The 60,948-nt window shown below is 46.5% G+C and overlaps 1 protein-coding gene and 1 long non-coding RNA gene across 2 annotated transcripts; one reads left to right on the forward strand and one right to left on the reverse strand.

The window, feature by feature from the left end:
• The first annotated feature begins 20,672 nt into the window (after window positions 1-20,672).
• Window positions 20,673-42,643, forward strand: LOC137411812 (uncharacterized). Its single transcript, XM_078782670.1, has 15 exons — window positions 20,673-20,951; window positions 21,437-21,473; window positions 23,731-23,852; window positions 24,196-24,238; window positions 24,361-24,516; window positions 25,195-25,328; window positions 27,413-27,601; window positions 30,050-30,238; window positions 30,443-30,622; window positions 30,754-30,933; window positions 36,046-36,150; window positions 37,161-37,265; window positions 37,412-37,609; window positions 38,243-38,787; window positions 42,191-42,643. Exons 1-14 carry the CDS (start codon window positions 20,850-20,852, stop codon window positions 38,624-38,626), a joined length of 2,124 nt encoding a protein of 707 aa, XP_078638796.1. The 5' UTR covers window positions 20,673-20,849; the 3' UTR covers window positions 38,627-38,787; window positions 42,191-42,643.
• A 12,711-nt stretch (window positions 42,644-55,354) lies between these two features.
• Window positions 55,355-59,851, reverse strand: LOC144892801 (uncharacterized). Its single transcript, XR_013623951.1, has 2 exons — window positions 59,711-59,851; window positions 55,355-55,689 (listed from the first exon to the last, which is right to left on the reverse strand). It is a non-coding gene; the product is annotated as an uncharacterized LOC144892801 (long non-coding RNA).
• Window positions 59,852-60,948: the final 1,097 nt, after the last annotated feature.

The raw sequence follows: 60,948 nt of genomic DNA on the forward strand, positions 1-60,948 counted from the left end.
AGGCTAGCTAGTATGGAGGATAATAGAGAACAGTGGATCCAGGAAAAGGGCCGTGATCAAACGGTTCGGACAGGACGAGACACTAAACTCCCTTTCGGCACAACATTTAATAAAACAAGGCAAAGATGGCGGCAATCAACTCGCTCACACGAGCCATCAGCAAGAAGCCGGAAGTCTCCTCCCTTTCCGGTGCAAATTAAGAGAAAAAAGTAAGAATTACAGGCTCACACTACACCAACATGGCATCAACATATTGCAAGAAAACATTCCTAAGCAAAGCAGGAAACGTTCACGTATATCGTACGCATAACATCAGAGACTTTCTAACAGCCACCCCCAAATTTGTGGAATAAATTTGAAAAAGGGAAAGTCTTTCAGTCCATTCACCCCTCACCCATCATATTGAAGCTTCGACAGCCGGATCAATTTAGCAAGTGGTCGAACATAGTTCTTGCCACAAACTTGAACGCTGGCAGTTCGAGCACGGTCATCTGAGCCCGGAAAGGTCTCGTGAGGTTTCCCTCTACGGGCGATGAGGCGACGGACGGACATTAGGAAGGCTTCAGCATCAAGGCCCTCCAGGAGGCCCAGATGTACGCTGCGGGTAGTGAGGCACTTGAGGATTATACCCCAGCGCTTCTCCGTTCGTCTTCCAATTTTTATGGTGAAAGGACCGAAGCAGTCCACTCCAGTAGAGTAGAAGGCAGGCTTGTATAGTCGTAACCGAGCAGAAGGTAGATCAGCCATCCTTGGCACCTCTGGATTGGCACGCCATCTTCGGCACTCGTGGCATTGATGTTGGTGTCAACGAATAGCCTCTCAACCACGCAGAATCCCGTACTTGCTACGTACTTCAGCAAGAATTCTCTCCGGACCACAGTGAAGCAGTTGGTCATCACATTCTTGAATGAGGAGCTTGGTTACTGGGTGAGGAGGATCTAAAACAATAGGATGCACAGCATCTTGTGTAAGGACATCCGCATGGCGTAGTCTTCCTCCTACTCTGATGAGACCAAGGGTACGGTCATATTCAGGTGAGAGAGATGCCAGTCGACCTCTGATGGGTAAATCCCTACCCGTGGCAAGTATCTGGACTTCGTCCGGAAAACTATTGTGCTGTGAGCGTTGAAGCAGAAGATTCTCTATCTCCCCATGCTGGTGAGCGCTTAAGGTAAGATAGTCTTGATCGTAGGCCACCCCGTTGGGACACTGCTGTGCAGCCACAACCATAGTGTTCCAAGTCTTGTACTGTGAAGGGTCAGGGAAGGCCTGAATGTCCACCGACATTGTTCCAGAGAAGGTTGACTTCCGGAGCTCAGTCACATCACTTTGCTCTAGTACGCTGACCGGTCCTTGTAGTGACCAGCCCAGGTTGGTACAAACTGCTACTGGAGCACCCATGGGGCCAAATCGCACAGGTTGCTTTGGTAAGATGAGGTGCGGATAGTCTGACCCGATCAATATTGTTGGTTGAGCCTTGTTAATCAAAGGGAGTGGTATCCCAGCTAGGTGGGGGTGCCGTTTCTGAAGATCGGCCACTGGGTACGAATACTCAGATAAGCGCAGCATTGTGGCAGTGAATGCTGCATCTATCCCATACCTCTGGTTCGGGTTCTCGACCGATGATATCTGAAGCTTGACAGAAGCCCCGGTACACTGCAACTTATCTTCTCGCACTGTCTTGAGCAGTAATGCTTCAGGTTTACCCACCAGGTTCAGCCGCTCCGTTATTGAATTCAAAAGCATAGTCCTTTCTGAACTATCGTCTAGAATGGCATCGGTCTCTATGGACCCTTGTGGGCCACGAAGAAGCACCTTTACGACCTTTAACAGGACATCATGTGGACGGGAAGGCTTGTCAAGGTACACTGCAGATGGTGCAGAGCCTGTCATGAGGACGGTATCGCTGGATCTCTGCGCTGCATCATGTAGGATGGTTAGGTGCAACTCGTTGCAAGCAATGCATGGCTTCCTAAGTGTACAGCCATCAGCTGGGTGTGACCTACCGCACCTCCAGCAACAGTCATGTTCCCTTATCCACTTAATAATATGGTCTGTGGAAAGCTTCTTGAATTCCGCACAGGAACCGAGGTAATGATCACTGGTGTCACAATGAGGGCAATAAGGCTTGGTCTTGGTTGTTGAAGAAACATTACGCAATGGCTGTGGCCTCGTGCCAGCTATTGGTGACTCAGAGTTGTGAAACACTGAGGCCTGTGATTCTTTCTTCTTGAAAGATGAAGAATGCTGTTCCTTTCTCTCTAATCCCTGGCCCTCACATTTGTAGAGGACAGCAGCTTGGTTCGCTATACGTTTAGCTCGGGCCTTCGCCTGCAGCCAAGCTGCCAGATGGTGCAACGTGTAGGTCTGATTAGAATCTGCATTTAAAAGTCCTTGGTTAATGCAGTGCTCAATAAATCCATCACGATAGCTCGGAGGCAGTTTGCTAATTAGCCTGTCTACATGTGAGCCACATCGTAGTTCAGATCCATGCTCACCCTCGAGGGATTGTAACATACCCACAAGGGAGTGCACTGCGAGAGCAAATTCTTCAAAGGCTTCTGCATCTCCAGTCCTCACTGGTGCCATGTTCATGATGGCACCAATTTCGCTCTGTACGAGTTGCCTTGGCTGTCCATACTTGTCCCGCAGGGCCCGTAAGGCCACCGTGTATGGCTTTGGATCATGCACGTAGGCCTGAGCAAGTTTGTATGCACTTGGTAGCTTCAGGTGGGTTAAGAGTACTTGATATTTGTACTCCCCTGACAAGTAGGTGTGATTACTTATCAGGCGATCCAATGCAAGCTTGAGAAGGGCAAAGTCACTTTCTCTGCCACTGTGGAAATAAGGCAGACTCGGTTTTGGTACGCCAAACCACACCCATCATTCCTGTCTGACTTCTCCTACTTTCTGACCCAGCTATGTTCCCTCTCTCCCTCAATCCTCCTCCTCGGTGATTTCAATATCCACATGGACTCCACTGACTCCACAATAACCACTGACTTCACTGATTTACTCACCTGCTTTAACCTCACTCAACATGTCAACTTTCCTACCCATAACCGTGGTCACATTCTGGACCTTGTCTGCTCTACTGGATTAATTTTTGCACCATCTCTCTGGCTCTGACCTCACCCTCTCTGACCACTTAGCCATCACTATGACCATCAACATCCCCACCCCAGCACCAAGGCATTATCGCACTATCAACTTCCGTAAGCTAAACGCTCTTTCACCGACCTCATTCTCATCCACCCTCTCTGAAAAAATGTCCACTTCTCCCTTCGTTGACCTCCACACCCCTTCTGACCTCACTGACTACTACAACCACACTCTCTCCTCCTGCCTTGACCAACTTGCACCTATAAAAACCAAAACAGTTTCTTTCACCCATTCTGCTCCCTGGTTTACCCCTGAACTCCGCCTGATGAAAACTCGTGCTCGCCAACTTGAAAGACTCCGCAATAAAACAGGTCTCACAGTTCACTCCCAGGCCTACAAGGACCACATACAACACTATAAAGATGCCCTCTCCCGCGCCCGCTCCGCCTACTACTCTCAAATTATCCACTCTGGCTCCGGAAACCCAAAAGCACTCTTCTCTACAATAAACAAACTCCTCAGCCCCCTGAACACCACCACCCAGTCATTCACAATAGACAACTGCATCTCCTTCCTTTCATTCTTCCAACGCAAAATTGAAAACATCTACAACAGCTTGACCACCGCCGCACCCGCTCCCCCTCAAACCACCTGCCCCCCCTTATCCTGCCATCCCCTGTCTCAATTCTCCCCAGTCTCCCCTACTGACCTCTCTGAACTCCTCATCGGAATGAAAACTGCCACCTGCACTCTTGACCCCATCCCCTCCAGCTTTGTCAAGGCCTCCCTTCCTGCTCTCTCTCCACTTATCATTGCAACAATAAACTCCTCCCTGTCTACAGGCATCGTCCCACCATCCCTCAAAATTGCTGCTGTTACCCCCATTCTGAAAAAACCTGGACTAAACCCTGACACCCTAAATAACTTCAGACCCATCTCCAACCTACCCTTTCTGTCAAAGGTTTTGGAATGCGCTGTAGCCACTCAACTCAAACATCACCTCTCTGCCAATAACCTGTATGAAACATTCCAATCCGGATTCCGCTCCAACCACAGTACTGAAACTGCTCTCCTCAAAATCACCAACGACCTTCTCCTCTCCTCTGACGCTGGCAACCTCAACATTCTCATCCTCCTCGACCTCAGCGCCGCCTTTGACACCATCGATCACACCATCCTCCTCACCCGACTTGAAACCACCTTTAACATTACCGGCACTGCCCTCTCTTGGATTAAATCATACCTCTCTGACAGACGTCAATTCATCTCCATCAATAACTGCAAATCCCCCACTGCTCCCCTCCCCCAAGGTCTCCCCCAAGGTTCAGTTCTTGGCCCCCTCCTCTTCATCCTTTACCTGTCCCCCCTCGGTCACTTAATCCGCCGTCATGGTCTCCAATTCCACTGCTTCGCCGATGACATCCAGCATTTCATCTCCACCAAGTCCATCTCCACCGCCACCCACTCTATCCTGACAAACTGCATCACTGAAATAAAATCCTGGCTTCAAATCAACTTCCTCAAACTTAACTGTGATAAATCTGAAATAATCATCATTGGCCCAAAAACGCTCACCAAGTCCACCCATAACTTTGCCCTCAACATCGACGGTTTCCCAGTATCCACCTCCCCTCACATCCGGAATCTTGGCATCATCTTTGACCAAACCCTCTCCTTCGACAAATACACTAAACAGATCACAAAGACAGCCTTCTTTCACCTGAAAAACATCGCCCGTCTCCGTCCATCCCTCTCCTCCGTGGCTGCAGAAACCCTCATCCACGCCTTCATCACTTCCCGTCTGGACTACTGCAATAGCCTCCTTTATGGTTCACCCTCAACAATCACCAATAAACTCCAATACATTCAGAACTCCGCTGCCCGTCTACTCACCCATTCCCGGACCCGTGACCACATCACCCCCGTCCTTTACAAGCTTCACTGGCTCCCCATCTCCCAGAGAATCCAGTACAAAATCCTCCTCTTGACCTACAAAGCCCTCCATAACCTGGCCCCATCCTACGTGGCTGACCTCCTCTCCAGACACACTCCCACCCGCAACCTCCGCTCTGCTGGTACCAACCTCCTGACCCCCCCCCATCCGGACCAAATTTAGATCCTGGGGGGACAGGGCCTTCTCCATCGCTGCTCCCACCCTCTGGAACTCGCTACCTCACACCATCAGAGACTCCTCCTCACTCACCACATTCAAAACATCACTCAAGACCCACCTGTTCAACACGGCATTCAACATTTAACCCACAGCATCTAACCCCTGACTATCTCCTCTCCTTCTCCCTCCTTTGTGCTTTGAATATTTCCCTATTGATTCTTCTTTTTTTGCAATTGTTTTTATGTTTTGCTATGCATTATGTTTTGCACTCTGTCAAAGCGTCTTTGGGCTTCCTGAAAAGCGCTATATAAAATAAATGCATTATTATTATTATTATTATAGGATGAAGCTATTAGTAGGTCCATGAGGTTGGGTGTTGCAGGCGTCTCAGATGGGTGAACTGGATGCCCATGTGGTAAAGTCGAGGGTGGTAGATAGGGTGCATGATGACATGGTAACATGTTAGGATGAAAATTTGAAGCTTGGAATGGAGCTGTGGTTGCAGATGAATATGCAGTTGGATGAGTTTGCTTCACCTTCTCTTTCGGTGATGGATTGTCATTGATGATTAATCGAGGAGTAGATGTGGATTGCAGGTCGGCAGTGATGGCAATTTCCGGCTCTGGCCGCAGTAGCGGCAGCTGCGTTGGCAATGGTTTGTTTGGTTGAACTGAGGGAGTACATGACGCTCCACCACCGTGCAGAATCGTATGCTGGGCGGTAACGGTTGGACGCCCGGTTGGAGAGGTGGGCGCTTCATCTCCTGCATTTAAGAACGACACTATCAACCGTGCTTCCTCCAGTTCCTATTCGGCCTTCCTCAGATGTCTCTGTCTTGTTAGCTGGACGGACAAGGTCTCGCGTTCCCTCAGAGCCTGGCGCTCCATCTCCTGAGCCTGGCGCTCCATCTCCTGAGCCTGGCACTCAATCTCCTGAGCCTGGCGCTCCATCTCCTGAGCCTGAAGGACTTCATCCGGCAGCTGCTGTCCACGTTTCTCAGCTCTCTCATCCTCCCCAACTTGACATGTCAGTTCCTCCAGTTCATACTGTTTTCGTTTTTCCATTAGAATAGCTGATTGTACACCACTGAGTTGGGATGTAATGGATGTACGGCTGTAGCTGGAACAATAGCTGCGTCGTGAGCTATGTGCACTGCATAGTGAGGCAGTCTTTGGTCGGTGGCTTCCTGACGAATGTCGTCGGGAAGAAGAACTCGGCCCACACTCCTGATTAAGGGAAGAACCACTCGTGTTTGAAGGTACGTAGTTAAGAACATAGTCTTTCAAACGTTCAGGGATACGTATATTCTTTTCCGGTCGGGAAGACGCCGTTAATTCATTGCCAATGCTGATGATGGCCGGATCCGGTAATTCGGTGGCTGATACAGGCGCGGGGCTGACGGCGGCCACCGAAACAGAGACAAATGGATTCGTGCCATGAGTCGTTAAAGGACTAACCAGGATAATGTCGCTGGTATTGTCTGCTGTTTGAGTACACTCCACAGTCAGGGTAGCGGCGACATTCTCGTCCATGATTTCCTTGTCCAGCTGTTCGTTATCCGGCTCAAAGGACCATGAAAAGTAGGGTCTGAAATCCTACGGTAAAGGCTAGCTAGTACGGAGGATACTAGAGAACAGTGGATCCAGGAAAAGGGCCGTGATCAAACGGTTCGGACAGGACGAGACACTAAACTCCCTTTCAGCACAACATTTAATAAAACAAGGCAAAGATGGCAGCAATCAACTCGCTCACATGAGCCATCAGCAAGAAGCCGGAAGTCTCCTCCCTTTCCGGTGCAAATTAAGAGAAAAAAGTAAGAATTACAGGCTCGCACTACACCAACATGGCATCAACATATTGCAAGAAAACATTCATAAGCAAAGCAGGAAACGTTCACGTATATCGTACGCATAACATCAGAGACTTTCTAACATTCACCTTCAGACCTTTTGTCTCCATACATTCCTTCCACTTGTTCATCTTCTGCTTCAGTCCATCCATACTTTCTGCAATCAACACCAGATCATCTGCATACAACAATTCCCACAGTAAACCCTCCTTTACGTTCCGAGCCAGCACCTCCATCACAGATACAAATAGTAGTGGACTTAGTACCGACCCCTGATGCACTCCCACCTTCACCTCAAACTCACCACTGTTCCCGTCCTTCGTCCTTCACAGTCCACGTGAACCATTTTGAAAGAATTGCATCGCATGGAGGAAACAACAGCCAAAGAAGACAGCGACCCAGAATATGAGCACGGGGCTAATGCCGTGTTAATTCGTAGTCGGGGTTAAGGATACTTTCCCCTGTTCGCAATACCCTCTGTGGCTATCCCTAACACTTATAACATCAGCCGGGCAAGCTATTCACGCTCCAATGGACACGATAGCAAAAAGACCTGCCTAGAAGAGGCGGAGCTACAATGGTTTTATGGGCGGGTGGGTGGGGGGGAAGGCTTGGACAGGGTCGGCAGGCCACGTCCCCCCACCCCTCCAGAGTGATGTGGCCCGATGAGGTGGGCGAAGTGTGAAGAAGAAGCTTCGAGATTCTGGCTTTGGCAGTGTGACTGTGAGGAGGCCCGTTGTCTCGGGTGTACTGGTATGCTGCAGGATGTGGTCGTGCTTCCTTTCGCAAAGAACAAGATTTTTAAAAAATATCTCTCGTGAACGAGTGTGAAGTGGTGGACAGAGGAGAAAAGAACGAGGGCTGTGCTCCCTGATCGCCTCGATCCCGGGTGCCATCGGCTTTTGGTTTTGCCGCCACCTTTCTGGGCTTCCCACCTGTGTGGCTTCGGGCTCCAACAACTGCCGACTTAGCATGGGATCCATTTTGGGCCAGTTGAGTGCCGGAGTGTGAACTTTACTTTCTTACCTTACCCTGTGTGTGTTTTTGTGTCTGTAGGGAGGATCCTCACCTCATCATTTTTACCTCGGCATTTATTTTCTTTATTTTCATTCCGTGCCTTATTTTATTGAAAATAATTATTGTTACATTTTTTGTTGTATTATTCTTGATTGGGTTTCAAAATAAACCCGTGCGTTCACGAGAATAAATGCTTCGTGGTTCTTCAGTCCCGCGGGTCAATAACCGCCAAAATTGTAAATCACCTCGGGAGTTAAAGCTGGTTCGGCTCATCCATCCAAGGCTTGGTGGTAACCCAGCTGTGGACAGGACAGTATTTTTCGTGGTAATGAGTGGAAATATTGGTACGAACATGGTTTAAAAGACCGCTCAAGGGAACCCCCGAAAAGTTTGATGACAGGTTGTCTCTTGTTCCAACCAAACCAAAAGAGACTTGTTCCACACAAGATTTGTTTTAAATTATAACTGTAACTTGAAAAAAGTCTTATAAATTGTTATAAATTGTTCTAAAGCACGTAATGTCATACAGTGTATGTGAAGAAATATTAACAAACGTTTTATCAAAAAATATGAAACAACTGAAGTTCTCCGTCTCTGTTATGATTAGCACATGAAGTGGTTAAAGACAAAAACAAACTTTTACTTTGACATGTACATATGTGCAACGATTCTTCTATAATGTGAGAACTTTAAGCGACATTTTCCCGACCTATTTCCCGACGAAATGCTCCTACACATCACACGGTCCATGCTATTCCTAACTCAAACCTACCTTACCTACCTCCATAAACATAACAATACATTTATACTCCATGCATATTCCTATTCGTTGGAGAAATACATTTTTAATGCTGAAGGAACTTGTGAACAGGAGTAAATACAACTTTACATGTACACATAATCCTGTACCGCACTCTTTACTTGTCATTCTACTATAATGTGAGAAGTGTCTGTTTCATTGCACGTTTCTTTATTTGACGTTTATGCATTCCTAAACCGCTGGATAGAATGAGGTGAAAGCTTGTGATTGTTTCTATCCATGTCTTGACTCAATTAGTCATGCTAGAACCTTACAAGAACCGTCAAAACAATTGAACATTTTACATTGTTCATTTTAAAAAGAAAAGATCTGCCAGCAAGCTTGTGGCTCGTGCACAGAACAACATACTGTATTTACAAACCAAGTGCAATCCTAAGTACAATATCAACATACAAAATAAGTGAAATCATAATTACATCAACATAAAAAATAAGTGAAATCCTAATTACATCAACATACAGTATCGACAGCCCAAGTGAAAATCCTAACATTTGAAGTTAGTCATAACTTTTATACTTGCTGAAACTGGGAGGAGAAAGTGGAGAGGGAGGAGCGAAGATGGGATTGGTCGCATGAAGAAAAGGGGAGGAGAGCAGTAGGATTGGTAAAGCAAAGTGTAGGTGGGAGGGATGAGGGAAGTGGGGATTGGTCGAATGAAATATTGGGGTGGGAGGGAGCAAAGATTGAGGGATACAATGTGATTGGTCGAGTGAATGCTGCGATGGGTGGACTTCCCGCCGAGTAGGTCCACATATCAAATCTTTTAATGAGGCACATCTGTTTCCCATTGTCTTCTGCTAGACTTTTCGGAGCAATCATCCTTTTAAAGTTCTTGAAGACCATTAATTTTTGAAGGTCATTCATTGACTATCTTCAAAAAAAACTTTATTTCAAAGTACCATATCTTTAACTATATTAGCCTTAGTCATAAATAAATAATTACAGTGCCTTTATTATTAAAATTATACCAAATTATTTACCATTCTGTGGTTTTATCCATAATTCATTTATCCTTAACATCATTGTTTCCACAGGACCTGAGTATTCTGCCAGTTGATGAGAGGGTGAAAAACGTGAAAAATGGCACGTGAAACGTGAAAGCTGAATGCCTCAACTCTGTGTTTGCCTCTAAATCTTGTGTCCCAAACCCATCCCTCTGTACCCACCGTACCCAGTCGTACCCAGCTGCTCCTGGACTCTGTGTCCTTTCCTCCTGACAAGGTGCAAAAGTTTCTGTCAACCCTCGACTCTGATTCTGCAACTGGACCTGACGGCATCAGCCCACGGGTCCTAAAATCCTGTTCTTCCGCTTTACAGAAAAAAGGTGCAAAAACAGATCCTAGCAACAACAGACCAATCAGCCTTCTCCCAAATTATCAGCAAAGTCATGGAATCCATCATTGCTTCATATATGAAATCTTTCCTCTTCTCCATTGGCTTGATCTCTGATCATCAATTTGGTTTCTGACCAGGTCACTCTACTCTGGACATGCTGCTTCTGCTGTCTCAACAATGGATGGAGGTCCTCAATGCCAAACAGGAAATTAGAGCTGTCTCCTTCGACATATCATGTGCCTTCGATACGGTCTGACACCCCGCTCTGCTCACCAAACTCTCCTCCTTTGGTATCTGTGGAAATCTCCACGCATGGCTGGCGGACTTCCTCTCTAGTCGTAGTCAACGCATGGCCCTGAATGGGTTTCTCTCATCTCCTCTTCCTGTTCAGGCTGGAGTTCCCCAAGGCAGTGTTCTGGGCCCTGTGCTTTTTCTGGTCTTCATCAATGATCTCTCCGACTCTCTTGGAAATCCTCTCTATCTCTTTGCTGATGACTCCACTCTCTGCCGCTCCATTCCTCATCCCTCAGATCGGCAGTCTGCAGCCTCCTCACTCTCTGCAGACCTAGACAAAATCAGACTGGGCAAACAAGTGGAACATGTCTTTGAATCCTGACAAATCTCACACTCTTACGATGTCTCTCCGAAAAGACCGACTGGACAACCCTCCCATCCACTTTCTGAATCAGGATGCACCATAGGAATCAAACGGCATAGGAATCAAAATGGCGGTGTGTGGAGTCAGCCGTCGCACTGCCGAAATGACATCACATCACCCCTGTCACGTGACCAGATCCTCAACTCTGATTGGTGTACGTTTGAGGGGGCATACATTCATACATACATACATACATACATACGGACAGACAAACACTGTTATAGATGGCTTTGCCCGATGGGCTACGCAGTAAAAAACTTTTAATAAGACTATGCAATAACAACACAGACAAGCACATGTCATTGCCACGCACGATAGGAGGGGTTCTAATTGGAATACTCTGCACTTTGCACTTCACTCACCTTTCTGACAATCGTGAGACGGGGATGTAGGTTCGACATGCCACCAGGAGGTAGCGATGAACAACTTGTAGTGAACTGCAGCAAGGCCTCGCGTTCGTGCGGGGCCATCTTGCAAAGCACATTCACAAAGCGCAAAAAGCCCGGACTGTGGGAACGCACGCATACAATGTCATGTGCTCCAATGGTTATTGGGTAAACACAAATCCTATTAAGCTACTGCAAAACCCACAAATGAATTGTGCAGATTTCGTTCCTCTGCTGTGGTCAACACTTGAAGTTCAATGGAAGAGATTTCTGTTGGTTTGGGAGCACAATCCATCAAATTTGCATTGAGATCACAGTAGCTTTACCATCTCTTCCCATCAGAAGGTCAAAGCAAACAGCCATCATTCACCAAATGATTTAGAAGCTGAACATGAGCAAGCTTTATTAAAAACATGTTTGAGGTGATAAGAAACGTCTGCATTCATGCCAAATTGCAGGAATTGCAATGGGACAGCTGAGAAACAGTAACTGTTAGTAGCCACGAAACCCAGGGCCGCAAAAATATAGACAGTTCTGAAGATGTTAATTACATAGGCCAAGGGATTGACCGGCTCTGAAATGACTGGTAACCATGGTGACAATATTTGAAAAATGACGGAATAACAGGATACCACAATAATTATAATGGGAACTAGAACGCCACTAAGTAGAGCGCATACTCCCGCTGTGGGTTTAGTTGGAATAATACGTTTTGTTTAACATCCCTTCTCCCCAAAACAATAAATGAAAAAGAAAGTAGGCCCTAACTGTCAGAGAATTTATTTTGATATATCTCGGAATTGGAGGAGAAAAACATCATTTAAGAATAAGAATAAAAGATTTAATGCAGTAAAACAGAAAAATCTTTCCCAAAAAAATTCCTTGATCCGGAATAATATCCTGAGCTTCACCAAAAACTAATGATCAATTCTTCCTTATCCCAAGGGCAATCATCTCACCAACTTTCATCCAAATCCGTTCAGAACTTTTCCAGATATCTTGTTCACAAACACACGAACACATGAACATACGAACACACACACGGACTCCCTTGCGGGAGTAATAAACCTGAAAATCGCAGAGCCAGAACGAGAATTATTTATTTGGTCTGGGAAGCCCATGCGAGGTTTCTTCTTCTTCAGCCTCTCACAACCCTGGGTGAATATACGATCTTTTAAAAAAAAGTTCGAATTTTGCCAAATCTGTTTTATTCGTTTGTTAATATACCTCAGCCATTGACAAATCTGGAATTATAATTTTATTTGAGGTTCAAATTATCCCGGGAGATTGTGTCAAACGATGCCTGCAAGTCTGTACATGTGATAAATAATTAATCCGCCACGGTCGAAGACTCTTCTTCTTCACACAATAACAACTTCTAGCTTCCAGACCATACATCCAATGATCTTCAAATTTTGCACACTTGTTACTCTTCATGACTTCTACTACAGTATGAAGTTTCACAGCGATCAATGATCGTTTGCAATGCAATCAATGAACCGTTTCACGGTTCAAGAGATATAAATGTTTTTATTATTTGCGTTTAATTAACGATGTCTGCCAAACCACGTGACCTATCGCAAATTCCAAAAGGACATTTTAGTAGACTGATATGCTGAACAGATCTGTGAAGTTTCCCCTCGATTGGATCACAAATGAGGGAGGAGCTAGGTTTTAAATGTTTGTGCTTAAAAACGTTATATAACTCTGAAACCATGTGATGCATGACGTCATGCTCGTTGACTTTTTTTTCGTCATGGGTATGCGATTCTGCCTGCAAAGTTTGGCCTCGATCTGTTCAGGCGTTTTGGAGAAAATTGGATTTTAGTGTTTTTCACTCAAAACAATATGGCGGCCGAACCACATGGCCTGTGACGTCATAATTACCATAAAAATATTGTACAGACCGAGTCCCTCCTATGGTGAAAATTTGCTCTCAATCGCTCCAATTATTGCAGAGAAAATGTTTTTTAAAGGAAAACAGAAAAAAAAATTCCCGAAAAAATTCCCAAAGAAAATTCCTGGATCCGGAATAACATCCTGAGCTTCACCAAAAACTAATCAATTCTTCCTTATCCCAAGGGAAATCATCCCACCAACTTTCATCCAAATCCGTTCAGAACTTTTCCAGATATCTTGTTCACAAACACACAGACACGCACACACACACACGGACGGACACGATCGGATGCATTACTTCCTGGCGGGCGTAAATATATGGAAACAAATGACGAGGGCTCATCATCAATGGGTTAACGAACATACTCGAAATTAAATTCCATTTCAATTCGACTATTAGAAGCGACAGCCATCAGAACCCTTAATTATGAAGTCACCAATGGGCGTGACTGCATGAGTGTGTGACGTCACAGAGCGACAGTTATTTATCGCATTTGAAACATTGCTTCAAGATGGTGAGGACGTGTTTCTTCCTCGTTGCCTTGCTTTTCTGTTTCACACTCTACTTCAACCTCGGTTACCTGCAAGTACTTCAACAGGTGAGCTTTAAACGAGTGGGAAGATTTACGTGTACGTTTTAACGTGTTTAGAAGTGTGGTTTGAGAATCGAAGCTTCCAAGTGGATGGTGACATGCACAGCTAGCTGCTCGTTCCCACCTCGCTGGAGCTGAGTTTTCTGAACCGAATGGTCCTGTTTGTGTGTGTGTGTGTGTCAATGTGTGTGACGTTGGTTGTTATCTCCACATGCGGGTTTCAGAGGTTGAACGGATTCCTGCCAGGTCTCGATATATCCACCTTTGTGTGTGTGTGTGCCATGTTTTTTGTGGAGTTTTACTTGAGCGTTCTGATGTGGAATGTGATACAACAGAATGATCGTTATGACCTCCTGAGTTGATTAGGCTTTCAATGTTTTTAACACACATCATGTTCAGGTGTATAGAGAGCAGCTTAATAGGTCCTTCCATGGCATGTCATTCAAAATAAACAACAAAAAGAATCATAACATTGTAACAAAGTATATAATAATTAATACTAATAATATTAACAACAATAATAAGAGTAACATCATTTGGCAATAATAATAACGAACGTACAATCCTCCCAGCCCTGCCAAAGCTCGTGATTCGTAAAATTTAGCAGAAATGCGTACATAATATATAGACAGTCCTGAAGACATTCATTACATCGGCAGAGGGATAGACCGGCTCTGAAATGACTGGTAACCATGGTGACAATAATTTTAAAATGACGGAATAACACGATAATAAAGCGCGGCGTTACGCGCGCTGCTTGTGAGCAAGGAGGAAGCGGACAAGCGGTAACATATAAACGTCTTTATTGTAAGACTACACTGTAACACTGTACTCCTCCGGGCTGGTCGCCCGGGGTATATCATGAGGCCACGCCTACCCCTCGGGCGTGGCCACCGCCCACTTGGTGCGTGGAATGATGTCACCACGCCAGTGGGCTTTTGTGTCCGCCACACGCGCCCCCCCAGAATTCCCGCGCACCTGGAGGGCCAGTTTGCGGGGCAGACGAATGACCCGGCCGAAGCGCCCCCTGGCGATCGGCGGCGTCCGGGGTGCAGGGATGCCAGGTGGGATGCCCCTGGCTGCTCCTGGGATGGGTGCAGGACCGGGGGGCGGCGTGGCGGCGGGGCTGGGCGGTGCCGGGGGTCCGCCCGCAGGAGGGCGGCCCCGACGTGGGGGTCGGGCCACTGGCGGTGGATGGTCCACATCGAGGTGGGCCGGCTTGAGGCGGTCTACCGAAACGCGGTCAGGAGTACCGCCGATGTCCAGGGTGAAGTGCTTCGCCCCGGTCTCCAGCACGCGGAAAGGCCCGTCGTACGGGGGCCGCAGTGGTGTCCGATGGGCATCGTGGCGGACGAAGACGTACTCCGCCGTGCGAAGCTCCGGGGCGACGTGCGTCGGTGGGTGCCCGTGGCATGCCGTTGGCACCGGGGCGAACCTCTGGGCGGTCTCTTGCAGAGCGGAGCGCTGCTGTGCCGCGGACCATGGTGCCGTGGAGTCGGGGAGGAACTCGCCCGGCACCCGCAGCGGTTGCCCGAAGACCAACTCCGCCGCGGATGCGCGCAGGTCCTCCTTGGGCGCCGTCCGGAGGCCCAGCAGGACCCAGGGGAGCCTGTCGACCCAGCCGCCGTCGCGGAGGGTGGCCCGGAGCGCGGCCTTCAATGAGCGGTGAAATCGCTCACACAGGCCGTTAGCCTGGGGGTGGTAGGCCGTGGTTCGGTGCAGCCGGACCCCGAGCCCCTGCGCAACCGCCCCCCAGAGCTCCGAGGTGAACTGGGGGCCGCGGTCGGATGAGATGTCTGAGGGGGCGCCGAACCGGGCGACCCAGGTGGCGATGAAAGCCTGCGCGACATCGGCCGCCGTTGTGGACGCCAACGGCACGGCCTCCGGCCACCGGGTGGTGCGGTCCACCATGGTGAGGACGTGGGTGAAACCCCGCGAGGGGGGTAGAGGTCCCACCAGGTCCACGTGGACGTGGTCAAACCGGCGTTCCGGCACCGTGAACGGGGCCAACGGGGCCTGGGTGTGCCGGTGCACCTTGGCGCGCTGGCACGCGAGGCATGTCCTGGCCCAGCCGCAGACGGCCTTCCGGAGGCCATGCCAGACGAACTTGTCGGCGATCAGCCTTTGGGAGGCCCTCGCGCCCGGGTGGGACAGGCCGTGGATGGCGTCAAACACCTGGCGCTGCCAGCCCACGGGCACAATGGGGCGGGGACGCCCGAGGGAGACGTCGCACAAGAGGGCCGCGCCCGCGCCGTCGAACGGCACCTCGGTGACGCGGAGGCCCGTGATGGCGGTCCGCAAGGCCTGGACGTCGGGGTCAGCGGCCTGGTCCGCTGCCATCCGGGCATAGTCGATGCCGAGGTGGACTGCGTGGGCGACGGCCCGGGAAAGGCAATCCGCCACCGGGTTGTCCTTCCCCGCGACGTGCTGGATGTCCGTCGTGTACTCGGACACGGCCGAGAGGTGACGCTGCTGCCGGGCCGACCACGGCTCGGTGACCTTGCCCATCGCGAAGATCAGCGGCTTGTAGTCGACGAAGGCAGTGAACGCCCGGCCCTCGAGCAGATGGCGGAAGTGCCTGACCGCCAAGTGAAGTCCGAGCAACTCGCGGTCGAAGGTACTGTAACGGCGTTCGGGCGGGCGAAGCTGCCGGCTAAAGAACGCCAGCGGTTGCCAAGCTCCACGCACCCATTGCTCGTGCACCGCGCCCACCGCGTAGTCCGAGGCATCGGTGGTGAGGGCGATCGGTGCATCGGGTGCCGGGTGCGCGAGCATGGTGGCGTTAGCCAAGGCGAGCTTCGCGCCCGTGAACGCCGTGTCCATCTCCTCGGTCCAGGTAACGTCGCCTTTGCCCGGCTTACCTCGGAGAGCTTCGTGCAGGGGGCGCAGGAGCTGGGCGATACGGGGCAGGAACCGATGGTAAAAGATCACCATGCCCAGGAACTCCTGCAGCCCTCTGATCGTGCGGGGGCGCGGAAACCCCTTCACCGCCTCCACCTTGGCCGGCAGGGGGACGGCTCCGTGCCTGGTGACACGGTGCCCCAGAAAATCGATTGTGGCGGCGCCGAACCGGCACTTTGCGGGGTTCACAATCAGGCCATGCTGGCCCAGGCGTTCGAAGAGCGTGCGGAGGTGGCGTAGGTGCTCTTCGCGGGACGCGCTGGCGACGAGGATATCGTCCAGGTAGACGTAGACAAAATCCAAGTCGCGCAGGACGCTGTCCATCAGTCGCTGGAACGCCTGAGCCGCATTCTTCAGACCGAAGGGCATGCGCAGGAACTCGAAGAGTCCGAATGGCGTGATGACCGCCGTCTTCGGGACGTCCTCCGGCCTGACGGGGACCTGATGGTAGCCGCGTATGAGGTCCACCTTCGAGAAGAAGGACCTGCCCGCCAAACGGGCGGAAAAGTCCTGAATGTGGGGGACGGGGTAGCGGTCGGGAGTCGTGGCGTCATTGAGACGGCGATAGTCCCCGCACGGTCGCCATCCCCCGCCGGGCTTCGGCACGATGTGCAGCGGCGACGCCCAAGCGCTCTCTGAGCGCCGAACGATGCCGAGTCGCTCCAGGGTAGCGAACTCCGCTTTTGCCACCGCCAGCTTCGTCGGCTCGAGGCGGCGTGCCCGGGCGTAGACCGGTGGCCCGACGGTGGGGATGTGATGGGCCACCCCGTGCTTGACGGCCCCCGCCGAGAAGGTGGGCCGCGTGAGGGCCGGGAAGCCGGCGAGGAGGCGGGTGAATGCGTCCGCTGCCGGAAGCGTACAGACCAACGTGGCCGGAACCGAATCGTTCGGCAAGCCGCTTGGCAAGCCGCTCATTGAGCTGGGCAACGCACATGCGAGCGAGCTGAACGTCTCGGCCTGGACAAGCCGTCTGCGCTTGACGTCGACCAGGAGCCCATTAGCGCACAGGAAGTCCGCGCCAAGCAGTGCCATGGGCACGTCGGCGGTGACGAACGTCCATCGGAAAACCTGCCCTCCAAACCGCAGAGAGAGGCAGCGTTTTCCGTACGTACGGATGGGCGTCCCGTTCGCGGCAAGCAGCGCGGGGCCCCCACCCGCGGCGTGCTTGTCTGACGTGCCGGCGGGAATGACACTCACCTGTGCTCCCGTGTCACACAGGTAACGGCGCCCGGAGAAGGTGTCCGTTATGAACAGCAGGCTGCTCGAACGGCCGGCGCTCATCGCCACAATTGAGCGCCGGCCCGGGCGTTTCCCGACCCGTTGAAGGAGCACGGCGGATGACACCGCCGAGCTTCGTGGCCGAACTTGGCGTGGAACCAGCACCAGGTGGTGGAGCTGGAGGAGCGCGGCTGGCTCCGCCAGGCCGGTGGAGTCGACGGGTTTCCCCGCGGTGGCGGTTTTCGCCGCGGCGGTGGGCGGGGCGTGGCGGCGTTCACGAGGTGCGTATCAGCATGCTGCTGAAACTCAGCGTGCTGTAGAAGATGATGCTGTGGAACAGCAGCGTCGAAGGCCGTGACGGCCACGCCAACGCTCGCCCGCGTGTCCGAAGCGGCGAAGTACTTGTCCGCCTCGGCCGCCAATGCTCGGGGTTCCGTTAGCCCGGTCCCGGCCAACGCGAGGCGAACCTGCGCTGGAAGTTGGCGACGGAAAAGCGCCCGGAATAGCGAAACGGGGGCTTCGTCGCCCAACAGTGACAGCATATGGTCCATTCGGACCGACGGGCGCGTCTCACCGAGCTCGGGGAGATCCAGGAGGCGGTCGGCCCGTGCGTCGTCCGTGAGGCTGAACGTGGCTAGGAGTAGCCGCTTGAGTGCCTCGTACTTGTGGCCGTCCGGTGGGTGGCGAAGGACGGACACAACTCGAGCGGCCGTGCCGGGCCCGAGGGAGGCGACGACGTGGCAGTAGCGCGTGTCATCGCCGGTGAGGTGCCGAAGCTGAAATTGGGCTTCGGCCTGGACGAACCAGACTTCGGCCTGAGCCTCCCAAAATTCCGGAAGTTTGACGAAGGCGGCCATGGCGATGGCGTCGCGTGTGGAAGGATCGCTCCGGCAGATCCAACGTCGAGGGTCACCAGTAAAGCGCGGCGTTACGCGCGCTGCTTGTGAGCAAGGAGGAAGCGGACAAGCGGTAACATATAAACGTCTTTATTGTAAGACTACACTGTAACACTGTACTCCTCCGGGCTGGTCGCCCGGGGTATATCATGAGGCCACGCCTACCCCTCGGGCGTGGCCACCGCCCACTTGGTGCGTGGAATGATGTCACCACGCCAGTGGGCTTTTGTGTCCGCCACAATAACACAATAATTATAATGGAAAATATACGGAAACAAATGACGAGCACTCATCATCAATGGGTTAACGAACATACTCGACATTAAATTCCATTTTTTTTTTTGTTTGTTTTTGTATACAGAGTCGAGGCTCGTGAAAGAGCTAACATTTATCAAACAAACAAACAAGCAAACAAAGTATATAAAAAGGGGAGCGGTCGACAAGATGGGGAGAGAAGGGGAGGAGGCACACAAACACAACATTTGAGAGCAGGGACATCGGGAGATGTGTGGGAGGGAGAGGGATTGGGGGGAGGCAGGATAGGTATAAAACGAAAGGACACCAAGAACTTCCAGGAAAGAAGTTGGTATTTCAAAAAAGTGGATTTGGGGTGAAATTCGACTTCAATTCGACTATTAGAACCGACAGCCAACAGAATCCTTCATTGTGAAGTCATCAATGGGCGTGACTGCATGAGTGTGTGACGTCACAGAGCGACAGTTATTTATCGCATTTGAAACATTGCTTCAAGATGGCGAGGACGTGTTTCTTTCTCGTTGCTTTGATTTGTTGTTTCATGCTCTACTTCAACCTCGGTTACCTGCTAGGACTTCAACAGGTGAGCCTTAAACGAGTGAGAAGATTTACGTGTACGTTTTACCTGGTTTAAAGGTGCGGTTTGAAAACCTTCCATGTGGATGGTAAAATGTGCAAGTGCTCGTTTCCACCTCGCTGGAGCTGAGTTTTTCGAACCGACTTCGTCGTGTGTGTGTGTGTGTGTGTGTGTGTGTGTGTGTGTGTGTGTGTGTGTGTGTGTGTGTGTGTGTGTGTGTGTGTGTGTGTGTGTGTGTGTGTGTGTGTGTGTGTGTGTGTGTCCGATTTCACCACCAATTGGTCCAAATAAGTTTTCCTGATCCAAAATGTTTTTTGCTTCCATCTCTCTCATATAGAAGCTGCCAGGATATTTCGGATACATCTCCGAGAGTCTGGTAAACCTCGTTACGTTTCAGGTATGACGTCAAACAACACTCCATCAATATGTGACAAATTTTCCGTGTAAGCAACAGTACACAAGTGTTTTATAAGAGGAGGTAAAATTCAAAGAGCAGAGATAAAGGACACCAGCAGGAACCTTACAAACAGGTAGGGAAGTGGGAAAGGCAGGTGAGTCGGCTGTGGAATAACTTTGTATCTCCTGAGTCGATATCTCTTCCACCGCACACTTCCACAACATAATAACATTGTCCAGACAGAGCTTATGACGTGGTGTTTTAAAACCTTGTGGTCTCCACACATCATTCGCCACAAACATAAACAATCTCGTCAAGTACAATCGTCCCAATGTTGTTCTTCTGAGTGACCACATGTGCATCAGAAAGAGCTGATGGACAATTTGTATCGAGCTCTGAGTTTACATCGTACACATTTCCGGGTGGTACTTTCCCTTCGACAGTAAAACACAATTCAGGAAATTCACTTTGACTGATACAAGATGTTTTGTTTATCTCTGTCTGTCGTACAGGAGCCTCCAGGTCTTTCTGACCATCTTTGGGAAAGATTCTTCAACTATGTTCCCTTCTTGAAGATAAGATGGTTTCGAGAGGGGGGGGGGGGCATTGGGATTCCCATGTTTGTATGAGATTATAACCGTGTGTAGCTTTTCTTGGTTACTTGATGCAGCTTTCTTCGCTGGAAGAGCATGGGACTTGATTTATTTGATAATCCTAGCCACCTGGGGTAATTGGTTAGGTGAGAGCGGATTGGTTATACCCTCCAATTGTGGGTGAGAGACGTGATTGCGTCTTGTTATTTATTTGCATGTTCACTGGGATTAGCAGTGCAGATGGTACATCAAGATATTTTGTTTGTGTCTGTCCTCCAGAAACCTCAAAGTTTTTCCGACCATCCCTTGAAAAGACTCTTCAACCTTGTTCCTTTCTTGAAGGTAAGATGGCATGGATGACTCCAGGTACGTGATATAAAATACCATATTGGGATGAAGGTTAAAATTTATATATAACATTAAACCGGTAAACCAGTTCAGTTGCAGTTTGTAATAAAACACAGAACCACCGCTGCCTGATACAGTACCAGCTGCTACACCGCTAACTGTAGCAACAATCAGCCTAGACGCCTTCAGAAGGCTTTTATTTGGCAAATCAGGAGCCCACCTCTTGAGGAAATGGATCAATCCAGGGACATATTTCTGGCTCACTGGTTGTCATCAGCATGGAGTGGATACCCCTTGGGCTGAGGAGATTGGCTGGTAGACCATCCTGTGGTGTGTGTGCACGTCTGTGTGCATGAGTGCATCTGTGTGCGCTTGTTGTGTGAGAGAGTACAACTTTGACTCGAGGACTTAAACTCGAAGAAGAAGATGAGTGAAAACCTATCCTTTTTGACATTGTTGCTCTTTCTATTCTAACGCAGCCCCGGAAAACAAACTGGATATCAAAACTCTCTCAGGGTAAGTCATTATGTTCCATTATGTTCATTTTCATCTTTGTTCTATTTGCCATACATGATGAGATTGCAGATTGAATCGAATTCACACGCATTGAACAGAACACCACAAATGTAAGTATGTTTATTCACTTCTTTTTTTTGTATACAAGATCGAGGCTCATGAAAGAGCTTACACTTGAACAAGCATGTGGTAAGATGAACCGATTGGAGCAGAAGAAGAGCAGCAGACATTTGCAGTGAAGTTCGTCATAACCAAGTCTCGAAGAGAAGATACTCCATTGACTGAGATCCGGGTCGGGAAATTGACAGATTGTGCCAGTCCCCGTTGGTCGCAGAAGTCCTTTGCTGAAGAGCCATGACTAGTGAGAGAGGTACCCACACCCAGCCAACTGGCATGGTGACAGTTGAAATCACCACATATGAGGAAGAGACGGTTGGGATGAGTGGATAGAAGTTGGTCCATGTTGTCAGACAGCGAGATGTAAATGGAGTCATCACTGTTTGGTGGACGGTACAACACACACATGAAAAAACGGTGGGAGCGAAGGGGATGCCGTAGCCAGAGGTACTCCTGGGGGTGAGATGGAGAGAGGGCAGTGCAGGGCGAGTGAGGAAGAGAGTTTTTGATAAAGATAGCAACCACACCACCAAGACAAGGCTCAGGTCTATCATACCGGAGGAGGGAGTAACCAGGGAGAGATATTAAGGAATCAGAGACATCTTCAAGGAGGAAAGTTTCTGTTAAGCAGATCAAGTCTGGTTTGTCAGAAGCAACCTGAATGGAGAGATCAATCAAGTTTGAGCGAAGGCCCCAGATGTTTGAGGTCCATACCGTTAATGAAGAGGAAGGGGGAGCATCGGATACAGGACAGGGGAGGGGGGGGGGGGGGTCGGGTAAGATGTGGAAGAGGAGGAGGAGGTAGGGAGAGCTGTTGAAGGTGTGTCAGAGATTTCAGAATAGTTTGGAGGAAGGGAAGGATGAGGAGGACAAGGGGTTTGATGGTGATTGGGTGAGGCACAGCAAGGTGTTGTTTGAGGGGGGGGGGGGGCAGAGAGAGGAAGAAGGTTGGAGGAGATGGAGGTTGACAGTTGGAAGGGAGAGGAAGCAGGGAGGACGCTTTGAGGAGGAGGGGGGAGAAGGGAGAATTGGAGAAAAAAAAGTCGGGTGGGGAGATTTGAAGGGGAGAGGGGAGTTTTTAAGGAGAGGGGTGAAGGTGTAATTTAGGAGGAGCGAGGTGAGGGGGGAGTTTGGGAGGGGATGGTGAGGGGGGAGTTTAGGAGAGGAGGGGTGAGGGGGATGTTTAGGAGGGGAGGGGCGAGGGTGGAGTTTATGAGGGGAGGGATGAGTTTGGATTTTAGAAAGTGTTGGACAATTATAAATGGAAAACGAACATTTATTGCAAAATTAGTTTCTTGTGATTTTCAAGTCAGAGATCCTTTTGAAAACGTTGGAAGAACGAACGAACACGAACAAAGAAGGAAATAAATAATGTATATATATGTATTTTTTTAATTAAGATTTTAAACAAAGGGTAAGATGTTCGGGGGAAGTATGGGGTGAAAAGAAGACTCGGAAAAACTGTGAGAGAACGAAAATAAATGGACCACAATCGACCGCTGAGAGAAGACAACAAGGCCTCAAGGCAGTAAACTTGAAAGACGAGGCCTCAAAATCGCGGCAGGAAATAACCGACGATTTTATACAGGTGTGCATGATTTACACCAAGATCTTCCTAGAGACACACAGTAGGTACACACACCGTGACATAAAAATACAGTTTTGACAAAAATACAAACCGGGAACAATTACTTAACTTTGATAGCATGGAGAGCGTGGAGATCTTCGAAAAAACACAACTTCGCCTGCAAAACCGGAAGCGGAAGTTCCCTTCTTCAGGCAAATTTCAGGTAAATTACCTTTTCTTCAGGTAAAACTTCGGGTAAATTACCTTGTCTAGTTTTGATCATTTATAACTTATCTCCTATTATTTGAAGCACAATGAAACCAAGAAACCACTTTCTCTGGGTTAATCTGCTGGTGGTCTTTATCTGAACTCCTCGCTCATGTTGCCAAGGAAGATAGGTGTTCAGGTCCCTCGTGCGATGGAATTGTTCATTGTCTACCAATGTCTTTGTAATTCACATTCAAGTACACAGGTGTTTATATCAATATCCTTGTCCCCTAATTGATGTATGTATCTTTGAATCAATGAAAGTTGAAATAAGCCTTTTAACACTCTCTTTGCTCTTGTTTACAGGACTAACATCTTCCTGGAGCGAGTACTTCAACCGAGCCGCCACTCAACACTGGCAGATGGGAATGATGATGAATTACCAAAAATTTATTACACTTGTCGTGTTCCTCAGCCTCATCATCGAGGTATAAAAGTGATATAAGCTCATGGGCTTTGGTTAACAATCTCGTTGACAGACCATTTCAGAGTTTATTTTGGGTGAAAAAGTTCAAGTGATAAAATGCAGGCCCAAACGGAATTACACCTCAGATTGAACAAGTGATGCTAAACAGCAGGAGGTCATATACCCAAGGATCCATCGCTACTTGGTGGAGGAGTAGACCGTGGGGTTTGTGATTAGTCTCAGTCAAGATTGAGAAATGTCAGGTTTTAAATTTTAAAATATCCCAAAACAACAACCCAACAAAAATATGCCAAGACACAAGGTCCTCTCTTAATGTGTATTGTTTGCTGCTCTTTGTGTTACAGATCATAAATGGCTTCCAGAATCACCGACATCGCAACAAATGCTGTAAGTTCAAGCTTCTGGAATTGAGATTGGGGACATTTTACGAAAGTACACTAATAATAAAATTAAATTAACTTGAGGAATTGCCACTCCATCTGGTAATGATTTTGTTAACTCATTCACAGCCTGCACGGGAAAAAACTACACGAAGAGCAGAAGCACCGGGAGACGGAATGATGGGATCCCGGAAGTGGATGCTCTTATGGTGATCATGGAATCACAGCAGCATCACACATCGCGACCACCAGCTCTTCAGAATCAGACGGCCATGCTACAGAGAGGTGATGGTTTATCCACAGTGATGCAGAGCGGCTTCAGATCATATGGCATCAGATCAGAGGCCCGAGAGAATGTGTCTCTTGTGTCTCATGGAATGGAGAATGGAAATTTAGAGTTTTGTACAATCCTCAATTTGATGTCCATTTGGTTCACGACAATCAATCAGCAAGTGATCATCACTGTTCATGCATCCTGACATGTAAACACCCGATGGTGTATGATTGAATCGGATTCAGTCGGAATCGGAATACCCAACCAACTAGGAATACCTGTACAGTGTGAACTTGGCCAGTCAGCCTGTAAGAATGCACTGGGATCACCTGGATCAACTAAATACATCCTGACATCTAAAAGTTCCTCCCCAGTCCTTGAGCAACAGGGATGGTCTGATATTACTCACCATCTGGTATCACTAGTATCAGATAATGTAACTGAACAAGGCAACACTCATTTTGCAATAAATGTTCGTTTTCCACTAACCGTCCAACACTTTCTACAATCCAAACTCCACCCTCCCCTCCCAATTTCCCCTCTCCTCCAAACTCACCCCTCCCCTCCTAATCTCCAAACTCACCCCTCCCCTCCCAATCTCCCCCATATCTGAACTTAGTGATATTCTGTCCATTGATCTTTTTCTGTCACAATATCTGTTTCATGTTCATTTTTCCTCTTCTTTCCAGGATCTTCTCTCTGTCATGGTGAAGATGATGAGAGTTCTTCCGGTGATGAGAGTACTTCCGGTGATGAGACTACTTCCATTGATGGTAGTTATTGCAGACCTGATCTTGGAGAGTACGAGGTACAGCAGGTGGTGGTAAGCAAGACATTCAATTTCCTTTTTGTGCCTTTGTTACCGAAGTCGCCGGAGGCATTATGTTTTCAGGTTGTCCGTCCGTCCGTCCGTGATAGGTTTTCATTACCGCGATAACTTGAGAACTGCTGAAGGGATCTTAGTCAAACTTGGTGCAGGTATGTATAATGAGGTAAAGATTAACTGATTAGATTTTGGGGTCACGAGGTGAAAGGTCAGAGGTCATGTTTGGTAAAATCCTGTTACCGCAATAACTTGTGAACCAGTGATGTGATCTGCCCAAATTTGATACAAGGATGTATTATGATGCTGAGATTAAATTATTTGATTTTGGCGTCAAGAGGTTAAAGGGTCAAAAGGTATCTGTGATAGGTCTACAACTTGAGAATGACTGAAGCGATCTAATTCAAACTTGGCACAGGTATGTATAATGATGTAAAGATGAACTGATTAGATTTTCTGGTCAAGAGGTCAAAGGTCACAGGTCATGTTAAGTAAAAAATTATGTTGCTGCGCCAACTCCTGAACCAGTAATGGGATTTTGAACACACTTGGTGTTAGTGTTTATGATACAAACATGAACTGATTGGATTGTGGCATCAACAAATTAAAGTTCAGAGGTCACGCCAGGTAAAAATGTGATAACTTGAGAACAGCTGATGGGATTTAAATCAAACTTGGTGCAGGTATTATAATGATGTAAACATGAACCGATTAAATTTTGGGGGGAAGAGGTCAGAGGTCCTGTTTCGGAAAAAATCTTTTGCTGTTCTAACTTGTGAACCGGCAATGGGATTTTGCCCAAACTTGGTACAAGTATATATTATGATGCAAAGATGAACTTCTTATATTTTGGCATCAAATGTGAGAATTGAGGTGATTTGGTGATTTTAGTGAGGTCAGAGGTCATGTCAGGTAAAATGTGATAACTTGAGAACAGCTGATGGGATTTAAATCAAACTTGGTGCAGGTATTATTATGATGTAAACATGAACTGATTCAATTTGGGGTGAAGAGGTCAGAGGTGCTGTTTCGGAAAATATCTGTTGGTGTTCTAACTTGTGAACCGGCAATGGGATTTTGCCCAAACTTGGTACAAGTATATATTATGATGCAAAGATGAACTTCTTATATTTTGGCATCAAATGTGAGAATTGAGGTGATTTTGTGATTTTAGTGAGGTCAGAGGTCATTGTCAGGTAAAATGTGATTCTTGAGATCTTCTGAATGGATTTAAATCAAACTTGGTACAAGTTTCAAGTTCACAAACGTACAGTCGTTCTGTCGACGATTTTGCGATTTCCCAATTTTGTACTTTGTGATGTATTATGGTGTTTCTATCAGTCTTGTAAGTTCTGAAAACGTTCGAGAATAAAAGTTCAGTCTTATCAAGTGATGTACGTGTGAGTTGAGGCGACGCAAGTCGGGTGGTGCTATAATTACGTGATGACATAATTGGTGGTATTACTCCATTTATTTATTATTCCAATTATTTCTTCCTTTTTAGTTCCCATGAGATATCTTAGTCGTTGGTGTGAGCTGTCTCGCCTGGGTTTGAATCCCAACCCAGCTATAAACTGTCATTCCGGTGTTTCATAGGCCCTGTGATTCATCAATGTGTGTGTCGTCCTTCGGATGGACGTTAAACTGGTCATCCGTGTGCCGGAATTAGTTGGTGGACATTAAAGATCCCACGATGTACTTCACAAAGAGGAGGCAAACTATCGCTGGCAACCTGAACACATTTCAAATTCCTGCCCCAACTTCGTACGCTGAGCTGGAGTGGTGACCTGACCAGCAATGTGGCCAAATATCTGCTCTGCCTAGACTAGGAGTTTCAATAAAAGGAAGAAGAGGAGATGCAAGGAGTAAAGGAAGAAGAGAATCAGGGAAAGGAAGAAAAAGATGCATTGCTAGCGAAACGAGAGCTGCAGAAGGGACAGAAAAAGGAACACCAATTAGAGCTGGAATCCACTAATTACCACTAATTACCAACCAATTATAATTATCGTTGCTTGTATGTGTGAATTATTATCTTCATTATGCTATTTCTGTCTCTTCGTGAGCGCAATGTTTCTACCACACAGGTCGAGGTTCTTTCAGAACGCTTGATCATGCAAGATGATCAATTCGATGAGATCACCGTGAAAAACAACAAACTTTCGGCGGATCTCAAAAAAGTTTCCAGCACCTTGTCGGAAGTGGAACTTCAGCTCGAGGAGCAGCAACAACAACATGAGGAACAGCAACAGAAGAACGTTGAGAGCTGCCAAAAGGTAAATAACCGTTATCAAACATGTGGGACTACAGATGGCCAAGGTGGTGAACATCATGCTCACCTGCACATGTTCTGATGAGTTTTAACACCTTGCACGGTTCATGCTGCTCTTGAGACTTTCACAAATGGAAGACTGTTGATTGAGATTTGTGAAACTAGTCCACCTGCTAACTACAGGAGAGCCAGGAAGGGTCATTCCTCTTTGGGGTATTTCGATTACAGTCAATCTATGGTCGGGTCTCAAGAACATTGGGTGTGTGTTCATTTACCAAGCTTCTTGTGGAGAGATCGTCAAGTGGTTTAAGCATTTGAGCAAGCACTCCATTCAAAACCGTGAAGGAACGGATGGCTTGGCAAGCCCGAGCTAGCTGCTTGGTAAAGGAGCACAGCCCGAGCTTGTCCCTTTCAGTTTCGCGTTAAACAGAAGGAGCTTGTTTCAAAAGTTCACTACGAAAAACGCCACGTTAGCGCCAGGAAAGGCCATGTTATTAACCCAACATTTGTGGGTTATTTAGAGTACAGTAGATCTTCGCTCAGTTCTGTAAGTAAACCTTACTTCACGGATGTTGGGATTCCTCCAAATTTCTTAATTTAGTGTTTTAAAGAGCATTAGCGACTGTTTAAAAAGTTAATCACACGTGTTTGTAGTTCATAATAGCCGGCGAAGCCGGTGTTGTCAATAAACGCGTACGTATTATGTCGAAAACCTGATTATGCCTTGGCTTGAGAATTCCGAAGCGCAATGGAGGCCGCCATCTTGCGGATGCGGAAGTATGCATAACAAATTGAAAACGTTCAATAGGAATTTCTTTCACCCGTCATTGTTTGATTCACAATCTTATGCACCTCTAATTTATTATTAAAATACTTTAAGACCAACCTCGGCCCACACGGGCCTGGTTATCTTCAACGAAACGCGTCACCAAACACCGGACCCAATGAGAGTCGAGCATTTGAAAAAATATTTCTAAAACCAAATCACGCACTGGAGGCCGCCATTGACCGGATGCGGAAGTTTGCATAAACCAATTGCGAAAAAGTTCAATAGGAGTTTGTTTCACCCGTCTTTCTTTGATTCACCATCTCATGAACCTCTAATTTGTAATTAAAATACGTTAAGACCAACCTCGTTATCTTCACCGAAAATCGTCACCAAACACCAAAACCAATGAGATTCGAGCATTTGAAAAAGAAAAATTTCAAAGCTTATTACGTGTTTCGGAGGGTGAAAACGGCATCCAATATTCTAATATTGACGAAGAATTATTTTTTAGAAATCTCGTGGTCGTCGGGGATAGTTTTTCACCGCCAGAAATATGGTATAAGCGGTTTACATATTTAGTTTAGAAATACGGATAGTTTTTCACGGCCAGAAATACGGTATAAGCGTTTACATATTTAGTTTAGAAATACGGATAGTTTGTCACGGCCGGAAATATCCGAAGTTGAGACGGAATTCACCGAATTCATCACTGCAAGCTAACTTCTTCTGGTGGAGGAAGCCGCAGTGCCCGGAGAGAACCAGTCCTGACAGCGACTGAAGTTAGAAGACTACACACATACTGTGAAAACGTATGTTAAGCCCAGTTAAAATTTCTTAAAATAGGCCTTAAGCTAGCACATCGTATAGTTACTTCCTTAAGCTTCTTGTGACATTTATTGTATGCAGGTATTGGGGAGGACTGTCTGCTCTTCTCTTTTACCAAGTCATACCAGGTACGGTACCTACACCGACCTACTATCAACTACCTAACCTACTGATGCCATAGTGATGGGTAAAATAGTGGCAAGAGGCTTTGGCTTCGCCAGCTCATTGCGGCTTTGCAGTCGGTACTAGTATTTTTACTTCCAGTAGAAGCTGTTGATCACACAGAAACGCCATTATAGCAATAAGATATTTATACACGTTATCACTGCAGGAAAAACACCTTGGGGAAGTCGGACATTATTAGTATGAATATTATTTTGTATTAGCATCAATAATATGCGATTATCATTAATTTTGTTATTAAAAGCGTCTTTGGAAAAACGCCACGATAAATCTTCTTTGGAAAAACGCCACGATAAAGCTAATTTAACATTTATATACACCTCAACGTTCAACCCCATTGACGGCAATGGCGGGGAAACTCGCCCGGGGGGAGAAAACCCCCTTGGGGAGCGGGGCAAATGAATGTGCTACAACCGTCATTGTGCAACCCTTCGTCATCCTGTCAGGTTTAGTTGAGATTGGTCTTGGATAAGTAACGACAGAATGTGTTGGCGTCAAAAATTCATCAGATCAGACACGAAATGGCGTATTTAGTGTGATTCCATGTGAACTTTGCACTGAAACCAGAATTGATCCCACTTTAGACTTGAGAAGACACCTCCATAAAGTATTGATTATGTGTAGATCAGAAAACAGTAACTTTAACTGTTGATTACACTGTCATGTACCACACAGGTCGAGGTTCTTTCACAACGCTTGATCATGCAAGATGATCAATTCGATGAGATCACCGTGAAAAACAACGAACTTTCGGCGGATCTCACGAAAGTTTCCAGCACCTTGTCGGAAGTGGAACTTCAGCTCGAGGAGCAGCAACAACAACATGAGGAGCAGCAACAGAAGAACGTTGAGAGCTGCCAACAGGTAAAGAACCGTTATCCAACATGTTGGATTACAGATGGCCAAGGTGGTGAACATCATGCTCACCTGCACATGTTCTGATGAGTTTTAACACCTTGTAGGATTCATGCTGCTCATGAGACTTTCACAAGTGGAAGACTGTTGATTGAAAGTAGAACAGAAAACAAACTTTCCTGTCAATGACACCGTCATGTTTCTGTCGCACAGGTCGACCTGCTACCTGAGCTGTTGAAAGCAAATGAGCATAAACACCATGGGCTCGCTGTCCAATTTGAAGGACTTTCAGGGCATCAATCACACCTGAGCAGCAGGTTTGCTGCATTGGAACAGCAGCAGCAAGAACAGCGAGAGAGGCAGGAGCACCAGGATGTTGATTACCATCAACAGGTGAGCAACCGTTATCAAACAATGTGGGACTTGCTCTGCAATGTGTAACTGGTGAACACAAAAGAGCAGATACCAAAGAGTTGAAGATAATGTTTCCCTTGATGTGTCTTATGTGTTTTAATCACTTGCAGGTGACGCAGCTGGAGACGGATTTGGAGGATCGAGACAACCGCTGGAGAGACGTGGCCGTTAAAAACCACAACGCCATGAAAGCGATGTACGAGCTGTTCAAGTGGATGGAGAAATTGAAAGAGAAGGAACAGGTGTGCCGAAAGAACCAGCAGCAGGTGTATCGATCACAGCCAAATAAGGTACCGCAGCACAATCTCAAGAAGCCAACACAAATACTACAGTTAACCCATGAAGTGCTCCATTTACTGCTCTTTCGGCCATAAATGCTTTTTGTTAACGGCTTTTCTCCACCAATTAGAAGCAAGATTTCCATAAGTTACCTGGGAATTACACATTGTAAGAAAAGTCATGATTCGTTCTTTTGGTTGACGTCAGTTTAAACTCATTTACTGGAGGATAGTGGCCCAACGCTCTTTATGGGTTGACAATGCTTATGGGTTGACAATGTTTATGATAACAGTTTATGGGGTAACTTTAAAGGTTAAAAACAACATTGTTGGGCAGTCATCAAAACACGGAAACCAACTCGCATTTCTGAACATTCGAATCATTTTCCAATCTGGTTTTACTTTGGAACACGATATTTACTGGTGAAGAACTCGTCCTCAGGTTCGGGTTAATTCCGTCGAAAATGGCGTATTTTAGTCTAACTTGTAATATCGACTTTCACCACCAGGAGGCGCGACACGATAAACATTTACATAGAGAGAATTGGTGTACACGTCCACCCTGAACCCTGGGGACTGAATTGTTTTTACCCTCTAAAACTTTCCTGTGCACACCCTTCATACAACCAAAGGTTTTCAACTCATTCTGTCCAGTGGTTCAGGAGTGCATGGATGTCAAACAAACACACAAACAAGTACAGATACATTCAAGTACACCGACCCAATGCCAAATAATTAAATATCCTACAGCGCGGCATGTCCGGGCGCCCATGGCGCCCGACAATACCGCAGTGCAGCTCATAGAGACTGCATTGGGAGGGAGAGGTGTACGCTAATTGATTGATTAATTGTATAATTAAAATCAATAAAAGATTATCACAAAATATTTTCTTAATAAATTGGCTAATAGCATAACTAAACCACTAATGCTTCATCCGAAGATGTTTCTTTTAGAAATGTAATTAAATATGTCATCAATAAAAAATTAAATAATTGATTGATTAATCAATAAATAATTAATCGATTAAATGATTAATCAATAAATCAAATATATCCTTGATAGCCACATCACTTGGTCGCTGTCATGTCCAAATATTAGCTACCCAGCTCAAAAGGTGCCTGAGATATTGGCCAAATGAGAAAGAAAATAAATAAATGATGAATAATGAAAATAAATAAATAATAATCATTAAAAAATTAAATTATCAATCATTTTGGTCACAGAACACATAAACCACCACCATTTCATCAGAATCTGTAACTGAAAAAAAAAAATTTGGGTCATTAATCGAATAATTAAATGATTAATCAATAAATCAAATATATCCTTGATAGCCACATCACTTGGTCACTCATGTCCAAATATTAGCTACCCAGCTCAAAAGGTGCCTGAGATATTGGCCAAATGAGAAAGAAAATAAATAAATGATTAATAATGAAACTAAATAAATAAAAATCATTAAAAAATTAAATTATCAATCATTTCGGTCACAGAACACATAAACCACCATCATTTCATCAGAATCTGTAACTGAAAAAATAAAAATTTTGGTCATTAATCGAATAATTAAATAATTAATCGATTAATTGATTAATTAATAAATCAAAAATAGCCTTTGCAGCCAAATCACTTGGTCACTCATGTCCAAATATTAGCTTCTGAGCTCAAAAGGTACCTGAGATATTGGCAAAATGAGAAAGAAAATAAATAAATGATTGATAATGAAAATAAATGAATAAAAATCATTAAAAAATTAAATTATTAATCAATTCGGTCATAGAACACATAAACCACCACCATTTCATCAGAATTTGTAACTTAAAAAAAAAAATTTTTGGTCATTAATCGAATAATTAAATAATTAATCGATTAATTGATTAATTGATTGACAAGAAAGAAAGACAAGACAGTACAGATACATTCAAAGTACACCGCCCCCATGCCAAATAATTAAATATCCTACAGCGCGGCATTGCCGGGGCGCCTCTGGCGCCCGACAATACCGCAGTGCACCTCATCGAGGCTGCATTGGGAGGGAGAGGTGTACGCTAATTGATTGATTAATTGTAGAATTAAAATCAATAAAAGATTATCACAAATTATTTTCTTAATCAATTGGCTAATAGCATAACTAAACCACTCGTGTTCATCCGAAGATGTATCTTTTAGAAATTTAATTAAATAAGTCATTAATAAAAAATTAAATAATTAATTGATTCACCAATAAATAATTAATCGATTAAATGATTAATCAATAAATCAAAAATATCCTTGATAGCCACATCACTTGGTCACTGTCATGTCCAAATATTAGCTTCCCAGCTCAAAAGGTGCCTGAGATATTGGCCAAATGAGAAAGAAAATAAATAAATGATTAATAATGCAAATAAATAAATAATAATCATTTAAAAATTGCACTATCAATCAATTCGGTCACAGAACACATAAACCACCACCATTTCATCATAATCTGTAACTGGGAAGAAAAAAAAAATTGTCATTAATCAAATAATTAATCCATTAATTGATTAATTGATTAATTAATAATTTATTAATCAATAAATCAAAAATATCCTTGATAGCCACATCACTTGGTCACTCATGTCCAAATATTAGCTTTTGAGCTCAAAAGGTGCCTGAGATATTGGCCAAATGAGAAAGAAGATAAATAAATGATTAATAATGAAAATAAATAAATAATAATCATAAAAAATTAAATTATAAATCAATTCGGTCAGAGAACAAATAAACCACCACCATTTCATCAGAATCTGTAACTTAAAAAAAAATTTTTTTTTTATCATGAATCAAATAATTAAATAATTAAATAATTAATAAATTAATAAATAAATAATAATAATAAACAAATTAAATTATTAATCAATTCGGTCAGAGAACACATAAACCACCACCATTTCATCAGAATATGTAACTTATAAAAAAAAATTTTTTTAGTCATTAATCGAATAATTAAATAATTAATCGATTAATTGATTGATTAATTAATAAATCAAAAATAGCCTTTGCTGCCAAATCACCTGGTCATTGGCATGTCCAAATATCAGCTTCCTAACTCAAAAGGTGCCTGAGTTAATGGTCAGAAGAGAAAGGAAATTTAATTAATTAAATAAGTACTTAATTAATCGCTAATAATTAAATAACTCCTCAATTAATTGATTAATCAAAAAACAAAAAAATAATATTTTTGACAACGGACTTGCTCACTACTGTGCCGAAATTTCAGCTTCCTAGCTCAAAGGATGGCTGAGATATCGTCCGGACCAGTGTTTCCCAACCGTTTTCTGATCGAGTACCACTTGGAGGTCCCGTACCGTCGCCGCGTACCACCTGGTTTCAGAAAAACCCAATCCGCGTACCACCTGGTTCCAGAAAAACTCAATTCGATAAGATATCAGGCTTATTTCAATTTAATGCGAGGGTTGCATCTGTTTCTTCTCCACCAGCTGGTCGATGCGGGGCATAACTTTGCTCACAGCACATCGGAAATCATGAAATATATCAGAAATCAGAAATAAAAAAATTATCAGGCCAAATCATTTTTTTTAAAGGTTGTCGCGAACCACCTGGAAGGCCCTCGCGTACCACTAGTGGTACGTGTACCACAGGTTGGGAAACACTGGTCCGGACAAACAAACAAGAAAGAAAACAAGAAAACAACCAGAGTGAAAACCGAGTACTCCCTTTCAGCGTTCGTCACTGCCGAGCTCACTTCGGTGCCCAGCAATGACGATTTGCAATGCCTGGAGATGGCATAGGAAAGGAGCGGTGTACAACAGAGTGAAAACTGAGTACTCCCTTTCAGCATGCGTCACTGCCGAGCCCCCTTCGGTGCCCGGCAATGACGATTTGCAATGCCTGGAAATGGCATAGGAAAGGTGCGGTGTTCAACAACCAAGAAAACAAACAACCAGAGTGAAAACTGAGTACTCCCTTTCAGCGTGCGTCACTGCCGAGCCCCCTTCGGTGCCCGGCAATGACGTTTTGCAATGCCTGGAGATGACATAAGAAATGTGCGGTGTACAACAAACTATAACTGCACTCAGTAGAGACATACCTCCGCAAGGTGAACAGGTCACGTTTTGTATCCCAGAGTAGACCAGAAAATCACAATACAGAATCACATTTAATCAAAATCATCCGTCCACAACTTTTTGACAAATCCGGCTTTGTAGCATTTTTGGCCCAATCTCCCGATGGTGAAGAATCGCTTAAAAATTATAGTAGCCGTATCCGGAGCTTCACCAAAATCTAATAATTTCGTCCTGCTCACGTCTCTGACAAATTTCGTCCGCATCCATCCACAAATTTTTGAGATATCTTGTTCACAAACGGACAGACAAACTGACAAACGGACAGACAGACAGACAGACAGACAGGGGTGAAAATATAATCTCCATCCACCTTTGGTGGCGGAGGTAACAAACACACAAACAGACAAACAAATAAACAAACAATCAAACAAACACACAAACAAACAAACACACAAACAGACAACCACACAAACAAACAGACAAACACAAAGAAACAAACAAACACACAAACAAACACATAAATGGACAAACACACAAACAAACACACAAATGGACAAACACACAAACAAACACACAAACAAACACACTAACAAACAAACACACAAACAGACAAACACACAAACAAACACCAAACACAGAAATAAACACACAAACAGACAAACAAATAAACAAACACACAAACAAACACCAAACACACAAACAAACAAACACACAAACAAACACACAAACAAACACACAAACAAACACACAAACAAACACACAAACAAACACACAAACAAACAAACACACAAACAGACAAACACACAAACAGACAAACAAACAGACAAACACACAAACAAACACACAAACAAACACACAAACAGACAAACACACAAACAAACACACAAACAAAGACTTCTCCAGTGATAAATTGGATGATTGCTATTATTATGATGATTATGATGATTATTATGATTATTATTATTAATATTATCATTTTTGGAGCAGGTGCGGTGTTCACTTTACAGTATTGTCAATTTCATGTTCTTCTGCTGCTGTTTTATTTGAAAAACTCTTCATTTGTTTCCACAGGGTGCTCGCGTTGTTAAGCACGTCGTCCCAAGTGGTCTGGACCTCAAAACTTCCAACAATACCTGGAGGTCCAGCACGAAAACAGGGATGACAAGTTGTGATCAAGTGAGTTTGGTGTGTTCTATTTGAGAGGATGCTCATTTGTGTCGATTTCACGTTAAAACATCAAACTTTCCTTTCTTCTCTCATTTATTATGATTATTATTACTAGGGCATGCCCGTACTATATATAAGCTAGGACGTGCCCGTACGTGGGTGCCCGTTCCTTGCCAAAAAAAAAAAAAAAAAAAAAAAAAATTTGTGTAGGGGTGTGTGTGTGTAAACATCCTAGGGCGTGCCCGTACGTGGGTGCAAAAAAACATGCGTGCAAACAACAACAACAAAAAAAAACTTTGAAACCACGTGGCAGTAACGACCACAGAACCCCCCCCCCCCCCTCTATTTACATGAATGGTTTGGTCCATTCGCAACGACCACAGAACCCCCCCCTCTATTTACATGCAATGGTTTGGTCCAAAGCGAACGGTTTGGTCCATTCGATGTGATTCGATGATTCGATGTGAATGGTTTGGTCCATTCGCAACGACCACAGAACCCCCCCCTCTATTTACATGAATGGTTTGGTCCATTCGCAAAGCCAAAGCGAACGACCACAGAACCCCCCCCCCTCTATTTACATGAATGGTTTGGTCCATTCGCAAAGCCAAAGCAAACGACCACAGAACCCCCCCCCCCCCCCCTCTATTTACATGAATGGTTTGGTCCATTCGCAACGCCAAAGCGAACGGCGAACGGCTAAATCGCCATAGCTCGGTAAGTACTTGTCCGATTAATTTCAAACCTTGAAAAGGCACATCCTCGGGTCCCCAGCAATATACCTGGCAAGTTTCAAGTATATCGGACCGGTAGTTGTCGAGAAACAGCGGTCACAGACAAACATACACACACACATACACACATACAAACACACAGAGATTACTGGAATTATAGATAGATGATTATTATTATTAATATTATCATTTTTGGAGCAGGTGCGGTGTCCACTTTACAGTATTGTCACTTTCATGTTTTTCTGCTGCTGTTTTATTTGAAAAACTCTTCATTTGTTTCCACAGGGTACTCGCGTTGTTAAGTACGTCATCCCAAGTGGTCTGGACCTCAAAACTTCCAACAATGCCTGGAGGCCCAGCACGAAAACAGGGATCACAAGTTGTGATCAAGTGAGTTTGGTGTGTTCTATTTGAGAGAATGCTCATTTGTGTCGATTTCACGTTAAAACATCAAACTTTCCTTTCTTCTCTCATTTATTATTTTGACACCTCACCAATAACACCTCCTTTGTTTTATTCCCATTTCCTTCCCCAAGGATGTATGTCGACAGTTTCGAGTTCTCCTCAACAAAATGACACCGGAAAATTTTGGCCGCCTCATAAATCAGATGAAGAGGGTCAATATCACCAAAGAAGAAGATCTTGAGGACATTGTACAGCTTGTCCTGGACAAGGCGATAAAGGAATCCAAATTTTCTGAGGTGTACGCACACGTGTGTCACCACCTTGCAAAGGTGAGTTAAGTTAACCACTACCACAACTCATGAGAGGAAGAACACCATACCAACAGACATCATTTTCTGAAACTTGTGAAATATCTGCTCTGCGCCCCTCCTATCACCTCCTACCACCTCCTACTACCCCCTCCTACCACCACCCCATCCTACCCCCTCCTACCACCCCCTCCTAACACCTCCTCCTACCATCTCCTACCACCTACTCCTACCACCCCCTCTTACCATTGCCCTCCTACCATTTTCTCCGACCACCGCCTCCTACCACCTCCTACCACCCCCTCTTACCACCCCCTCTTACCACCTCCTCCTCCCACCTCCAACCACCTCCTCCTACCACCCCCTCCTTCCCCACTCCCCTTTCACAAACTGATACACAGTGTGCATTACTCTCATTTCCTTGGTGATATTTCCTCCCAAACTTGTTTACCCTCCATTACAGGCCTCACTGCACTCCTTCCCTTCTTTTTTTCACTCCCTCTATTATAGGCCTCACTGCACTCCTTCCCTTCTTTTTTTCACTTTTGATTTTCTCAATTTATCTCCCTTGACCCACACCTGTTTAGAAAGTATTTAATAAACAGGTACCCCCTTTTCTTCAACAACATCCACCATTCTTTGATGTTTTCATAGATTGAGGTACAAGGAAGAGATAAACCTGGAAAGGTCCTCAACTTCCACACGCTCCTCATTGAAAGCTGCAAGAATGAGTTGAGAATGGGGAATGATGCGAACTCCAGCTCGGATGATGACGCATCCAAAGAGAAAGGTCGACAGCGCGCGCTGGGCCACGTGGTCTTCATCGGGGAGCTTTTCAACGCACAGGTATTGGACGAATCATTTATCACCAACACAGGTAAGGGATTGCTCCAGGATGGGAATGAGCAATCTCTCGAGTGCTTCTGTCGTCTCATTGGAATTGCTGGAAAGGTCATCGACTCGACGCAAGCCAAAATGGTAATGAACCTTCACTTTGGAGTTTCCATAAACACCTTTACTCTTCAACTTCCCCTTTAAAATCATCCTTCTTGCTCGTCTTCGTTTTGCTCACCGAGCACCATGTTTTTCTGTCTTCACAGATGGATGAGTATTTCACTTTTTTGGACAAATTAATGAAGGAGCGGAAAATGGTGCCACGCATCCGTTTCATGCTCCAGGATCTGGTAGATCTTCGTATGGTAAGTCACACCTATCGTCCTCAGGTGTGCCAATTCACAATGAATACCTGTCTCAAGCCGTCTACCGTCCCGGTTCCTCGAGCTCGGTCATGCTGATCTTTAGACTCCCTGCCCTCTTTTCAGTGAATTCCCAGACGGTCTTCACTGTTTTGTTTTAAAATGTTTAAACTTCCTTCTTCCGCGTTGTTTACTCTCTTCTATTACAATTCACTCTTCTTCTTCTTTTCATAAGGCTGTTTTCAAATCGCTCTTTTAAATCATTCCCTTTATAAAAGTTTAACCTCTTACAGTTTTTCCCTTCTCAAAACTCTAAACTCACTTTCATTCCACCCTTCCTCCAACGTTTTCAAATGTATCTGACTTGAAAATCCCGAGAACCCCAGTTTGTTTGCAGTTGATGTTCGTATTTCATTAATCGCTACTTTTGTACATCTTCAGTGCCAAACCCTTCCCTGTCTGTTCCCTCCTCTCCTGGTACTCGCCCCGATCCTACCAACCCTATCTCTTACCAGCATCCCACTCTATACCCCCATTCCATCACTACCTGCCCGCTACCACTCCCTTTCAAAACTCCCCCCACACCCCTTCCCTTCATTTCTCCCCCATAAACTCTCCCCTTTAAATACCCCCCCCCCCACACCCCTTCCCTTCTAATCTCCCCCCTCAACCCTCCCCTTCAAATGTCATCACGCCAGCTGGTTGGGTGTGGGTTCCTCTCTCACAAGCCATGGCATCTCAGCAAAGGACTTCTGTGACACACTGGGACTGACACAATCTGTAAATTTCCCGACCCGGATCTCAGTCAATGGAGTATCTTCTCTTCTAGACTTGGTTATGACAAACTTCCCTGCAAATGTCTGCTGCTCTTCTTCTGCTCCAATCGGTTATTCTGATCATGTGCTTGTTAAAGTGAACATCTCTCTGGCCATTCTCAGAGAGCCTCCTCAGCGCCGACGAGTCTGGCATTTCACTCAGGCCGACTGGCACGGTCTGCAAGCAGCCATCAATCACCTGGACTGGTCTCCCATCTCTACTGCCTCTGACATCAATTCTTCCTGGGAATTCTTCCAAAGCAAACTGCTCTCTCTCATGCACAGATTTATCCCATCTCGTCTTCAGTTGTCTTACCCTTCCTCCCGTCCATGGTACACTGAGTCTTGTGTTGAGTTAGTTGCCCTGAAACAACTTGCCTTTGCCTCTTCGAAGGCTAATCCAACTGAAGGCAATCTCAGTTCCTTCCACCAAACTCGGAACAAGTGTGTGTCTACCCTCAGGAGTGCCAGGAAGCACTATCTCTCCAAACTCAAGAATGAACTCTCAAACCTGTCTCCTTCCTCCAAATCCTGGTGGCGTCTGGTCAAATCCGTTTCTGGTGTTTGTTCCCCCTCCCTTACCTCAAATGGTGACACAGTTGACACCGCACGTGACAAAGTCAAATGCCTCAACTCTGTTTGCTTCAAAATCTTATGTCCCAAACCCATCTCTCTCTGTTCCCACCTTACCCAGTCATACCCAGCTGCTCTGTGTCCTTCTCTCCCGACAAGGTGGAGAAGTTTTTTCAAACTCGACTCTGATTCTGCAACTGGACCAGACGACATCAGCCCACGGGTCCTAAGATCCTGCTCTGCCGCTCTATCTCACCCTCTCTCTATTCTCTTCACCCTCTCTCTATTCTCTTCACCCTCTCTCTATTCTCTTCACCCTCTCTTTTGCTCAAGGGCATCTGCCATCTGCTTGGAAATCAGCCAACATTACCGTTTTTCACAAAAAAGGTGCAAAAACAGATCCTTGCAACTACAGACCAATCAGCCTGCTCCCAATTATCAGCTCATGGAATCCAATATTGCTTCTGATATCAAATCCTTCCTCTTCACTAATGGCTTGATCTCTGATCATCAATTTGGATTCAGACCAGGTCACTCCACTCTGGACATGCTGCTTCTGCCGTCTCAGCAATGGATGGAGGTCCTCAATGCCAAACAGGAAATCAGAGCTGTCCCCCTTGACATATCACGTGCCTTCGATACGGTCTGGCACCCAGCTCTGCTCACCAATCTCCCATCCTATGGTATCCATGGAAACCTCCACTCATGGCTTGCGGACTTCCTCTCCGGTCATAGTCAACGTGTGGCCCTGAATGGGTTTTTCTCATCTCCCCTTCCTGTTCAGGCTGGAGATCCCCAAGGCAGTGTTCTGGGCCCTGTGCTTTTTCTGGGCTTCATCAATGATTTCTCCGACTCTCTTGAAAATCCTCTCTATCTCTTTGCTGATGACTCCACTCTCTGCCGCTCCATTCCTCATCCCTCAGATCGGCAGTCTGCAGCCTCCTCACTCTCTGCAGACCCAGACAAAATCACAGACTGGGCAAACAAGTGGAACATGCCTTTCAATCCTGACAAATCTCACACTCTTACTATGTCTCTCCGAAAAGACCGACTGGACAACCCTCCCATCTACTTTCTCAACAATCCTCTCCAAGAAGTTCTGTCGCTCAAGCTCTTGGGTCTCACTATCTGCCATGATCTTTCTTGGGAAGACCACATTTCCAAGCTGGCCTCCAAAGCCAGTCGCCGACTGGGCATCCTCCGTCGTGCGAAGTCCTTCCTTGGCACACCTGAGCTTCTCACCACATACAAGGCTTTCATCCGCAGCTCAATGGAATACTGTTCTCCCCTCTGAGCCGGTGCTCCTGCCTCACACCTAGCTCGGCTTCACGCTGTTGAAACGAAAGCTTTCAGCATCATTGGAATCTCCTGTGATGAAGTTAACTCCGAGGGCCTTTCACTTACTCACTGCAGGCAGGTTGGTGGTCTTTCTGTCTTCTACCGACTCCTCTCCGGCCTTGCTCCCACAGCTCTGTCTGTGCTCTGAACCCCAAATATTCCTACAGGTCGCACAAGATCTGCCTGCAACCCTCTTATGGTTAAACTGCCAAAATCTAGGCTCTCTGCTCACCTTCACTCTTTCATTCCTCTTTTCTCCCGCATCTGCAACAAACTCCTTCACTCTCTTCAATCCCACTTCTACCTCCAGGTCTTCAAAACAGCTGTTCACCACCATCTCTTGTGTTCCCACATCCAAAACATTGATCTTTTTCACCCCCGTTAATCCATGCCAAGCCCACCTCTTGAAATTCCGTTTTCTTTCCTGAAATCCCCTGTAGCGTCCATCTTGTTTATACCGTGTACCCCGCCACAGCCCTCTCCCTTCCACAGATCTCCCAATGTGCATGTTCTCTACTGTTGTGCTTCCCTCTCTCCCCCTCTTGTGTCCTGCTCCCTTTATTATATGTTTTTATACGAGTGTGTGTTGGCGCTTATACGAGCCTTGACTTTGTTTGAAAATAAAATAAATAACAAACCACCTGCATCCATAACCACAGGTATGCTCTTCCCTTCCTTAGCATAATTGGATTCCACGCCGAAAGGTCGAGCGACCAAACTACCTCCAAACGATACGTGAGGAAGCTCGTGCAGAACAGCGATGAAGGAGATCACACCACCACTGAAGTTACCATGTGCTGCTCTTTTATGACACAGCACATGGCACACACACACACACACACACATACACACACACACGTACACCAACACACATGCATACACATACACACACATATATATATATATATATATATATATATGCACATTTTTTTTTACACACACACACACACATATACACACACACACACACATATATACACATACACACCCACACACATCCCACATGTATATACATATTTAAAGTGTACGTGCCCTTCCCCTCTCCCCCCTGCGCCCCCACCTCCCCCGTCCCTCCCTCCTCCCTCCCCCACCCGGCAACGCCGTGTGCTTCTGCTCGTAACTAATAAAATTAAAACGAAGAAATATCTCTCTGTAATTTCCTGAAACTCGGTGAAATTCGATGAAATTCGCTCGGTGAATTCACTCTGTTTTAAATCGGTGAAATTTTTCCTTTGGGCGGTGTATAATCGCTCCGAACGAAATATCAATCAGCAATTTCCCATCTGATAATTTATTTATTTTACATATGTGAATTACACGTCCATGCACACGTAAAATGGAGTTTGTTTTTGCACACGTGAAATGAACACGTGAACCTTTACTTCCGGATAATAATGCTGAATGAAATAAGAACGAAGATCCCAGAGTAGACCTTCCCGTCGTTTGATATGGACTCTTCTCTTCTCGGAAGTTCTTCTGCCTCTTCCGTTATCCAGCAGGAGAGGCGGTAAGAAGAGGAAGAGGCGGAAGAGAAGAGGTTATACTTACGCAGCAAAACTTGCAAGTGAAAACACAATCTGGATATTTGCATCAACTTGTGATGTCCTGTCATCTTTGTCTAATTATTCCATCATGAGCGCGAGTAATACATGTTTGGCCGCCATCTTGCTTCTCTTCTGCCTGTTCGGCGCAAAGCAATCTTCCGGAAGAGGCTTCTGTCTTCGGAAGAGACCAAATCGCACGCGCTTCAGAAAATCACAATACAGAATCACATTTAATCAAAATCATCAGTCCACAACTTTTTGAGATATCCTGCTATGTGTCGTTCTTGGCCCAATCTCCCGATGGTGAAGAATCACTTTAAAAATTCTAGGAGCCGAATCCGGATCTTGATGCAACATTGATTCAAACTACTGGGAACACAGCCTTAATTACACACATACTAATGAGATATCTATAGAGATCCTAAGGTGTGCTACGTGTTGCTCGTGGCCTAACTAGGGTGCGACCTTTGACCTTTACACCAAAAATGAGATTATGTACAGGGGATTATTTATAAGGGAATATTACAGATATTTACAAAGTGGAGGGTTCTAAAAACCACAACACTGCACCCTCATTACCTCCAGGGCCGTCCCGGCCCGAAAGAACTTTAACTTAGTGTGACACTCAGGTGTGGTAACCCTCTACTATTAACTTCACCCTGAGTGCGACATTTTTAAAACCATTAAGTATGTCCCGCCTGCTGTGTTGCATTCTATCTAACAGATTCATGCCCACAGGATAACCGAATCACGGAATTAATTTCAAAACTAAACATGGACGGTGGGGAGCATTATTTACAAAGACACTATTTGGTATTTACAAACGCGAACCCAGGACCTGTCTTTTGGGAAACAAAAAGAAGATGTTTTGAAAAGAAGAAAGCATACACTGCACTGCACCGATACCACCAGCACCAATAAGCACCATAGAACAAAAAACACCAAAACACCAATATGCACAAAAAGCACCAAAACACCAATATGCACAAAAAGCACCATCCGGTGCACAGTCATACATTGCAATAAACGAAGCCTTGCGACGTCTCCTCTGCTGGGCCGCTGGTTCTGGATGACTTCTGTGCTTGCTGCCTATTTGGTAATAATAAAAAAAGGCACAAAACGCGTCCACTTTTTTAAAATTAGGGCCAGCAGGGGCCAACTAAAGGTGGTTCACCTGCTTGCCTTAGGTGCCACCTTTGCCATGGTCCGCAAGCAAGATCTCCCTGGCCACAACGGCCGGTCCCCAGCAGAGGTGCCAGGCCCCAAAATGTGGGGTCCATGAATGTGGTGCTCAGCCACAGACCTGTGGTCCATATGGTGGTGCTCGGCCACAACAATGTGCGGTCCATAAGTGTGGTACCGGTCCAGGCAGGCAGCAGCGAGGGTGCGGGCACACAACTGCGACACCTGCACACTTTCCCCTCGGCACACAAAGACCACGGTCCATGAGTGGGGAAGGAAGACAAAGCAGGGTTAGCGGGGTGCAAGGGCGCAAGAGTACACGTTAACACAAGGTAATGCAGAGGTGAGGTGCGTTGGAGAGCGAGCGGAGAAAGATCGTCCCTAGCGTATGCTCCCCCCTGTCACCTAATCTACCCTTGCCCTTACCCCATATTTACACAATTTACAAATTCGTCGCTACGTCTTGTCTTCCCCATATCTCCCCTCTATACCAAATTCGTCATCAATCCCAATTTCTCATTAATCCCTTTATTCCGAATTTACCATCAATCCCTCATAAGGAGGAAGAGATGGAATAACAAGCACAATGTCACCCCCACGTCATGATGCGTCTTACATACCAGACATTTGCAAAAAACCGGTGGTGTTGAGTCCTATCACCCTGGTGAGTGGATGCAGATGGTGCGAAGAGACTTCAATCCTAACTATCTTCTAAATGACTTTAACACTTTTACTCTACCCGGGGTCTTTCCCTGCAAAACCATTGGCCATTTTACACTATGTGGTTCTAAAAACCGAACTCCCATTGACCAAACTGTGGTGCTCACCAATTTGGGGTCTCACTCCCCCGATTCTTCACCCTGTGCCCTCGCACAATTTCAAGGCTGGGTCGTGTGGAGCTCCCAGCAGGTCCGCTCACCTGCACACCTCCGCCACTGCAGTTGTCTCCCGAGCTTACCTGCTCCTTACCCTAACCTACCTGGGGAAGGCCCTCTGGCTCCCTTACCCCACTACTGCCCTCTCTGGCGTCGGGCTACCTGGGTCCGTCCTCCGGATCGTCGGGCCCCATTGAACAACTCTACTGGCTCCCAGAGCCGACCTGCGGCCTCACCTGGCCGACAGACTAACAGTGGCGGAGTGCCCATTTAACCATACGTACTAACAGGCCACACGCCCAGCCGATTTCGTTCCACTAATGCACCCATCCAAGCAGTACTCTGCGACTCTCGCACCACAGATGCCAATATCCAAACACAATTTACCTACTCCCTCTACATAACTTTTAAACTACCCCACCCGTGTACTCGTGAAGGGGGGGGTCTATCCTTCCCCATCCACTCCTTTCGCACCAACTACTCCACTCCACGTATTCCACACTACTCACTCCACACCATCCATTCCATACTCCATGTATTCCATACCATTTATTCCATGTAACCATTCTTCATTCACCGGTACTTTCACTTGCACACCTTGTGCCCACACACCTGGTGGCACTTGCACACCTGGTGGCACCTGCACACCTGGTGGCACTTGCACACCTGGTGGCACTTGCACACCTGGTGGCACCTGCACACCTGGTGGCACTTGCACCCTCCTTCCCTCCAGGACCATTCACTCAATACAATACACTCAACTCAATGCACAATCCCACCTTTCACAATACTCTGCTCAATCACTTCCTACACACACACTGCATCATCTGATCTACCTGGTTTTCCCACTAACTTAGTGCTTGCCCTACTTAGTCCACTAACTTCCCGTCTTCCCTTATACTATTGCACATCCCACGTCGTTATCATCCAAACTAATCTACCTACGTCCCCTACTACAGGTATGATGTCGCTACTTAAATCTACAGTTACCTATGGTCATCTTTCTAAATCCCTATCATTATCCAAACCCTCCCTGGCTTGGTTTTCACTGCCCTACCCCATAAAACTATAGCTCCTCTGCCCCCGCATACGATGTGAGGGATGGTAAATCTACCATCCCTCTACACCATATACCATTTGCCATCAATTTCCCTTTTACACCATCACTATTGCCATCACAGTCCATTCAACTTGAGCCACCCGGAACGTCAATACATCATTAAAGCTCGGCTTCACCAAGCCGAGCAATGGATACGGGTGGTTTGGTCTGCTGCAGGTTGGGGCCGTCCGGCATTTGGTTCAGGGGGGGAGGTTTGCTCGGGCCAAGGCTCCAAGCACCATCCCGGCACGGGGCCTTGCGCTCCCAAGCGCGATGGCATAGCCTTGGCCGGGTGGAGCGCCGCCACCACAAGGGGGCGCCGCGCCGGCTCCTCCTCCTTCCTCTCGAACCGAGCCGCCCGCTTTGCCTGGCAAAGCGCGGACTCGACCGTGCAGGGCGGGGCCCGGCCCGAATCGTGCACGACGCTCCGAACAGGAGCGCCGCGACACCGATCCCCGCCGGTTCCCGCAGCACACACCGCCCGTCACGGACCGAGGGCTCGTGTCGGCTATCCGTCAGCCTAAACGCTGCCCCGGTCAACGTCGATGCCCTACTCGCATGCTCACACCACTCGTTCCATTCTTTACTCATACATCCCATACACTCCGTCAATTCCACCACCGCACTCTCTGTTACACACCACTCGCTGTTTGCACACTCCATAACACACCTTGGCGCACACTCGTCGTTCGCACACCTCGCGTGCACTCACCCCCGTTACGTATTCTGTAACCACCACGGGCGTGCACTCTTCCGTTACATCCCCTGTAACACTCCCCATCATGCTCTCCACCACCAACTCAGGTGTGCCTCCTCGCACACGCTCAACCATTCCAAGTGTGCAACCTCGCACCCGCTCCTCATCTATCTCACTCTCCGTATCACTTGTCGTTCCACTTCCACACTCCGATGTGCATTCACTCTCGCACTCGGTATCACTCCCATACTCTGTCGTCATTCGCACACGCGCGCCGTTCACCTTCACACACCTTTTCCTCACACGCGCGCCATTGCCATTCACACAGCGCACCACGGCCCTTTTACGAGCGCCCGGGTTACGCCTGCATCCCAAGCGCGCGAAAATTATTTTTGCACCAACCACAGCCCGACTCACCTGGGCGCTTCCTCTTCCTCCTCGCTCCAACACCTGCAAATCTTTATAAGGATTAAGCACGGCATCATGATGCGAGCACGGACTCTGTGCATTATCCATCTCTCCCTTCAATTCCTGGACTACCTCCGTCGTCTTTTCATTTTCAATTTCGACTATTTGTTCGATTGATTCGATTCTAATTTCTTTTTCTTTAATTTCAATGTCTTTTCCCTCGACGACCGCTGGCTCTATTAAAATTTTCTCTACTTCGGTGGTCGCCGGCTTCCCCATACCCCGGGTCACGATCTACACCACGTGACTTTGCCTTGCTCAACGTCGCTTCTCCCGCGCTCCTGTCACGTACAAATGCGCTATTCCCGCTTGACCTGCGGTCAAAGTCCTTCCCCAATGCTTTTATCTGGCCACCTATTCGGGTTCTAAACCCTTCAATTTGATTTCCTAATCCCCCAATCTGCTTCCTAGTCCCCCGAATTTGCTTCCTAATCCCCCCAATTTGCTTCCCAAATCATTTCTCATTCCCCCAATTTTGCTGTCTAACTTCCCAATTTGGCTTCCCACTTGCTCTTCAAGTTTATTACTCTGAGCATCCATTTCATTGTCCATCTGCTTACTACTCTTTGCCATCTCCAATTGTATGACCGCCTGTAGCTGCGCCATGAGGGCCTGCATGTCAAAGCAGCACGCAGCACACGGCCACTTCCCAGTTCTTTCCACCTCACCACATGCTTTACCACTTGCCATCACCTTCGTCTTTCCGATATTCACTGAAAAGTAGGGTTTGAAATCCTACGGTAAAGGCTAGCTAGTATGGAGGATAATAGAGAACAGTGGATCCAGGAAAAGGGCCGTGATCAAACGGTTCGGACAGGACGAGACACTAAACTCCCTTTCGGCACAACATTTAATAAAACAAGGCAAAGATGGCGGCAATCAACTCGCTCACACGAGCCATCAGCAAGAAGCCGGAAGTCTCCTCCCTTTCCGGTGCAAATTAAGAGAAAAAAGTAAGAATTACAGGCTCACACTACACCAACATGGCATCAACATATTGCAAGAAAACATTCCTAAGCAAAGCAGGAAACGTTCACGTATATCGTACGCATAACATCAGAGACTTTCTAACAGCCACCCCCAAATTTGTGCAATAAATTTGAAAAAAGGGAAAGCCTTTCAGTCCATTCACCCCTCACCCATCATATTGAAGCTTCGACAGCCGGATCAATTTAGCAAGTGGTCGAACATAGTTCTTGCCACGAACTTGAACGCTGGCAGTTCGAGCACGGTCATCTGAGCCCGGAAAGGTCTCGTGAGGTTTCCCTCTACGATGAGGCGACGGACGGACATTAGGAAGGCTTCAGCATCAAGGCCCTCCAGGAGGCCCAGATGTACGCTGCGGGTAGTGAGGCACTTGAGGATTATACCCCAGCGCTTCTCCGTTCGTCTTCCAATTTTTATGGTGAAAGGACCGAAGCAGTCCACTCCAGTAGAGTAGAAGGCAGGCTTGTATAGTCGTAACCGAGCAGAAGGTAGATCAGCCATCCTTGGCACCTCTGGATTGGCACGCCATCTTCGGCACTCGTGGCATTGATGTTGGTGTCGACGAATAGCCTCTCAACCACGCAGAATCCCGTACTTGCTACGTACTTCAGCAAGAATTCTCTCCGGACCACAGTGAAGCAGTTGGTCATCACATTCTTGAATGAGGAGCTTGGTTACTGGGTGAGGAGGATCTAAAACAATAGGATGCACAGCATCTTGTGTAAGGACATCCGCATGGCGTAGTCTTCCTCCTACTCTGATGAGACCAAGGGTACAGTCATATTCAGGTGAGAGAGATGCCAGTCGACCTCTGATGGGTAAATCCCTACCCGTGGCAAGTATCTGGACTTCGTCCGGAAAACTATTGTGCTGTGAGCGTTGAAGCAGAAGATTCTCTATCTCCCCATGCTGGTGAGCGCTTAAGGTAAGATAGTCTTGATCGTAGGCCACCCCGTTGGGACACTGCTGTGCAGCCACAACCATAGTGTTCCAAGTCTTGTACTGTGAAGGGTCAGGGAAGGCCTGTATGTCCACCGACATTGTTCCAGAGAAGGTTGACTTCCGGAGCTCAGTCACATCACTTTGCTCTAGTACGCTGACCGGTCCTTGTAGTGACCAGCCCAGGTTGGTACAAACTGCTACTGGAGCACCCATGGGGCCAAATCGCACAGGTTGCTTTGGTAAGATGAGGTGCGGATAGTCTGACCCGATCAATATTGTTGGTTGAGCCTTGTTAATCAAAGGGAGTGGTATCCCAGCTAGGTGGGGGTGCCGTTTCTGAAGATCGGCCACTGGGTACGAATACTCAGATAAGCGCAGCATTGTGGCAGTGAATGCTGCATCTATCCCATACCTCTGGTTCGGGTTCTCGACCGATGATATCTGAAGCTTGACAGAAGCCCCGGTACACTGCAACTTATCTTCTCGCACTGTCTTGAGCAGTAATGCTTCAGGTTTACCCACGAGGTTCAGCCGCTCCGTTATTGAATTCAAAAGCATAGTCCTTTCTGAACTATCGTCTAGAATGGCATAGGTCTCTATGGACCCTTGTGGGCCACGAAGAAGCACCTTTACGACCTTTAACAGGACATCATGTGGACGGGAAGGCTTGTCAAGGTACACTGCAGATGGTGCAGAGCCTGTCATGAGGACGGTATCGCTGGATCTCTGCGCTGCATCATGTAGGATGGTTAGGTGCAACTCGTTGCAAGCAATGCATGGCTTCCTAAGTGTACAGCCATCAGCTGGGTGTGACCTACCGCACCTCCAGCAACAGTCATGTTCCCTTATCCACTTAATAATATGGTCTGTGGAAAGCTTCTTGAATTCCGCACAGGAACCGAGGTAATGATCACTGGTGTCACAATGAGGACAATAAGGCTTGGTCTTGGTTGTTGAAGAAACATTACGCAATGGCTGTGGCCTCGTGCCAGCTATTGGTGACTCAGAGTTGTGAAACACCGAGGCCTGTGATTCTTTCTTCTTGAAAGATGAAGAATGCTGTTCCTTTCTCTCTAATCCCTGGCCCTCACATTTGTAGAGGACAGCAGCTTGGTTCGCTATACGTTTAGCTCGGGCCTTCGCCTGCAGCCAAGCTGCCAGATGGTGCAACGTGTAGGTCTGATTAGAATCTGCATTTAAAAGTCCTTGGTTAATGCAGTGCTCAATAAATCCATCACGATAGCTCGGAGGCAGTTTGCTAATTAGCCTGTCTACATGTGAGCCACATCGTAGTTCAGATCCATGCTCACCCTCGAGGGATTGTAACATACCCACAAGGGAGTGCACTGCGAGAGCAAATTCTTCAAAGGCTTCTGCATCTCCAGTCCTCACTGGTGCCATGTTCATGATGGCACCAATTTCGCTCTGTACGAGTTGCCTTGGCTGTCCATACTTGTCCCGCAGGGCCCGTAAGGCCACCGTGTATGGCTTTGGATCATGCACGTAGGCCTGAGCAAGTTTGTATGCAATTGGTAGCTTCAGGTGGGTTAAGAGTACTTGATATTTGTACTCCCCTGACAAGTAGGTGTGATTACTTATCAGGCGATCCAATGCAAGCTTGAGAAGGGCAAAGTCACTTTCTCTGCCACTGTGGAAATAAGGCAGACTCGGTTTTGGTATGCCAAACCACACCCATCATTCCTGTCTGACTTCTCCTACTTTCTGACCCAGCTATGTTCCCTCTCCCCCTCAATCCTCCTCCTTGGTGATTTCAATATCCACATGGACTCCACTGACTCCACGCTAACCACTGACTTCACTGATTTACTCACCTGCTTTAACCTCACTCAACATGTCAACTTTCCTACCCATAACCGTGGTCACATTTTGGACCTTGTCTGCTCTACTGGACTAATTTTGCACCATCTCTCTGGCTCCGACCTCACTCTCTCTGACCACCTAGCCATCACTCTGACCATCAACATCCCCACCCCAGCACCAAGGCATTATCGCACTATCAACTTCCGTAAGCTAAACGCTCTTTCACCTACCTCATTCTCATCGACCCTCTCTGAAAAAATGTCCACTTCTCCCTTCGTTGACCTCCACACCCCTTCTGACCTCACTGACTACTACAACCACACTCTCTCCTCCTGCCTTGACCAACTTGCGCCTATAAAAACCAAAACAGTTTCTTTCACCCATTCTGCTCCCTGGTTTACCCCTGAACTCCGCCTGATGAAAACTCGTGCTCGCCAACTTGAAAGACTCCGCAATAAAACAGATCTCACAGTTCACTCCCAGGCCTACAAGGACCACATACAACACTATAAAGATGCCCTCTCCCGCGCCCGCTCCGCCTACTACTCTCAAATTATCCACTCTGGCTCCGGAAACCCAAAAGCACTCTTCTCTACAATAAACAAACTCCTCAGCCCCCTGAACACCACCACCCAGTCATTCACAATAGACAACTGCATCTCCTTCCTTTCATTCTTCCAACGCAAAATTGAAAACATCTACAACAGCTTGACCACCGCCGCACCCGCTCCCCCTCAAACCACCTGCCCCCCCTTATCCTGCCATCCCCTGTCTCAATTCTCCCCAGTCTCCCCTACTGACCTCTCTGAACCCCTCATCGGAATGAAAACTGCCACCTGCACTCTTGACCCCATCCCCTCCAGCTTTGTCAAGGCCTCCCTTCCTGCTCTCTCTCCACTTATCATTGCAACAATAAACTCCTCCCTGTCTACAGGCATCGTCCCACCATCCCTCAAAATTGCTGCTGTTACCCCCATTCTGAAAAATCCTGGACTAAACCCTGACACCCTAAATAACTTCAGACCCATCTCCAACCTACCCTTTCTGTCAAAGGTTTTGGAATGCGCTGTAGCCGCTGTAGCCACTCAACTCAAACATCACCTCTCTGCCAATAACCTGTATGAAACATTCCAATCTGGATTCCGCTACAACCACAGTACTGAAACTGCTCTCCTCAAAATCACTAACGACCTTCTCCTCTCCTCTGACGCTGGCAACCTCAACATTCTCATCCTCCTCGACCTCAGCGCCGCCTTTGACACCATCGATCACACCATCCTCCTCACCCGACTTGAAACCACCTTTAACATTACCGGCACTGCCCTCTCTTGGATTAAATCATACCTCTCTGACAGACGTCAATTCATCTCCATCAATAACTGCAAATCCCCCACTGCTCCCCTCCCCCAAGGTTCAGTTCTTGGCCCCCTCCTCTTCATCCTTTACCTGTCCCCCCTCGGTCACTTAATCCGCCGTCATGGTCTCCAATTCCACTGCTTCGCCGATGACATCCAGCTTTTCATCTCCACCAAGTCCATCTCCACCGCCACCCACTCTATCCTGACAAACTGCATCACTGAAATAAAATCCTGGCTTCAAATCAACTTCCTCAAACTTAACTGTGATAAATCTGAAATAATCATCATTGGCCCAAAAACGCTCACCAAGTCCACCCATAACTTTGCCCTCAACATCGACGGTTTCCCAGTATCCACCTCCCCTCACATCCGGAATCTTGGCATCATCTTTGACCAAACCCTCTCCTTCGACAAATACACTAAACAGATCACAAAGACAGCCTTCTTTCACCTGAAAAACATCGCCCGTCTCCGTCCATCCCTCTCCTCCGTGGCTGCAGAAACCCTCATCCACGCCGACATCACTTCCCGTCTGGACTACTGCAATAGCCTCCTTTATGGTTCACCCTCAACAATCACCAATAAACTCCAATACATTCAGAACTCCGCTGCCCGTCTACTCACCCATTCCCGGACCCGTGACCACATCACCCCCGTCCTTTACAAGCTTCACTGGCTCCCCATCTCCCAGAGAATCCAGTACAAAATCCTCCTCTTGACCTACAAAGCCCTCCATAACCTGGCCCCATCCTACCTGGCTGACCTCCTCTCCAGACACACTCCCACCCGCAACCTCCGCTCTGCTGGTACCAACCTCCTGACCCCCCCCCATCCGGACCAAATTTAGATCCTGGGGGGACAGGGCCTTCTCCATCGCTGCTCCCACCCTCTGGAACTCGCTACCTCACACCATCAGAGACTCCTCCTCACTCACCACATTCAAAACATCACTCAAGACCCACCTGTTCAACACTGCATTCAACATTTAACCCACAGCATCTAACCCCTGACTATCTCCTTTCCTTCTCCCTCCTTTGTGCTTTGAATATTTCCCTATTGATTCTTCTTTTTTTGCAATTGTTTTTATGTTTTGCTATGCATTATGTTTTGCTAGGATCTGACTAAGATATGCTATCCTAGGATCCTGGATTCGAATCCCAGTAGATCGCTGAATTAACGCCAGGGGGGTTGACTCAGCCTGTCATCCTTCCGAGGTCGGCTAATTGAGTACCAGTTCACTGGTAATTCCCTGTTTGTCGTTAAAGGTGGCAAAAAGGGTTGGCGTCAGGAAGGGCATCCGGCCGTAAAACATTGCTTCAAAAAGGGGACCGAAAAACAACAACAACCACGGTTCCCGAAAAAGGCCAACCCCCGCTTTGCGGGGAAAAATGTCCTCTAAAGGTGGTTTTTTTATGCATTATGTTTTGCACTCTGTCAAAGCGTCTTTGGGCTTCCTGAAAAGCGCTATATAAAATAAATGCATTATTATTATTATTATAGGATGAAGCTATTAGTAGGTCCATGAGGTTGGGTGTTGCAGGCGTCTCAGATGGGTGAACTGGATGCCCATGTGGTAAAGTCGAGGGTGGTAGATAGGGTGCATGATGACATGGTAACATGTTAGGATGAAAATTTGAAGCTTGGAATGGAGCTGTGGTTGCGGATGAATATGCAGTTGGATGAGTTTGCTTCACCTTCTCTTTCGGTGATGGATTGTCATTGATGATTAATCGAGGAGTAGATGTGGATTGCAGGTCGGCAGTGATGGCAATTTCCGGCTCTGGCCGCAGTAGCGGCAGCTGCGTTGGCAATGGTTTGTTTGGTTGAACTGAGGGAGTACATGACGCTCCACCACCGTGCAGAATCGTATGCTGGGCGGTAACGGTTGGACGCCCGGTTGGAGAGGTGGGCGCTTCATCTCCTGCATTTAAGAACGACACTATCAACCGTGCTTCCTCCAGTTCCTATTCGGCCTTCCTCAGATGTCTCTGTCTTGTTAGCTGGACGGACAAGGTCTCGCGTTCCCTCAGAGCCTGGCGCTCCATCTCCTGAGCCTGGCGCTCCATCTCCTGAGCCTGGCGCTCCATCTCCTGAGCCTGGCACTCCATCTCCTGAGCCTGGCGCTCCATCTCCTGAGCCTGAAGGACTTCATCCTGCAGCTGCTGTCCACGTTTCTCAGCTCTCTCATCCTCCCCAACTTGACATGTCAGTTCCTCCAGTTCATACTGTTTTCGTTTTTCCATTAGAATAGCTGATTGTACACCACTGAGTTGGGATGTAATGGATGTACGGCTGTAGCTGGAACAATAGCTGCGTCGTGAGCTATGTGCACTGCATAGTGAGGCAGTCTTTGGTCGGTGGCTTCCTGACGAATGTCGTCGGGAAGAAGAACTCGGCCCACACTCCTGACTAAGGGAAGAACCACTCGTATTTGAAGGTACGAAGTTAAGAACATAGTCTTTCAAACGTTCAGGGATACGTATATTCTTTTCGGGTCGGGAAGACGCCGTTAATTCATTGCCAATGCTGATGATGGCCGGATCCGGTAATTCGGTGGCTGATACAGGCGCGGGGCTGACGGCGGCCACCGAAACAGAGACAAATGGATTCGTGCCATGAGTCGTTAAAGGATTAACCGGGATAATGTCGCTGGTATTGTCTGCTGTTTGAGTACACTCCGCAGTCAGGGTAGCGGCGACATTCTCGTCCATGATTTCCTTGTCCAGCTGTTCGTTATCCGGCTCAAAGGACCATGAAAAGTAGGGTCTGAAATCCTACGGTAAAGGCTATCTAGTACGGAGGATACTAGAGAACAGTGGATCCAGGAAAAGGGCCGTGATCAAACGGTTCGGACAGGACGAGACACTAAACTCCCTTTCAGCACAACATTTAATAAAACAAGGCAAAGATGGCGGCAATCAACTCGCTCACATGAGCCATCAGCAAGAAGCCGGAAGTCTCCTCCCTTTCCGGTGCAAATTAAGAGAAAAAAGTAAGAATTACAGGCTCGCACTACACCAACATGGCATCAACATATTGCAAGAAAACATTCATAAGCAAAGCAGGAAACGTTCACGTATATCGTACGCATAACATCAGAGACTTTCTAACATTCACCTTCAGACCTTTTGTCTCCATACATTCCTTCCACTTGTTCATCTTCTGCTTCAGTCCATCCATACTTTCTGCAATCAACACCAGATCATCTGCATACAACAATTCCCACAGTAAACCCTCCTTTACGTTCCGAGCCAGCACCTCCATCACAGATACAAATAGTAGTGGACTTAGTACCGACCCCTGATGCACTCCCACCTTCACCTCAAACTCACCACTGTTCCCGTCCTTCGTCCTTCACAGTCCACGTGAACCATTTTGAAAGAATTGCATCGCATGGAGGAAACAACAGCCAAAGAAGACAGCGACCCAGAATATGAGCACGGGGCTAATGCCGTGTTAATTCGTAGTCGGGGTTAAGGATACTTTCCCCTGTTCGCAATACCCTCTGTGGCTATCCCTAACACTTATAACATCAGCCGGGCAAGCTATTCACGCTCCAATGGACACGATAGCAAAAAGACCTGCCTAGAAGAGGCGGAGCTACAATGGTTTTATGGGCGGGTGGGTGGGGGGGAAGGCTTGGACAGGGTCGGCAGGCCACGTCCCCCCACCCCTCCAGAGTGATGTGGCCCGATGAGGTGGGCGAAGTGTGAAGAAGAAGCTTCGAGATTCTGGCTTTGGCAGTGTGACTGTGAGGAGGCCCGTTGTCTCGGGTGTGCTGGTATGCTGCAGGATGTGGTCGTGCTTCCTTTCGCAAAGAACAAGATTTTTTAAAAATATCTCTCGTGAACGAGTGTGAAGTGGTGGACAGAGGAGAAAAGAACGAGGGCTGTGCTCCCTGATCGCCTCGATCCCGGGTGCCATCGGCTTTTGGTTTTGCCGCCACCTTTCTGGGCTTCCCACCTGTGTGGCTTCGGGCTCCAGCAACTGCCGACTTAGCATGGGATCCATTTTGGGCCAGTTGAGTGCCGGAGTGTGAACTTTACTTTCTTACCTTACCCTGTGTGTGTTTTTGTGTCTGTATGGAGGATCCTCACCTTATCATTTTTACCTCGGTATTTATTTTCTTTATTTTCATTCCGTGCCTTATTTTATTGAAAATAATTATTGTTACATTTTTTGTTGTATTATTCTTGATTGGGTTTCAAAATAAACCCGTGCGTTCACGAGAATAAACGCTTCGTGGTTCTTCAGTCCCGCGGGTCAATAACCGCCAAAATTGTAAATCACCTCGGGAGTTAAAGCTGGTTCGGCTCATCCATCCAAGGCTTGGTGGTAACCCAGATGTGGACAGGACAGTATTTTTCGTGGTAATGAGTGGAAATATTGGTACGAACATGGTTTAAAAGACCGTTCAAGGGAACCCCCGAAAAGTTTGATGACAGGTTGTCTGTCTCTTGTTCCAACCAAACCAAAAGAGACTTGTTCCACACAAGATTTGTTTTAAATTATAACTGTAACTTGAAAAAAGTCTTATAAATTGTTATAAATTGTTCTAAAGCACGTAATGTCATACAGTGTATGTGAAGAAATATTAACAAACGTTTTATCAAAAAATATGAAACAACTGAAGTTCTCCGTCTCTGTTATGATTAGCACATGAAGTGGTTAAAGACAAAAACAAACTTTTACTTTGACATGTACATATGTGCAACGATTCTTCTATAATGTGAGAACTTTAAGCGACATTTTCCCGACCTATTTCCCGACGAAATGCTCCTACACATCACACGGTCCATGCTATTCCTAACTCAAACCTACCTTACCTACCTCCATAAACATAACAATACATTTATACTCCATGCATATTCCTATTCGTTGGAGAAATACATTTTTAATGCTGAAGGAACTTGTGAACAGGAGTAAATACAACTTTACATGTACACATAATCCTGTACCGCACTCTTTACTTGTCATTCTACTATAATGTGAGAAGTGTCTGTTTCATTGTACGTTTCTTTATTTGACGTTTATGCATTCCTAAACCGCTGGATAGAATGAGGTGAAAGCTTGTGATTGTTTCTATCCATGTCTTGACTCAATTAGTCATGCTAGAACCTTACAAGAACCGTCAAAACAATTGAACATTTTACATTGTTCATTTTAAAAAGAAAAGATCTGCCAGCAAGCTTGTGGCTCGTGCACAGAACAACATACTGTATTTACAAACCAAGTGCAATCCTAAGTACAATATCAACATACAAAATAAGTGAAATCATAATTACATCAACATAAAAAATAAGTGAAATCCTAATTACATCAACATACAGTATCGACAGCCCAAGTGAAAATCCTAACATTTGAAGTTAGTCATAACTTTTATACTTGCTGAAACTGGGAGGAGAAAGTGGAGAGGGAGGAGCGAAGATGGGATTGGTCGCATGAAGAAAAGGGGAGGAGAGCAGTAGGATTGGTTAAGCAAAGTGTAGGTGGGAGGGATGAGGGAAGTGGGGATTGGTCGAATGAAATATTGGGGTGGGAGGGAGCAAAGATTGAGGGATACAATGTGATTGGTCGAGTGAATGCTGCGATGGGTGGACTTCCCGCCGAGTAGGTCCACATATCAAATCTTTTAATGAGGCACATCTGTTTCCCATTGTCTTCTGCTAGACTTTTCGGAGCAATCATCCTTTTAAAGTTCTTGAAGACCATTAATTTTTGAAGGTCATTCATTGACTATCTTCAAAAAAAACTTTATTTCAAAGTACCATATCTTTAACTATATTAGCCTTAGTCATAAATAAATAATTACAGTGCCTTTATTATTAAAATTATACCAAATTATTTACCATTCTGTGGTTTTATCCATAATTCATTTATCCTTAACATCATTGTTTCCACAGGACCTGAGTATTCTGCCAGTTGATGAGAGGGTGAAAAACGTGAAAAATGGCATGTGAAACGTGAAAGCTGAATGCCTCAACTCTGTGTTTGCCTCTAAATCTTGTGTCCCAAACCCATCCCTCTGTACCCACCGTACCCAGTCGTACCCAGCTGCTCCTGGACTCTGTGTCCTTTCCTCCTGACAAGGTGCAAAGGTTTCTGTCAACCCTCGACTCTGATTCTGCAACTGGACCTGACGGCATCAGCCCACGGGTCCTAAAATCCTGTTCTCCCGCTTTACAGAAAAAAGGTGCAAAAACAGATCCTAGCAACAACAGACCAATCAGCCTTCTCCCAAATTATCAGCAAAGTCATGGAATCCATCATTGCTTCATATATGAAATCTTTCCTCTTCTCCATTGGCTTGATCTCTGATCATCAATTTGGTTTCTGACCAGGTCACTCTACTCTGGACATGCTGCTTCTGCTGTCTCAACAATGGATGGAGGTCCTCAATGCCAAACAGGAAATTAGAGCTGTCTCCTTCGACATATCATGTGCCTTCGATACGGTCTGACACCCCGCTCTGCTCACCAAACTCTCCTCCTTTGGTATCTGTGGAAATCTCCACGCATGGCTGGCGGACTTCCTCTCTAGTCGTAGTCAACGCGTGGCCCTGAATGGGTTTCTCTCATCTCCTCTTCCTGTTCAGGCTGGAGTTCCCCAAGGCAGTGTTCTGGGCCCTGTGCTTTTTCTGGTCTTCATCAATGATCTCTCCGACTCTCTTGGAAATCCTCTCTATCTCTTTGCTGATGACTCCACTCTCTGCCGCTCCATTCCTCATCCCTCAGATCGGCAGTCTGCAGCCTCCTCACTCTCTGCAGACCTAGACAAAATCACAGACTGGGCAAACAAGTGGAACATGTCTTTCAATCCTGACAAATCTCACACTCTTACGATGTCTCTCCGAAAAGACCGACTGGACAACCCTCCCATCCACTTTCTGAATCAGGATGCACCATAGGAATCAAACGGCATAGGAATCAAAATGGCGGTGTGTGGAGTCAGCCGTCGCACTGCCGAAATGACATCACATCACCCCTGTCACGTGACCAGATCCTCAACTCTGATTGGTGTACGTTTGAGGGGGCATACATTCATACATACATACATACATACATACGGACAGACAAACACTGTTATAGACGGCTTTGCCCGATGGGCTACGCAGTAAAAAAACTTTTAATAAGACTATGCAATAACAACACAGACAAGCACATGTCATTGCCACGCACGATAGGAGGGGTTCTAATTGGAATACTCTGCACTTTGCACTTCACTCACCTTTCTGACAATCGTGAGACGGGGATGTAGGTTCGACATGCCACCAGGAGGTAGCGATGAACAACTTGTAGTGAACTGCAGCAAGGCCTCGCGTTCGTGCGGGGCCATCTTGCAAAGCACATTCACAAAGCGCAAAAAGCCCGGACTGTGGGAACGCACGCATACAATGTCATGTGCTCCAATGGTTATTGGGTAAACACAAATCCTATTAAGCTACTGCAAAACCCACAAATGAATTGTGCAGATTTCGTTCCTCTGCTGTGGTCAACACTTGAAGTTCAATGGAAGAGATTTCTGTTGGTTTGGGAACACAATCCATCAAATTTGCATTGAGATCACAGTAGCTTTACCATCTCTTCCCATCAGAAGGTCAAAGCAAACAGCCATCATTCACCAAATGATTTAGAAGCTGAACATGAGCAAGCTTTATTAAAAACATGTTTGAGGTGATAAGAAACGTCTGCATTCATGCCAAATTGCAGGAATTGCAATGGGACAGCTGAGAAACAGTAAAGTCTTTTGGGTCCTCTGGATCTTTGGGGTCCTCGTGTATTTTCGGTCATATGGGTCTTTGGGGTATTTTGGCTCTTTGGGTAATTTTGGTCTTTGAGATCCACTGCACCCTCAGGATCTTTAAGGGTCTTTTTGGTGTTTTGGATTGACATCCCACAGACGTAAATGAAGAATCAGTTTACTCTGCACACTTTGCACGTCACGTTCAGCGAATTTCACCTCCCTACACCGTGTATTTATTGTAATTTTTAAAAAACGCCACCGTACACCGACCTTGAGACTCGGTTTGCAAGCCACCGTCCACAAATCCGGACATATAATTGCGGCCAACGATATACCCGAGAGAGGAGGCGGGAAAAAGGATCGTGTGGCATGCCGGGAAACTAAGCAAATCGCCATTCACGCCTCATTAGTGTCCACAGCTCATTTGTACAGGTGAATAATTTGTACAATAAGAACAAAAAATCAGAATTTACTCGCACGATTTTTAAAGGTTGAAAATTTATTTTCTTTATTGGTTCTTGAGTTTACTCTGACACTTTCTTCTCTCAGCTTTCTTTTATTTTTATCGTTCTTTCTTAAACACACACACAATTTCGCGCGTCCTCTTGCATCATCCGCATTACACGCACCTCACCTGCACCTGTACAGGGTGGCCACAAAGTCCCTATGCATAATAATTAATATAGTGTGCCCTTTGTTACTTTTGTTTTTATTTTAAAAAT

Source organism: Myxine glutinosa, chromosome 7 (assembly GCF_964187855.1).
Source record: "Myxine glutinosa chromosome 7, kmMyxGlut1.1, whole genome shotgun sequence".
In the NCBI taxonomy this organism is placed as follows: Eukaryota; Metazoa; Chordata; class Myxini; order Myxiniformes; family Myxinidae; genus Myxine; species Myxine glutinosa.

Bases quoted from the DNA above. Each gene is read 5' to 3' on its own strand.
- LOC137411812 (XM_078782670.1), top strand. From the start codon at position 20,850: ATGGTACATCAAGATATTTTGTTTGTGTCTGTCCTCCAGAAACCTCAA. The intron at 20,952-21,436 runs GTAAGATGGCAT...ATTCTAACGCAG, and splicing joins ACCTTGTTCCTTTCTTGAAG to CCCCGGAAAACAAACTGGAT. The intron at 24,517-25,194 runs GTGATGGTTTAT...TCTTCTTTCCAG, and splicing joins GACGGCCATGCTACAGAGAG to GATCTTCTCTCTGTCATGGT.